The following is a 72,089-nucleotide window of genomic DNA, read 5'->3' on the forward strand; positions in this document are numbered from 1 at the left end:
TAATAGTTTTATATTTCTCAGTATAGTCTGCAGGACTTTGGCTTCTTTAAGCCAGCAGGTGCTTCCTGTTTGGAATTCAGGGGGGAGGAGCTATTCAGTCCTAAGGTTACGTATCCACTGGCCACTCAAGAATTTGCATTTAGAGAGTCCAGTTCTCGTATATTGTTCAGTCTGTCGTTATGTGACATGACCATGTTGGGCAGTTGTGGTTATTTAGCAAAAAAAATCATTTTTTAGTTTCAAAAACAACATGAAAATCCAAAAACAAATTCATAGTAAAATATTTTTTAAAAATGCAATTGTTGCTATGGGTATTTAACTTACACAATAGTAACCATTTTGACTTAAAGGTTGATTTCTATATTTTTTTCACAAAACCATACATATAAGTAGTTTTATATGGTTTTGCAATAGCTAAAAACTACTGAGCTTCATAGGAAGGAGCTGGAACGGACTGCAGCTCCAAACCTGCAGTCAGTTTGGTGTTTTGGTTTCTTCTTTTGGTTAAAGTTTAATGATGGGAGGAGAAAACATCTTAAGAGGACAGGAGGTCTCAGTAAAACTAGTTCCTGCAAAGGCATTTTCTCTTCCACCTTCACCCGGGGCAATGCTGCGCGTACAGAAGTTTTAGCACAATGCAAATGGATCTCACATTGATTCAAGTCTGTTTTTTCTCAGCTTATCTTCACAGCTGGCAACCAAACAGAAATGTTGCCACTCAAATAAACAGAGACCAGACCCCACCTGCTGTCAGTCTTTAATTAAAGATTACAGATACCAATGAGAGACGAGAAGCGCAGCTTTAAACGAGTCAGTCCAATGTCAAAACAAATTCCACCAGATGTCGATGTTTGTAATACCTGGATAGAGACTGCTTTAAATTGCATCTTTAAATGACTTTCCATCCATATTGAGGCTGATTAGAAGATGTTTAAATGAGGATCACAAAGCTGTTGAGAAGGAGCTGGTGCTGAGCAGGAAACGGAATGTTCTTTTGGCACAAAAAGAACAACCTCAACACCTGTTCACAAAGGATTCAAACGAAGAAATTCACATTTCATTAGGCTTTGCCATATGGAATGTGACAGGCTGCTTTTCTAAATGAATCAAAAGCAGAAAAGGTGGGACTCAATCTGTACTGGATGGTGGTGGTGGTGGGGGGGGGGTATAAATAGGGAAACTCAGAGAAAATGTTCCAAAGTTTGTGCAGTAATTTGTGTGAAATACTCATTGAGTAGAAAAAGACCTGGACTGAGAGACTCCTCCCCCCTTAAGTCCCAAACAGGAAGTACGAATCGTCTCCAAGAAACCAAAATCCCATTGACTTCTGTTGAGAAATAGGAGCTATAACTGATCCATTACATTTGTCAGAATACCTATTCTTACTCTACTACATGTTTTTTTTTTCAGTGTTTTTTTCAACACCCTTAATTTAATTCACAACTTCAACACCCAATGAAGTTTTTTGTTTGACCTTGGATATAAAAATAAATCAATATACTTTAAGAATTAGCAATTGTGCTTGAAATACCAATGACTTTCTCTATGACTTTTGCAAATGAATTTAACCAATTTGATAACTGTTTTCAACCAAGAACTGAACCTTTTCGTTCCCCAACAGTGACATGTTAAATAGTTTTAGCAATGTTTTTTAGTTTACTTTTTATTATTTTTACAAATACCAATAGTTATTCCATTTTCCTTCCCTTTAGTCCCCCCCTTTGAATTTCGTGTCTGTGTTTTCCTTTTGTTTTTGTTGATCTTCTAATTCATCTTCTTTTAAAATTTACAAAATATTTAAAAGAATCTCTTTTTTTAAAGAAAGTGGGCAGGGGAACACCCCAAGATCTTCTTGGGAGCGAAACCCCAAAAGGAGAAGAATCAAGCACTTTCACTCGTATAAGTAAAAGCTGGCTAAGGTTTAAGGTCTAAAATTTAGACCTTGAAACCATTTTTTTCCCTCTGTTTTAACATTTTTTACAGCTTAAACGAAGTCTACCCAATATCGGTTCTTCACATGCTTGTTTTACAATATTTCACCTTCAGCTTCTGTTGATTTTCACCTGGTTCAGAGGATTCCAGGTCTGGACTGACTCACAAGTCGGTGGATCTAGAACACCAAAGATTTCCAGTTGTAATGTCCTTGATTCATGACAAATTTCCCAAATTAAAAGTTAAATCAAGACACTTTATGAAGAACCATTCCCCTAAGTGAGAAGAAAATGGCGTCAAACAATTCAAGTCATTTTTACACCCTTCACTTCTGCATCTCCACTTCACATTTTGACATTTGTGGCTTTTGAGGTACTTTTTTCTGAACATTCTCAAGGTTCTTCATCTGTGGTTACTGTATTTTTTTGAAGTATAAGTCACATTTTTTTGCATAGTTTGGCAGGTGGTGTTGTTTGTACTCTGAAGAAACTTACGTATATGTGAATTTTAACAGATAAATAAAGACTCATACACTTGGATGCAAATTTCACTTGAATAGACTTAGTGAATTATTCCAGAAGCATTGTGGTTGTCTCCCAAAACGGCAGTCTAAAACTCTTGCCTCACTCACAAGTCACAACCATCTAATGTCAAAGTCAAATGAAAAAACTTTAGACCAAGAATATAAATGACCATAAACTCCCGAAGTTCCCGCAAAGATAGAAATTGTTGGATCACTTCCCGTGTCAACAATGAAAAAGAGTGATCACTCAAACCCAATGGCTTTTATTTTGAAAAAGCTTCATTTAAGTATTTACAGTTTGTGCAAAAACATTTAAAGGTTTCAAGGACTTTACATTGTAAGTTCAACCTCAAGGCACATACATGAAACATCAATATTTCATCATGAAAAACAGAAATGGTAACTTTGGTTCCTAAGAAAAGGTGTCGATTTTCAATGACCGATGTAATACTGCAGAGTCCATACAGTGAGAAGCCAGTATTACTAACCTGACAGCGCCACGTGACCTGTAAATTTCTAATAAACGTCTTCAAAAAGTTGTGCATGTGTCTGCTTTTTTTAATGCTGCGTAACAAAAAAAAAAAAAAATCCAAATCCTAATGTCAGTGATTCAAATGAAATTAGAACGTGGAAATTAAAAAAATAACATAAATGGATGAAACAAATCAGAAATTAAAGGGACTTTAAAAAAACAAGTTAAACCAATTCGCCTTCCTGCACCTTAAAACCTTTTAACTGAATCATGCAGCCTCTTTAGTGTTCACAGAACTTCAGTGACATTCTTTTTAAAACAAATACACTCCAAAAGTAAGGATAGCTCCTTGTTGTCCATGCACTGCTTAGTCTTTGACGCTAAGGGGGTCTAGCTGGCTGCTGTGTCATGCTTCATGTTTTTGGCTGCTGTTGCTGCAGACTGTTCAATAAAATGTGCTTTCATTCAACATTGTTTTTTCCTCTTTTTATGCCACCCACTTAGCCCTCCCTGGTTAATCATTCAAACCTGCGTGAAGGATAAGGCAAGTATCTGAATCTGTTGCACATTCACAGATACTACTTGTTGCAGGGGTTTTGTCTCTCAAAACTTCATCACGGTCCATTTGTGGATAATTTAACCATCGCCAATTAGAGGTCTTAAAGGATCAAACAAAAACAATTAGGAAGTAACTCATCAAAAATAATAATGTCACAAGTTTTTGGTATTTGCCGTTAGCTTCAAACCATATAGTGTTTAACTTTCTTAAGAACCCAGTGCTTACCTTCTGCAGCACTGCTAACGTCTTAAGCTAATTAGCACGTCTTAAAAATTAGCAAGGTAATAGTAGATGTATTTCTGTCAAATTATGCTAGTGAAATTTCATTACCAGATCCAGTAAATAATAAAAAGTCAACAAAATCACAATAAATTTGAATGCTGACAGCCTCAAAGTTGTGTTGGGCTAACCTAAATTTTACAAAGATACACATTTTTTTTCCCAAAAATGTAATAACCCATCAAAAATCTTTTGGGCTTTTCTCTCTAAGATAAAACAACAATATGGTCCGGTGTGGCTAATTTAACCATGGCCAAATTGAGGTCTTAAAAGATCATAGCAGCCTGATGTGTGTTTACAGGTAAGATCCTTAAAAAAATGAAAATACCCTTTCAAAAAAATGTCACAATTGTTCAATATTTGTCGTCAAGCTTGAAACTGTGTACTGTTTACTTTTACAGGAATCTCATGAAATAAAAGGTTTTACTAAAAAAGGTAAAACAATCCCAATCTTGTGTCATACTGCTAACGTTTTAAGCTAGGTGGAGGTTTTTTCTAAATTAGAAAGGTAACAGCAGATGTATTTGGGTCATATTATGCTAGCACAATGTTGATACCAGATCTACTAAATATTTGAGTCATCAGAATGACATTAAATTTGACAGCCATAAAGCTGTGCTGGGTTAAACTAAATTGTTTTGTCTAGAGTGAGCTCTCAAAAAAAGGGGGGAAATAACCAATCAAAAAATGAAAATGTCACAAGTTTTTCGTATTTCTAGTCAGGCTTGAAATTATATTGTGTTTTAGTCTCAAAGGAACCTAACAAAATACAAATTTCTCCCAAAAAGAAGAAAAAAATCTTGTTTTGATACCGTATTAAGCTAATTAGCTCATATTAAAAACTAGCAAGGTAATAACAGATGTATTTCTGTCAAATTATGGTAGCACAATCCTAATACCGGATCTAGTAAATATTAAAGTCAACAGAACAACATTAAGTTTGAATGTTGACAGCATCAAAGCTGTGCTGGGCCAACCTAAATTTTACAAACCTAATTTTGTTTTTTGCATCTTTAGAGTGACCTCTATCAAAAAGACGGAAACTAGCCAATCAAAAAATGAAACTGTCAAGTTTTCAGTATTTCCAGTCAGGCTTGAAATTACATAGTGTTTTACTCTGAAACGAACCTAACAAAATACAAGTTTAAAAAAAAAAATATATATATATATATTTTTTTTAAGTTTCTTGTTGCTAACGTTTTAAGCTGGTTAGCTCATCTTAAAAACTAGCAAGGTAACAGTGGATGTATTTCTGTCAAATTATGGTTTTAAAATCTTAACACCGGTTCTTGTAAAAATTTAAGTCATCAATTTAGTTCTATTTCGCCAACATAATGGCGATAAATTTGAATGCTTACAACCTCAAAGTTGTGCTAGGCTAATTTAAATTTACAAAGCTATCTTTGTTTTTAGCAACTCTAGAGTGACATCTATCACTTTGACTTGCAGGAACTTCCTTCTTTTGAATTTTTCACAAACACTTTGAAAATAAAATAATATCAATAATCTTCACAAATGTCTAATGAAAGCCAAATAAAAGATAACAGTTTTTGATTTAATGTGATGGAAACAAACAGAAAATGTAACCCATTTTATCACAGAACATTTCAAACACTCTGATTGGGAACTTTCAAATGTTGTGGGATCTAAACTATTGCTGGATTTACAGTGAATGCAGCTACTTTTGAGGACAAATCCTCTCAGCAATAGTCTCTGGGAAAAAAAAATAAAAATTGGAATACAAGCCCTTGAACGTTACTTTGACTGTTACGCCTGGTTTTGTACAGTATGTTCCAACAGCTGAATCTGTGTGCTTCAGAGCTAACAACTCTCTTCCAGTGTGAGCTTCATGCAGCCAAGTGGAAATAAAATCTACATGTTTTTAAGCATCTTTTTTTTTATTTTTGGTTGAGGATTATAAAAGGAGGAGGATGGGGGGAGGGACGTTTTTAAATTGAGCCCCTTCAAATAAAATCTTGTAGAATAAAAAAAAAACAAAAGGAGTGCATAAATGAAGACCTCTTCCACGTGAAAGCGGTGGGGAGACCGCTTTAATTGAGCCCATGCGGGGATCAGAATGTGCAGCCGCACAGAAAAGAGGGGTAAAACCAAACCTTTTTGCCTTTTTTGCTTTTGCTGTGAAGACACAAGCAGGTGCATTGTTCAAGATGAGCAAAACCTCAATGAAAAACCGGGTGGAGGGGGTATCTCATGCACAAAATGACAAGCATTTGGATGAGCTCAGTCATGGCACTGTGTATGATCATGGGCTGGGTGTGAACTCATTGTAATTTCCCTAATTTATCATTAAGTGTAATGAATGCCAGGCAAACGCGGAGATATGTGGGTGTGTAATTAGCATTATGTGTGAGCCGACTCCGAAACTCACCACAGACAGAAATCATCCCGCAGCAGACAAAAAAAAAAAAAAGACTCATCATTTTAGCCGTCCAAGACTGAAAGTACTATTAGTTTTTAAACACTTCCACGTCATTAAGGATGAGCAGTGTAAAGAGGATCCCTCTGCCCTTTCAGTGAGGGAAAAGCTGCCCTCTTGTGGCCAGAGCAAGAACAGAACAGCAAAAAATCTGTAGTTAGCACGCCTCAGCATTCCAGTTCACCTCCAAGAAAGAAAAAAAAAATCTTCCTTTTATCATTTATAGCCCACGTGAAATTAAAAAAAATACTGAAACCAAATATCCCCTTATTTCTTAGATTTCCAAAAGTACCCCTTGAGTAAAACCACCTTTGTAAATTATTAGAACAAAGATGCTTTCAATTTTTATGGCCCTTTTGGGAAATCTCAGGCCAGGCTTTTCAGCGGCACTGATGACATTCCCGCAGCACAGCTGTTCAGTGATCACCACCCCTGCTCATTTCCTGCCCGGCTACCATTAATAAGAAAGTGCACTTTGATTCTTTTTTTTTTTTTACAACAACCGGTTCTATATGTCAACAGGGCTTTAATCAGCTTGCATTTCCTCTCTGCTGTGTTGCTGCTCTGGCATGCGGTGGAAGTAGAGGGGAGAGGACAGGTTTTGTTTGGAGAATTAAAAAAAAAATACACAAAAGAAGGATCCCGGTCCTTCCGAAGTGTCACTATCATTTACGGTCGGCAGAGGCTTCAACCAGGGTGTAGTGATTGTACAAACCCATGTTCATGTACAGTACTGACCTTTTAAAACAACTTTCAAAACCCTGCTGGTTATAAAAAAAAACAAAAAGAAAATTTTTTTTTTCACTAAGAATAAAAAAGATAGCAGAGAATCCCACATTATCATCCACTGTATAAATTACATCATAGACAGAACTTGGAAATATATATAGTACAGTTATATTTCACTAGAATTTTTATATTTTTGTCGTCTACACAAATGGTGTATGAATGCCATTGTTTGTGGTTGGTTGCATCATGTGTGGCAGAACTCTGTACTGGGCACATTGCTGCTCTTGCAGTAGGCTATGCTGTTGTTACTAAGGTGACAGTCTCTAAATCCAATGCCCCCATTGGGCGCATAGATGGGCTGAATGCGGAAATCTCCTTTGAGCAGCTGCTCATTGTTCAGAGCCACTATCTGGAAGCTGGTCTCAGTCATCTCCAGTATAGAGTTATCCTTTTTAGTTCCAGCTTCGCAGTAGTCGTCTTTTCTCCTGCCCCGATTGTATTTCCACTTGGTCGAAGACGACCGGCTCTTCCTGTGCAAGTGCCAGCAGAACACGCCAAGTAGCGTTACCAGGATGATAAGAACTGCTCCGCCTATGATCCCAGCCATTAGCAGCGTGGAGTACATGCTGTCCTGAGGCGCTTGGCCTCTGTCGGGTGGATTGGCGGACGGAGGATGCTTGGTCCTGGCTTCTGAGCATATTGTATCCTCTCCTGGCCTGTAGTAATTGATGGTGTCCAAAACATGAACGCAGATCCGATAGACGGACCGGGCCTCCAGGTTGGTAAGGCTGATATGCCGTTGGTCGCCACTCACTGTCCTCTCACGAATCCCTTCAGTTATTTGGCTTTGGCCTCTTTTGACCCAGGTGACTTTGTAGGCCGTGACGGTAAAATATGACGCCCAACTCACCTCAATGCTGGTAGAGTTGACCACGTGAAAGAAGATCTGCAGGGGGTCCTCATATGGAGGAAGGGGGCCAGGGTTGTTGTAGATTGGAGGTAACGGTGGGGAGGGAGAGTCAAAGTAGTATGGGGCAGATGTGGTGATGAGGGTGGACATCATGGTAGTGGCCGGGATCGTTGGTGGTGGTGGAGGAGTGGAGCGGAGCGTGGGCCAAGGTGGCTTGCCCGGCAGGATGGGGCACTCGATAATATCCAGGGTAAGCTCCTTGATTGTCATGCCACGCACCTTCTCTGGGCTGGAGCACATGAACCCGCGGGCGTTAATCGAGGAAGATAAGGACTTGAGCCACACCACCACCCACTTCACGCCACAGTCACAGTGCCAGGGATTGTTCCGCACCATGAGAAACTTTAGGCTCGACAGGCCATCAAACACACCCTGCGTAAGACTCTTAAGCTGATTAGTGGAGATATCCAGTTTTTCAAGCCTGTTCAATTTAGCAAAGGCTGCCACAGGGATCTGGTTTATCTGGTTCTCCTGCAAGTTGAGTTTGACCAGTGACTGGCTGGGTAACAAGGGAGGAGGAAAGGTTAGGGAATTGCGCGCGAGGGTCAGTTCCCGTAGGGTGGACAGGTCCTGGAATGTCCCCGGCGCAATTCCCTCGTCTGTCAGTAAGTTCCCGTCCAGCAGGAGGCGCTGTAGGCGCGTCACATTCTGAAAGGCCTCCTCTGCGATGACGGCTATGCGGTTCTCGTCCAACCGCAGCTCCTTTAGGTCCTCGGGTAGGCCAATGGGCACACTGCTTAAGTGGTTCTTGGTGAGGAAGAGGAGTTTGAGGCTCGTGGCCTCCCTAAAGGCGCCTTCCTCCACCCCTACGGTGGATATGGAGTTATCGTCCAGGTGGAGCTCCTCCAGTTTGGTCAGCTGGGCCAGGGCTGCCCTGGAGATGGTTTGGATGTTGTTCTCCTGTAGATGCAGCACTCTAGTGTTTTTGGGCACATTTATGGGGAATTCATCAAGCTGGTTGCCGTATAGAACCACTGTCTCCACCGACTCTAGATTGTGAAGTTCCGCAGGGAAGCCAGCATTGTTGATCTGGTTGTTGTGTAGGTACAAGACCTTGTGGCCCTCCCCTATCCCCAGAGGCACTGATGTCAGGCTGCGTTCGTTGCAGTACACATATCCTTTGTCACAACGGCACACATCCGGGCAAGAGGCACCCGTGCAGAATTGCATCTGGAGGCTTAAGATTATAGTCAACCAAAACTGCAAAAATGAAGCGCAATCTTTAATCCAAGGTCCAGCCAGAAACTCCATAATGGAAAAAAAAGAAATCAGGAAACAATGAACCAGCAACAATGGAAATGGATATAAAAAAGGCAATGTTGTACGTATCCACTGAAAATCAGACCCAGAAAAAGTCCACTCAGTCTTATTTTCATGAGCAAAATAGGGTGGAAGTGTAATCCTCAGTCCTTGGTTGAAGAGCGATGGTGTTTTTTAAAGGCAGGCAGTCCTCCTGCTGAATCCATCCATGCCGAGACGTTGAACCACAGCAGTGCTCTACATTCGCTGTTCCATGCAGAGATCAGCCAGACACTGTTTGAACCCACGCAGCAGAGAGGCACCACAGGCTCCAATCGCCTGTCTGTCACACAACGCTGGTCCCCAACCTCGGCATAGTCCAGGAGGGCTGACATTTGGATCCAGGGACCTGTGGGAAAGCAAATAAAACAAGCTCGGTGAGTGGACTGATTTGTCCTTGGGTTTGGAAGAACCCACCCCCAAAAAAATCCTTTTTCTTTCAATATTTAGTCTTTGATCGACACTACAATCTGATTTCTTCTTGTCTTTTCCATCTTTTAGAATAAAATTACACAAGAAACATACCCTTTTCTGCTCACTTCAACCCAACCACTGACTAGGTTTAAAAGAAAAAAAAAACAGTCTGATAAATATTCAGAACAGCTCTTTCACATCCGGTTTCACAGACATAAAGAAGGCTTTTATTCCCCCTCCATGCTCTATCAAAGGAGGTAATAGAGCACTGCAAGGACACACACTCATGGATTCACAGAGGTTCTCACCAACACGAGTGCAGCTCAATGGAAAACATGCCAATGAAACGCCGAGACAAAACCGGCAGGATTCATTTCCACAGCAGAGAATGCCATAGCTGTCCTTTTTTTTTTTTTTTTTTTTTTCCAGCTGCTTGAGCAGACGTTGTGGGCAGAGGTTGACGAGTAAACACACAACTGTTTACAGTAAACAGAAGCTACTGTTTTTGCCGGTGGCCCGAGGAGCAGCTTGTTATTAGGGCCTAAACTTGCCTTCCCCAGAATTAAAACCGGGGGAGATTTGAAGCAGTCGAGGAATAGAGACGAGTCAACTGTGATGGGATTGGAAAAGAATTTACACACACTCACACACATATACACAAACCCCTACAATAAATGATCAATACTGGCTATTTTTCACTTTGTAGCAAAGCACAAGGTCGCTGGATTATAGCAGACTTCACTCCCCGTAGATCTATTATTCCAATTTTTATGGCCAGTCAATCCCCCCCCCTCCCCAACCTCCTTCCCTTCCACATGATTGAAAGATGCTAGTCGTCACGGGCAGCCGAAGCTCCACCCTGAGTCAGCGTTTGGTGGCACCGAAAGGATGTGAGCGCGGAGTTCCCAGCCCAGCGAGTCTCCAAAAATCTTGGGTAGCCATTTTCTGAAGTGGACTTCTTTAAGGAGGGGGGGGGGGGGTACTTTTGAGGATAAGGCCTCAGAAAAAGAAGAAGAAGAAGAAAAAGAATTGTTTCCATGGATTTTCCTCTTCCTCCTTTGAAATTCCCTGCATTGCTCATTCGGGCGACGCACGGGAGACAATCCGTTGACACACATCTATGATCTACTTTTCTAAATTGAAAGAGCTAAATTTAATCAAATAAGCTTTCAGGGGTGGAGGTGGAGGGGGAGGAGGCAGGGTGGGGGCTGGATAAGCAACTACACAAGGCGATAAAATGTGTGAGGAGCCGCAGCCACATGAGTCAACAGCAGAAGGCAGCAGCATCAAGATTATCGTGACAGGGAGCACAACTTTTTCATAAGATCATCAAACTAAACCAGACAAAAAAAAAAGATGGGGGAGTATTTGTCCCCCTCAACCCCCCCAACTATAATTTAATTTCCAGTTGAAGGAGCACAGTTTCACACCAGCAGATGAAAGCTGTGATATGTGGCCAAGACAATCCGATTAGGAGTGGATTTAGCGCCAGAAACGCAATTAAAAGTTTTAAATGGATAGGGCGTTTAAAGAGGCGGATCAGGTAGACTTCAAAGGAGGTTGTTCATTTGGATGAATTATTTCAAAGGAGAATTGAAAAGCGTGCAGGAAAAGCCCCACAAAGGAGGGGGAAAAGGAAGGAAAACGACTAGATCACATGAATTGGTGGATAAAAGTCACTCCGAGGAGGATTAAAGCTGTTTGGGTGAATCTGATGTTTAGGGAGAAAAAACAATCCAAGTTTATCAGTTTCTGCTGCCAAAAAACAAGCCGTCAAAGAGACTGTGTCCATCACAAACCCAGATCCAGCTCTCAACTTCCCCCTGCCGCCGCGCCTGTGTCTGTCCTTCACGCGGTCCCCCCTGGAAGCCCGTGCGTAAAAGCTCTCCCCCGGCGCGGCTCGGGTCCCATCCGCCGCCCGGAGAGGCTTCGGAGCAGCGGATCTGATCTCCCCATCAAACCACACACACAGACAAGCGCGCGCACACACCTTCAGGTTGTGATCCGCACTTTCTTCTTCACATGGGAGCTCCTCCGCGTGAACTCGGCGCAGTTTGCGGCGCAAAAAGGCGCATTGGAGGCGACACTTCTTCTCCCCGCTCGCCCGAGTGTGTGCCGCCTGCTCCTCCGCGGGCCATGACGGCCGACGATCCGCTGGAGAGCCGGAGGTGTTGAGGACGAGAAGGAGGAGGGAGAGGGGGAGCTGAAGTTGCCTGGAAATGCCTGCGCGCAGCTCACAGCCCCGACTCCGCGCGAGTTCTTGTCCAAGATGGATTCACTTGATAGTGCGACGCGCGTTGCTCCGCTCACCTCTCCCTCTCTCGCTCTCCTCTAACCCCTCCTCCCTTCCTCAGAATAAAGAATGCATCTCCTCCAGCAGCTCCGTGATGGCTGGAAGCCACAGATCCTCCCCGCTTGCCCTCACACTGCAGAAATAGTTCGTCTCTCAGCAGACTTTCCTCGCTGCTCTACCTCAGCCTTGTCTGAGCTCACAGTCTTAACTTTATTCATAAAATACAAACACTCCTTTTTTAAACAGGTTCCTGGTTGCCCAATTTACAAACCCGTGGCATGAAATTCATAAAGAAAAAATGTTATCTTGAATTAATCATTTCTGATCACACATTAGAATTTTGAGTGCACAAATTAGTGTTTAATGCGCACGAAAAGTATTTTGTGAGTACACATTTGTATTTAATGGGTAAAAATTAGGGTTTGTGTGCACAATATAGTATTTTGAAAGTAACAAACTAGTATTTTGTGATCTCAAATTAAAGTTTTATCTGCACAAATTAGTATGTTGTAAGAATACGTTTTTATTTTGTGGGTAGAAATAGAGTTTTGTGTGCACAAATTAAAATTTTGTGTGCACTCTTATTTTGTGAGTACAAATCAGTATATTTTGTGGTCATAAACGAGCAATTTGTGGTAGCAAATTAGCATTATTTGTATGCAAATAGTTATTTGTGTTTATAAATTTGTATTTTGTGGGTAGAAATTAGTATCTTTTTATAGCAAATAAGTATTTTGTGTGCAGAAATGTGTAGTTTGTGAACACAAATTACTATTTTGAAAATAATTTTTGTGTGAACAAATTAGTATTTTATGTGCACGAAAAAGTATTTTGTGAGTAAATGTTATTTGTGAGTAGAAATTAGAGTTTTGTATTCACACATTAGACTTTTGTGAGCACAAATTAGTGTATTGTGTGCATGAAAGCATTTTGAGAATACAAATTAATATTTTGTGGATAGGATTTAGATTTTTGTGTGCATAAGTTAGAATTTTGTTTGCACAGATTAGCATTTTGTGGTCTAAAATGAGCAATTTGTGGTAGCAGATTTTGCTTGAAGAATTTAGCATTTTGTGCACACAAATTAGTATTTTGTGGGCAGAAATTAGTATTTTGCGATAGAACATAAGTATTTTGTGAGAACATTTTTTTCACAAATTAGTTTTTTAGGGTCACAAATTAGTATAGAGCTTGATGAAAATAAAATACAATTTTTTTTTATCTCAGAATGCTGATAAAACAATATTTTATGCCGACAAAACACTAATATGTATGCAAAGTTAAGAGGTGGAACCCACCCTGTTCTCCATGCACACAAGGACAAAACTAAATTGCAAAAAAAAAAAAAGAGAGAATTTTTGTTGCAACTTTCGATAAAATTACAATTCAACAACTCCTGTTACACATCACCTTGACATACTGTGTTTACATTTAAGGTAAATACTTGGTAAGTACTTTTCATCACATACAGAATTATGTATAGACATTTCTTTAATAAAAACATCTGTAATGCATATAGAATCAGTTTTTTTCCCCCCAGCAAACACAGTTGAGTTTCTGTATATAATTAACAAACTGCATCCACTGCTGCCAACTATTAACATGAGGAGAAAAAAACAAAACAAAACAATCCATCTCTGCCAAAAACACACAGAGACACACTTATGTGGTTTTTTTTACCGGATTACGCAAGCATAACCAACCCCCACTTCCTTCCTCCGTGGGCTGATTGGCCAATCACTGTCCAGCATTTTCTGATATCACAAGCTCAGAATTTTCCAAACTAAAATAAGGTCTCAAGGAGAAGCTGCTGTTAACTCAGAAAGATTCAAACTTAAATATTTACTGTAACTATATCTCATTACAGTCGGATAAACAAACAAACTTTTAGGTAACCTTTAATTTGACAGGGAAAACATGGCCTTTTGGCACAAAGTGTTTCTATAATATGCCCCACATGGGCACACCTCTATTTGTGCTTTTTTATGCAGCAGTTACTCTGCGTAAATTATTTAACATGCCCACATTCCTTTGAACTATTTTAAATACACGCTCGCGCTTTCAGGATGCAGCAGAGATGTGCCGGTGCTTCTCTGTCTTCTTCTCTTGATCTCACAGCTGAACACCAGATGACCTTTACAAGCTGAGCCGAATTAAAGGAACCACGGTCTGGAAACCGAACAAAAACATACAGGACGGCGTGTGGGAAGTTCAAATAGTACATTCAAAGAAGGCTCAAAAATGGTGTTAATCTGAGCCTTGAGGGTGAATCTGTTGTCATCAGGATTTGAAGGATTGGTTTAAAATAAGAGTATTTTTATAGGCTTTTACATCCCATTGAGGCTTAGACATTCACTGTCATTTTGATGCCTGTATAGGGCTAATTCACACCAACTGTTGCCAATGGCTGCAAGGTAGAGCAAAAATAATAGGGTTTGGTTGTGTAATTCCACAGCAAATCAAACAAGAAATATTTGTACCCAATAATGGCGATTGTTCCGGCACAGTAAAAAACATAAATCTAACTTCAGTAGGCCTCTGATGGATTGATTGTTGTTGTGCTGAGTAATAGTGCCGCAGAGCTGAAAAATAATGGCAACATCTACATTACATTATATCACACTTGAAAACTTTGAACCTCAGAAGGTTGGATTAGTACTGTGGTTTATATTGCACTAGGTTTGATATTGGACATAGGGGTTCTAAAAACATAAGGAGCTAAGTCCAGTCAGCCATGGATCATAGATCCAGAATGTTACAAGGTAAACTATGAAAACGGGGGAGATAAATACATAAGTTACTTTACCTAATGAACCTTGATGTTGTAAAAAAGCTATAATTTGGTTAGGAATCAAGCAATGGCTTCCAAGAAGTCGTAGGGGCTCTAATAGAGAGATTTCTCCTCCATCAACTGGTAAAGTTAAAATCCCATCAGTTGTTACACAGCTGGGTGTCTAGAATCCCCTTTTCTGCATTTGACCCATTATAAATGTTGCATCTGCCTCAATTAAGGCCCAAAAAACTTTATAGTTTCTGTCTCATTCACTCAGTCACAGACTGATGGTACCATGGTAGCAACCTGTAACCAGCAATGTGGACTTCAGTGTCTTGCCCAACGACACTTCAGCACATGGGCAACCAATAGGAACTGAGCCAGTGACCTTTAACTCGGGGTTGACCATTCTGCCTCTGCACCACAACCGAGTGTCAGTCAGGCGGGGAGGTACTGGATCTCAATTCAGAGACTTATGTATGACCTAGCCATGGACTTGAACCCACGATGTACCATTCTCAGAGCGGACACTCCACCACTTGGCCTCTAGAAGTTTTTTTTTTTTTTTTACTAAAGCAGGGTCAACAAAGCTTTTTGGGGAACTTATACAAATCTTTCAATTTTTTACAATTTCAAAATAAAAGCAGACGTTCAAAAAACTTAACAATTTCTATTTAATCTGAGAGTCTTGCATTTATTTTTTTGTAATATTAAATATTTAACATAAATTGAACGTCATTGCCTCTTCTTCATTTTTTTTTTTTTTTTTTTACTTTTGGTCAGATTTTATTGCAATTTTGATTTTTTTTTTTTTTCTAAATGCTCCCGGTGGCTCCTTGATGAACTGCATCTCACTGCACTTAGTTTTGGCTTCAATCCAGAAGTTAGTTTAAAAACCAAACAGACTTTAGCAGTAGATTCTTTGAATTGGAAATAACAGTATTCTTTTTATTATTATTATAAGCATATTTGATGAAAAGGGTATTTGGTATTGTGTATAAATTGAAATTGTAAAAATCTCAAATTGTATTTAAACTGAGAGCTACGTATTCATTTGTTCATCCCTTCATTCATTCATGTTTTTGTTTATTATTTCATCTATTTTTGAATTTATTCACGCATCCATCCATCCATCCATTAATTTATGCATTTGTTAATTTATTCATTCATCTATTTTTTCATTTATTTCATTAATTGACAGTGATATTGAATGCATATTATATAATTTAAATATGGAGTTCCCCCTTTTTTTTCCTTTTAAAATGTCTAATCAGACATTAATGTAGACCTGCTTTTGCAAATGACCCCCTGTGGCTACTTGATGAACTGCATCTCACTTCACTTAATTTTGGCTTCAATCTGGAAGTTAGATTGGGTAATAAAACACACTTTAGTAGTATTTATTTACATTAAATTTGAAATAATATTAGCCTTTTTAAGATTCTTCTAAGCATATTTGATGGAAATGTATTAGGATTGTAATAAAAGTGTTTTGCTTTGTGTAAATTTTGCATTTCAAAAGTAAAGTGGAAACAGTCTTGTAACAAAAACTTTACAATTTGTGTTTTGGTTCTGTTGAAGTCACACTGCAAAGAAAACAAATGCAGAGAAAAAAAAACTCAAAAGATATATTTCCTCTTAAACCTCTGAACCGTCAGGTTATGCGTGCCTCCCGCCTGAAAAGGCAGACGGGAGTCACAGGACCCCACAGGTTAGCAGGTGCACATTTGATCTCTGCCTCCAGCTCCCAAATGGTATTAATGTTTGACTTCTGCTGACCCACTTCCCCGTCCACGAGGCCTAAGCCATTCGCCAACAAATTATGACGCTGGCGCTTAAATCACGCTTGTCATTGTGTCCAATAAGGCCCGTCCAGCTCAGGTGCCACTCAGAGCCCTCTAATGCGTCAGCGCTGTCGGGAGATGATTTGATTGTTCTCGGCGTTGGCTTTTCATGTTTAATTTGTCTGCTTCCTTCCTGAGACGGACAGCTTTTGTGCGGCACAGTCTCTGGCATTTAATTCCGCCATAAATCAGCTTCTCTGCGCAACCTGAATTATTGAGCGCAGGAATTTACAGAAAACAGCAATATTTTTATTTTCTTCCCAATGAACAGCTTTGTTTCTGGACTTAGTGATATAGTGTGTGAGCATAAATAGCCATTTACCAGTTTGTTCATTACAGTCAAACAGAAACGGAAAACAAATATTCAAATCAGATGGATCTATTTTGTCCTTCCTTCTGTAAAGCGTACATTGCATAAATGCATAGGACTATAACGGTGTGCACCCTTTTCCTGAATCTCAAAGTGGAAACTCCCCTTGCCGGTCCCAGAGGTCTGGCGTGGCGTATTTACTCTGCACGCTTGTGTACCGCGATAAAACTGCAGATACGCCGTGACCTCGGAGAACATCAAAGCCTGCTCCGTCCATCTGCTCCAAAGAGCGCTAAAGGAGACCAGACCGGCTAAAGAAGTTCACTTAGATATGCAGATATGTGTTTCCCCTGGCTGTGTTCCTTCCAGTCCCCCTCCTGAGACATCATTAGCTTATCACATTCCTCCCTGCATGAATTTACATCTGGACACTGAGAGGCACTTCAAAGGTGCCAAGAACACGAGTGTTTAACATCCTCCTTGCAAGTATTGGCAAGGTTTTTGCTAAAATCAAGTATGGGAAATCACTATTTTACTGGAAAATGCAATCATAGGGGAGTTTGGGGTTTTTTGGGGGTTTAAGAAAAATTTATTGACTTTTGGAAACAATATTGTACGCATGTATTCAAAAAGTGCTATGTAATTGTTCTTTTCCTTTTTTTATTTATTTCTTTTTTCCATTTTTCTCTTTTCTTATAAAAGCTTTTATGGATTAAATCATTTTAAGAACCTTAGTTGTCAGTTTTCACATTAACCTTTAAACACCGGAGCTCCAGCGTTTATAGTCTTTGATTTACTATAACTTTTCAATTGTAACACAATCAAGGTCTAGCAGATATGTTAAAGATTTTGAGTTTAAGTGTCAGCGGTGACACCTCAAGTGTTAAAGGGTTAATTACATCCAAAATTAATTCCAAAAGTGATTTTTTTTTTAATGGCAAAAATGTACATGCATAAACAACTACTAATACATTACCAAGCATTAGTATTTTGTTCTTTTAATCTTGGTGCCCTTTATATACAATTTTGAACTTTAGTTCCACATTGTTATTTTGAAACTGAATTAAATAAAAGCATGATTTTTCAATTTTTGTATTTTCTAGATGACTATATCCATGTACGTCGTTCGGACCAAGAAGAATCAAGGAAAGCTGTTCATGTAAAAAAAATAAAACAAGAGGTACCCATAACCAATAAAAAACAAGGAAAAGCAAGATGTACCCATAACTGAGACGCTGGCTCAAAACTGTGTGGCTGGCTAGACTTAGGGTACTGGGTTAGGGTACCGGCCAACAATATGACTGAACCTCTGGTTTAATTGGAACAGCCAGCAAGTCAAAAAAACGATGAGTTGGTGACACCCAAAACGTCAAAAAGTGACACAGAGAGGTCCTTAACCATGCGGCAATTTGTTCTGATTTGGAAATGAGAATGTGTAGGTATACAGCTAATGCTAGGTAGGGAATGTGAAAGGCTACAAGCTAGTGGGGGAGCCTTTAAACAGAGAGCACTCAGCAACAGAGGAGAACGGGGGCGGGGTTGCCTTGTGCCAACAGTCCTAGTTACCCACCACACTGGGAGGTGAATTTAGCTGCTTTGCAAAAATGATGTCCTTAAAATAGCTTTTTTTTTTATTTTGGGTAAAATTGATATAATCATAATTAAAACAGCATCAAAAGATAATCAAAGTGGGACTTTAAAATTTGGAAAATCTCAACGCTTAGCTGAAAAACATTATATTGCATCAATAAAGGGGGAAAAAAAAAAAAAAATTGTTGTCTTTGTGGCCGAAAGAAATCCAACTGAAATACATTAAAACGTCTTTTACTCAGACTATCCCTACAACTTAAAACTAAACACACTATATGTCAACAAGTCAGTATGAAGACAAAGGGAAATATAATGTTTTGACCAAACAAATATTATTTGGACAAACTCTTGGTAAAGTCATCAAAAATATATGTTTTAAAAAAGGGGGGGAAAAAAATCAAAAGATGGGCAATAAGATGTTTTTGTGATTTTTGCTTTGAACGAAAAAATAAATAAATTGTGAAATGAGCACAATTGTAGACAGAAAAACAGCAACTCTCACCTCAGTGGAGATTATGAGATTTTGCTAAAACAATAAACATTTAGAAAAGTGACTATATCACAAGCATACATGATATTTCACAGTAAAAGAGACAAACGTCTCCTTAATTGCTCAAGGGCTCAGACCAATAGATAGTGCTACTGTTTGAAACAAAAAAAACAACAAAAGCTTCATCCGCCTCCATAATGTCATGTGGGACGATCCTTGTGGCATTTCAAATGTGAAAAGATTTATCAGCAAGGCCTGGAGTTGCTTTAATAAGATGAGTAAAATGCTTGGTGGAGCTGTCGAAAGCCTGGCAACACTCAATCAGGCTCGTTTAATGGGTGGTGGAGGCAGCGAGCGCGCTCTCACATGAGCATGTGAGTTATAGCGGGAGGGGGGGTGGGATCCTGACTGAAAACTGCCCTGTGCTAACGCCTGGCTGTAAAAACACCGACTTGACAACAAGCAAGCCCCTGTGGCTTCCATTCAGAAGGATGGTGGTGGTGGTGGTGGGGGGGGGCTTTGACAGGGACAGACGAAAAGTTAGAGGCCTAAAATTGTTTAAAAAATGGAACTCAACATGGCATCGACATAGTTATATTTTATGACCGACCTTCTGTTTCTGTAAAATTACCGGCATGACGCCCTAAGAGAGAATTGTTTTTGAAATTATGGGCTATATAAATAAAATTAACATTGAACCTAAAAACAGCGCGCCTTATAATACAGAGCACTTTATATATTTATTAATTCAGGTTGTGTTCATTGAAGCAATTTTGAGGGGTCAAAATGTTTGGTTCTGAGTTACTGTGAATATACTAACATGGTTATCGCGTTGCACTATCGAACTGCAATATTTTTTATGTCTTGAAGAGTAAGTATAGTCTCAATAATGTGTGTTTTAGCGATATCAGTCTTTTTTATGCCTTGAAGAGTCAGCGTAGTCTCAATAATGTGTGTTTTAGCGATATAGTCGGTTTATATGTCTTGAAGAGTTAGCATAGCTTCAGTAATGTGTGTTTTAGCGATATCAGTCTGTTTTTATGTGTTGAAGAGTTAGCATAGTCTCAGTAATGTGCGTTTTAGCAATATAAGTCTGTTTTTATGTCATGAAGAGTTAGCATAGTCTCAATAATGTGTGTTTTAGCGATATAAGTCTGTTTTTATGTCTTGAAGAGTTAGCATAGTCTCATTAATATGTGTTTTAGCGATATAGTCGGTTTATATGTCTTGAAGAGTTAGCATAGTTTCAGTAATGTGTGTTTCAGCGATATTAAACTTATTTTATGTGTTGAAGAGTTAGCATAGTCTCTGTAACGTAAGTGTTGAAAACAAGTTTGAGTCTTATTGAGAATGAGCTAACATGGTTAACATGTTGCATTGTTAGAATGTGTTTTCTTTATGTGATACTAACAAGGTTTGGAGTTAGTTTAGTCACAGTAAGATTTTTTTTAGCGACATGAGTGTGTTTTTTACGTGTTGCAAGCAAGGTTAGTAGTAGCAGGTATTTCGAATATATGTATATATATATGTATATATATATATATATATATATATATATATATATATATATATATATATACATATATATATCAATCTCTTTTATCTCGCTTAATGCACAATTTAAATATAATATAATTTCAAAAACTGACCATACACTGACTGCAGATTATGGTCTGCGGAAAACATGGTCAATAAAATTTAGCTTAGAAAATTTAACTGGCTCATTTAAATGTCTTTTTATCTTTGTATTTTTTGACTCTTTAAGCATAGGAAGAAGGAAAACTACAAGAACGATGATAGTCAAAAGTAAACTTCAAGAAACTGCGGAATCATGTACATTCCTCATCGTTCAGCGGACGTTAGCGGTCCGCTGCGCAGAGACATGTTTGGACGCGGCCGTGTTGTTTAAAAGGTGGGGGGAGGTAAAAGGATCCGTGAAAAAAGCAACATCCCAGAGATCAGCAGAAAAAGAACAGGCGGAGGAGAAAAACAGACGGATGCCAGGAACGAGCAGGTCCTGGGGTCACGCAAAAAAGATGGGCCTGATCCACCCTGCAATCCCTGCAGCTTTTCTTTTGTTTGAAGCCACATCTGGGCTAAATTTCCCCGCACTGACTTGAGCAAAGAGGAAGTCCTCTTGGTGGGAGGAAGGGGTCTCGGGGCCGCTCCTGCCTGCCAGGCTAAACTGTTCTAAACGCTGCAGATCAGTGAGTCACTACAGAAGGGTCCCAAACAAACGCAGACCCGAGTCAGGAGTCATCTCCGAACTGATGCAGAGTTGTGGAACAGTCAGTCTCTGTCACGCGTGATGTTTTGACTCCGCAGGTAGATAATCTATTTAGCAGCTTCAGATAAGGTACAGATAACTGCAGTTATTGCACCACCGGCTTAAACAAAGGGCTTGTTTCACCACGGAGGTCACGGAAGTCTTGCACACTGTGACGGGAGGGCTTAAGTACACAATAATCTGCTGACCTGAAGGCAAAAAATATTTACTCACTCCTGACTTCATTTCAGATCAGCAGGACACCCACGCTATATCACGAGATGATCAAACAAGGAGAAGAAAAAAACACATCAGTTCATTCCTCTTTTCTTTGTTCCATTGTAGCTTTGGGTCAAATTGTTGCCCAATGAAGAAAGAAATACAATATATTGACAGTATACAAAATCATAAGACTATTAATACTTTTGATGCTGATTCTTTCTTCTTCGTGTGACCTTGTCTGAATAGTTGGCAGAGGTGCTGGGAACACAAAGAGCTTGTTCTTAATATTAAGCATCTGCTGAAGGATCAAACTTTTAAAATTTGTGTGCATCTAATAACCCAGGCACAACAATAGACTGGTACAATAACCCTTTTAAGGACTCACAGTTTGTACGCCATCTGGTCAAGGCCAATAAAATCTGTTATTAGGATCACATGATTTATGAAAAATGTTTTGCAATAAAAAACAACAAAAGCTTGTTTGTAGTGACATAAAAGCCATTTTTGTGAATAAAAATTTGGCTAGTAAACAATGAAATGTATAGACTCAAGACACATTAAAGGTATAATGGACCCATATAAATGGAAAGAGCTGTTCAATGTTCACCAGATTTCCAATTTAGCCCAAACAAATTCATATATGTAGTGTTGACCTCTTGTTTAGACCAATTTAATGCAAAACATTCCAGTATTTGAACACACTTTTGTCAATAGAAGCACAGGAATCTCTATTGATTACAGGATGTTTCAGTGACTTTTAGAGCGTTGAGTAATATCTCAGTTGTGTATTTTTCTAGATCCTTGAGAGAAAAAATACCTTTGTAATTTACTTTAATTATCAAATAACCAGAATTGTAGATAAGGAGTTAAAGGCTTAAAAATTATTATCGGAGAAGGTTGCAACACCAAAATAATAAACACACTTTGACATACAGTAACTCTTTGCAATCAACAAATGTATCAACTGATACTGAAAAGGGGGATTTTCATATCAGCTTTGTATCAACACATAGCATTTTATTTATTTATACATGTTGCCAACATCCCGGAACTTGTTAATAGGCAAGTACTAACATAAAGTGTTGCATATCAGCACAAAGTGGCTTTTCTCCATTTCTCAATCAATTAAAATTACAGAGATACAATTTGCTAATTAGGTGATGACATCATCTAGCACGGAGATGGGCAACTCCAGCCCTCGAGGGCCCCATTCCTGTATGTTTTCCAACATACCTTGCTCTGGTATGTTCTAATTGGCGGGACACACCTGAACCAGGTTATCAGTCATGAGTAGGGCTTGGATATCAGGAAATCACTGTTGCCCTCGAGGACTGGAATTGCCTATCCCTGGTCTAGCAACTTCTAGGCCCTGTTATTTGAGACTATCTCAACTGAGAAGTTGGCCAACTGTAGCTAACAGAGACACAAGTGTCAAAGTATAAACACTTGACAGCTGATTTTTAAAAGTTGTGACCCGTCAGAAGGGGGATCTGATACAAAACGCATCATTTGCATGCTTACTGTGACACAGTGTAGATCTCGCTTCACACTACTGCATCTGCTGAGATAGCTGTCACATTTACCGGTACAGAGTATATGGAGGCGGAGCCTAACGGTAGCTCCTGCCCCTTGAGCTGGCCGAACAATACATTCATTCAAATTTGAGCCTCCAAAAACACCAGTAAAGTCTCCAGTGACACCAGGAAAATGACTCAGATCAGTCACTAGTGCCTAAAGATTTAACTAGGGCTTAAAACACACAAGGCTTATTTTAGAGAACAGGACTAAATAGGTTGAAAATGATAGAACTTTAACACAATTATTAAAAAATACACATTTGATCTTTTTGAGTCTTTAAAAATGATGAACAATAAAACCCTAACCAAATCGAATTAACGATGAAGCTTTAACTCAACAGCCTAGTGGTAGAATGTCTGCTCCAAGACTGGAAGGTCATGAGTTCAAGTCCATATTCCAGTCGTACCAAAGACTGTAAAATGGGACCCAGTGCCTCCCTGCTTGACACACTTAGCATAAAGGGGTTGGATTGGGGGATTAAATCACCAAATGGTTCCTGAGCGCGGCTGTGTCTGCAGCTCACCTCTTCCCCAGGGAATTGGTCATATCTGGAAAACGAATTTCACAAACCAGGTATGTATTAGTTAATGAGGCTTGTTTGACATTAAGAAATCAATAAATCTGGAAAGAATCCTCAAAACTGTCTTGTTCTGTCCGCCACCTTAATTGGATCAGATCCTTCCAGCGACTTCAAATCTCCAACGACAATCCGTGTTTATCTCCGTTTTTTTTCCCTCTCCAGCTAATGAACTAAACCCCGGAATGGCATAACATGAATTCCCCTGCAACTCTGCCTGCTCTGACAGCTGATGCTTTATGGCACCACATCAAATGAGTGCCGAGTCGAGGAAGTCTCTCAACAATTTACACTCAAGCGGCCCGGGACTTTATTAATTGAGGTATTTTAATTAAAGATAATTACTATATCTAATGCCATAACATGGTTTAATCGTCAAAGTCTGCTCTTTGTATTTCAGTTGGCGTTGTTTAGCTGTATCATGATGCTTTATTACTATTTTTCATTTTTTTTAGTGGCACTTTGCCAAAACAGATATGTACATTTACTGTAGTTTGGAGACTTAAAGGGACACATCAAGAAATGGTCTATTTTTGAACTTATCTCATACATAAGGTGCATCCATAATCACAGTCACCGTAGAACTTGTTAGGTTACGTACACACCGTGCAGTTAATGCATTTTTCAAGAACATGATAAACAGGGATTCTTCAACACACTATAAGGTTTGGTGTTCATAATGGATTGTCGCTTCCAGATAGTAGAGCATGCACTCACAACTGGAAAAATGTTGATACAAAATGTCAAAGCGGTACAAATCTCAAAAATTTTACTCCAGGATTTTTACTTTTACAGCTCTACTCCAATATATGACGTGGCTTAATGTAATTCCAGCTGGACACAAACCACAATTATTAGTTTCTTTTTCATGATCAAATATCAAACGGTTTGGACTTCTGTGTTTTGAAAAGGACACTATAACTTTATCTGAGTCCCTGATTGGTCAAAGACCAACTGATTTAACCGAAACACGCTGTTTACATGTACAGCCTGAAAACTGACTTAAAGGGTAGCCAAATCCTAATTTAACCTTTTTTGGGTTGTTTACCTGTAAAAATGGGGCTTTCAAAGTGCTAACTATTGGTCCTTGATGTATAATTCTAAAAATTATGGTCTAAAACCGTCTATGTCCTACCCCCTACTGGTTGAAACAAGGAATTACATTACAATTTTGTGATTGGTCAAACCATTTAAATCCCACGTCATGATCTGCAGCTCCAGTCCTGTTCCCCAGCCTCACCCCTTTGACTGGATTTTCAGATTTCGGGTGTGGGTGAAGTCAGCCTCCAACTGTCTTTCTTGGTCACCCTTTAAAAATGTGCAAAGCAACCCGTAAACATGAGAGTTTGGAATGCCTGGTGTGAACGTAGCATAACATACTAGCCACGTTAGAAGGATTAGCTGCGTAACTTCCCACCTTGATTGCAACATTTAAAAAAACTGACATATTGTTAAATCAAACTAGATTGTGATTATGCTAATTCTCAAATTTGTTAGCAACACATAAAAATAAACAACACTCAACAACAACGCATTAGCCGGCTAGCACAAGGGTGTCAAACTCAATCGCACAGGGGCTAAAATCCAAAAAACACCTTTGGTCGTAGCCGAACAGGATAAACATTTATTGAACACACAAAAACTAAATTTTTAAAACTTTAAAATCGTAACTCTTTAACATTATTGTGAGTAAAAATAGTCATATTATTCCAGAAAAAAAAATCAACTTAAACCTTAAACAACATTCAATATTTTACTCTCCATAAAAATATATTTTGCCAAAATTAAGCAAGTTAGAAATAAGCGCAAGATAACATCGGGTCATTAATAACAATAAAATAAAATAATCTGGAGGGCCAGATATAATTACCTAAAGGGGCAGATCCGGCCCCTGGGCCTTGACTTTGACACATGTGACCTAGCTTATTTATACTGAAATTTTGACAAAATGCTATGTTCATCTCAAAATCGCTTCAACATCAGTACCTAACCAGCATTAATTGATAGATTCAGATTCTAAAGAGCACTGTACTTTTTTGAAAAAATAAAAATTACAGCTTTTAAGTGCGCCTTATGGTGTTGGATATACAGTGAGTATTTGCCCTTTTTCACACTTTTTCATGAAAACGTGCAGCTCTGTATTTCTTGTAGAAACACATTACCTCCCTGCATGGCCAAAAGCGAGCACTGAAGAGGATGTTTGACAGTTCCTAGTTTTTTGGGGTTATTTTTTTTTTTTTCCTATAAGCCCTCCCGGCGTCTTTCTATATGAGCCCACCCCCCAGTGGGTGAGGCAAATCCATATTACATCAGAGGGCAGGTGAAGCGGCTCAGGAAAACCAGCTAAAAATATAATTATGCTGTCAGACGCTGCTAAGCTGCAGCCTGTAATCCTGCTGCACTGCTTGTCTTTTCCCATCAACTGGTGTAATCTGATATTCCTATGCCACGTCTCTGTATGCGTTTCTTTCCTCTGGTTAATTTGTCACCATTTTTTGTGTGTATTTATTGTGGTACCGATGGCAGTAGTGGTATTGGCAAGCCTAAGGGAATTTGATGTGTTGTGGTTTTTAAGCCAAGCTTTTTCTTTTTGGGAGGGGGGCTTACAACTTGAGATGAAACTGCTTATATCCAGCACCTCTTTTACAGCGCTGGTCTTCATCGTCTTCATCACAAACGCCCCCGAGTGTCATGAGAAGCATTTTAAGAGCCTCTTTAAAATAATCTGTGCTTCCATCTGGTTATTGCCCGCTCGCAGGGTCGCCGCCCCCTTATAGTTGTTTTCGCTTATTGCCGTTTGAGGACAATCTCGCAAAACTTCCCAGGGGCCTCTTTGGGCGTACGGCTGTCCCCACGCTTATAGGAGCTGTTCAGCCTCGCCTTCAAGTCCCCCGAGAACAATTCGGACTTTCGCCTCTTAGCTCTCACAGGCTTTCTCTCCACCTTTCCTTGGCACACCGCCCAACCCTGGCACCTGGCACCTACCACCTATCCGCGTTAACTGGAGCGTACCACCTTAAATGAATCGCATATGGCCCACATCGTCTCACCTTTCCCTTTTTTGCACAAATTTTACCTCCTCATGTCCCTCCTTCAAATGATTCATGTTTGGGGGAAGGGGTGGCAATGACCAAGGTCATTGAGTTCATGGCAAAATTCACGACTTTCTTTTTTGGTTTTCCATTTATCTCCTCCAAAGTCCACCCTCTGCTCTTAACCGGCCGAAAGGCGATTAATACCTCGACCATGTAAAAGGTACAGCCGGAGCGCCTGTCCCTGTCGCGCATTAAGATGAACGCACAGCAGCTTCAATCCGTATTAGTTATTTATAAAGACCTGCTGCCCAGAATAACAGCGCTAAAAGAAAGAGAAGGAGTAAATGGGCTCAGACGGTGGGAGGGTGTTCAGCAACAGGGAAGTAATGGGGAAGTGGCGACCACAGCAGCGGCGAGAACAGGAAGCTGCTGCTGGGTCCGTTTCGGTTGTCATGTCAACTGCATCAAGCACAGACAGAGCGCTGTGGGAGGATTTGTTTGTATTAGTACACTTTGACGTAAAGTAATGTTAAGGGAGACAGACGGAGAATGATTTCACCACATTTGACTATTTTATTTTTCATAAATCTTCTATTTTTTGTCCAGCAATAGTCCTGGACTGCAAGAACCAGATTGTTTTCTTCTTTTTTTTGTGACTTTGAGAAAAAAATTTCACCTCGCCACATAATCAAAAACTCACCAATATGTGTACACACCTAGTACCTGTTGAATATCAAAATTAGACAAAGTGAACGGACCTCCACATAGATGACATCATGGTAACATATTTTGGGGCTAAAATCTAATATGTGGCTTGAAAATGTCAGGGATATCCACAGGAAGCTTTAAAACTATTATGGAATGGCCACAGGACTTACGGGTTGGCGGGCGTTTTGTGGTGGTTAAGCGGGAAATTTGGCGATTTTCACTCAATATTTACCTCAATATGGGAGAATAAAAAAAGCTTTTGTTCGAGCAAATTTTACTAAATTTCTGCAACCACCAGAAAAGCTTTTTTGACCTTTGACCTCAAGTAAGAGCGGCCATCTTGAATTTAGTAAAAAAAAATCCCCATTTGTACCAGCTACAAATTTAATATCCTCCTATTGACTTCTAACTCCTCAGGCATCATTGGGAAGCCTCTTGGGAAAAAAATAATAGAATTCGTAGTTGTTGATTTTGAATGGCATTCACGAGGTGATCTCGCTAAAGTGATTTTACTTTTTTACTCACTTATTTTTACCGTATTACTGTGAAAATTAAGTACACTGAATTAAATAGAATTAAATTGAAATTGTATACTTCAAGCAATCAAACAAGAATGCAGTTGAAGTACAATCATAAAAGGTTTACATCCATACAAAGATATGTCAGACATAGGAATCTGGGCATGAAATTATAGATTGCTTAAAAGGGAGTGGGAGGAAGCAAACTTCTATAATACCACCCCGGCTCAACCATACCAATTCCTTTTAATGAATTATCATTTTCTGGTTCATAATTTCTGATCAGACATTTTTACGCGACAAACGTAGCTACAGGCTAGTAAATCCTTATGTATCAATAAATCACGTGAATTTGTAAGTAGACATAACACTACCTCAAACTTTATCACAGAATTTGCAGATTTAGGATCAAGATTCAGCAGATATCAATAAAAAAGCAAAGATTGTTTTTCATTATATACATATATATATGTTTTTTTTATTACAAACAGGTAAAACAGTGCCACAAAAGGACTTAAAAGAACAAAAAATCAATGCAATCACCTTTTATAAAAGAAAAGTCACAAACCGAATTCAATAAATGAATGTTTGAAAAAAGGGAACGGGAGAAGCAAATGCCTATTTAAGCCTATCCCTTTCTGCCTTTTTCCAGTAACTTAAATAATTCACAATATATAACTCGAAACAAAACAATATTCCGGTAAATTTTAATTTTTCCTCTTTTCACCTGTAAATCTAAAATAACTGTTATTTACAATTACCATTTCACAATCAAAACTTGTTTAAATCATAATTTTATTGTTCCATCTTGTATTATGAGAACAGCTTCACTTAAATTTTTATCCAATTTATGTATTCTATTTTTTATTAGAAAAATCGTCAATATATTTAAAGGATCACGTTTTTTTTAAAATAGAAAATGTATACAGATTATTTTTATGATTATTATTTTTATTAGAAAAATCATTAATGAATATCATTAATACAAAATTTTTATATATATTTTTTCCCATAAGAAAAATCATTAATAAAAATCTAGTGTCAAAAATAAAAAAATATGTGGAGAGTTTATTTTAAACTCAAAGGTCATTAACATGAATCACACTTTAAGGACTTAGACTGAAGTCGCATGATTAAAGCGTTAGTCCAAGGTCTGCATTCTGTCTGCTGCTTCCTGATTAACAGCCGTCCTTGTGGTTTGTACATGAAACCAACCCAAAAACATCAGTTTCTAAGGTAATCCAAAAGTTTACTTTCACCGATTCTACTAAAACGTACATAGTCCTGTTTGTCACCCCAGCGGGAATAGAACATGAAATGATTGCTATGGAAATAAAACCAATAGAAAAGCATCTATTTTCAAGAAAACGTTTGGTTCCTTCCATGAATTTGTCAAATGAAGCTCTTACCAGGATGGCAGAGGAGAAGGGGTGAATGAGGGCAGGTAAAATGCGGCTCGCACAACCTTGTTTATTTTTATGTATTTCTTCAGAAAATAAAAAAAGTAGAAGGCTAAAATTCAGAGTTTTGATCCTTAGGAATTCCTGCCCCATGAGTCTATTGTGCATTTTCTGGTAATTATGAGTTCTTCCTAAATGTATGTCATTATGTAAGATAAGGTTTTACTTTTTGCTGATTGCCGTGCACCTTTGAACAAGAGCAGCAGAAGAAGAAAGAATGCTGTCTCTCTGCAGGTCATTTCTCAGAAAGATAGCTTTATGTTTTTCCTTTGTAAGAAGACCCTTATGTGTACCACTTATTGGGTTGCTTTGCTCCTGTCCAAGTTGATTACATAAAGCAAATAGGCCAGGGAGGGACAAAAAAAAAAAGTACAGACTAATATTTTTAAATGCCTCAAAATGTCAGATAGCTAATGAGTTGACTCTGTATCGGTCGACTCATCTTAGTGCTTTCACTATCTTGGCACAGACTCTGATTGCATGGTTAGAAATGTAAGCGGTAGATAGATCAGGTTTGATATGGATGTCATGTGGTTAGCCCCTGGGGGCAATTTCATGCACAAAACCTGCCCCGCTCCTTTTGTTAAAGCCCGTCTGAATTTGTCACTTTGCATTTTTGTTAAGAGATAAAGTTTTTTTTAAGCTTTTGGTGGTGACATGGATCCATATCAAAGCCATCTGGAAAGTAGACGATGTTTGAGTATCCTTTCTTAGATTTCCACATCCGGAGTTGAGGGGGCAAGTGAGTAAATCATGTACATGGTGCACTTTTGTAATGATGATGATGATATGTTGAGTTTGGATGCAGCACCCCCGAAACGTTTGCCTGTCATTGCGGTTGGATTCGTCCCCAGACGCCTCGCATTCCCCTGATCTATACAGCAAAACAGATGTCAGCAGCGCGGTTCTCTGAGTGCATTTTAATGTTTAGCAGAAACTGGCTGTTTTTTATTAAACCCTGAGCCGATATATGTAATTGCCACTCTAAACGTCGTGTTTTCGGGCTCCCGGAGTGCGCTCGCCCGCGTGCGTTTGTCACAGCGAGCCACTCGTTGGGATTAATCGTGCGCAAATTCAGAGCAAAAGGCCCCTGCTGTCAAAGAATGCGGCATCTCCGCTGGCCGGGACGAGACGCAAGATCCTCTGCGGCGGTGGGGTTTGCAGGCGCTTACATGGTACACTGAACGTCTTTGTTCTGACGTGACCTTCATCCAGACACTTTTATTTGAGAGTCGGCCGCGCCACGGCCTATTGGAGTTGGTATCCGTGTTCCCTGCCGCCGGGGGCTGTGATTACAGCCTTCATAAAAAAAACGAGCCTTGGCTCCATCTCTCGAGTGAGGGAAACAATAGCTGGCACGCGCGTGGAAACAAAAATAAGCAACGGAATGGCAAAAATTCCCCACTCAAAACTGCTAAGAGCTAGCAGGTATTTCTCAGGAGTATCTCTTTGGGTGTCTGGTATCTTCAGGCCGAGGCGGCAGGAATGCAGACGGTGCACATGGAAGCATTTTAGATGAGAGCCGGGCAGGCGTCTGCTGCAGACATGTAAGAAGAAACATTGCTCAATGTCCTCTTCAATGTATCTCTTGGAAGGAGAGCGTTAACACATGTTTGGTTTCCTGGGTTGCCCGGTGTGTGTTTGAGTCCGTAGAACAGTAACTGCCATGTCATAGTGGGGGGTTGAGCAGAAGTAAACCCCCTGAGACTTGAGCTCTGGCTCCAGTCCAACTCTCCTGATATGTTAACAAGAAGAACTTGTTCCTATCAATGGGCTGCTTTATTCCTGCTGTACACACTCTCTTGCCTTCGCAGACACACACAAACGCGCGCACACACACACCGATCAACAGGCGCAGAAATGCAAATACTGAGCGATCCAATAAACACACACATCTGCCCACAACAAACACAGACAATTGACCGTTGGACTCGAAGACAAACAGACAAACGGGCACATGAGCCGCTCCCTGAGACAATTAGAAGCACCCAGATGGACGGGAAGACACGTGCACACAAAGCATGCTGGCATGGAGGGATCAGGAATGCCCCTTCACGTCTTCATCGCAGATAAAGATATTGTCTCAAAGGTTTTTTCTGGGGAAGTGGTACAAATAGAGGACTATAGGAGCTTTATTAGCATACAAACTTTGCGTTCATTTTAGTCTGCGGTCCTACCGATGCACCTATATCTACCTTTCACTTTAGGAGCCTATAAGACTCAAGATGGACGAGCGTGCTTGTTAAAGAAAAAAAGCTGAATTTTGAACACCTGCTGGGAACAGAAGTCCGAGTGGGAGCTCTTCAAAGTGAATTTGAAAGGGTCAAAAACAGTACAACCAGCTGAGAGACGCGGCTCAAAGTTGAAAGTATTGCAAAGTCAACCGGTTGCCATATCAGGCCAATTCCAACAAGATAATTGCAGTTTGTTTCCAACTGGTAGCTGGAGTGCTTTGTTAGAAAGCTGCAGGGAGCTTCTGCCAGTTGATTAAAAATGGCTGAAAGCAAACAAATGGGCATGTGTGGATGAATATGAGGGTGATTAGGTCAGGGGGAAGTGGAGAGAGGAATCCTGGATGGAGATCTCTAATGCAATTAGTGGAATGGCTTTTCCAGGTGGCTCGCCTTTGCTTTTCCTGCACAAGAAAACAAATAGCGTGCGTGAAGCAGCTGCAGTCTCGCAGGTTTCGCATTTCGGCGTTGTCCGACCCAGCAGAAAGCGGATGTTCACTCCTTTCTTTTTAATTACACAGACGAAAATGGATCCGTTCATTTGTTTCTTGGTTTAATCTGACTAATACAAGTTCAGGTGGCGAATCAGGTCACGCTGTAGCACATTTTTTAACATCCCATCGACAGCTGTTATAATGACATTTAAAAATAGTTTTCCCAGCAGTCACTGCCTTGACACTTTGTTTTATGAATTTATTTGAAGTTTTTTAAAAAAACTAACTGAAAATATTTTACCAGCTTTGGATAAAAGATCAGTCAATCAAGTGATAAGACCACCAGAGAGTTTCTGTGTTTCCAACATATAACATGACATCATGCAAACTGTTGGTTCAAATTGATTTGATTAAGAGCCTGGATTGTTTATTTGTTTGTTTGCTTGGATTGAGATACCATCCCCCAGTAACAGGACTTTCCAAAAACAACCAAAATGCAGAGCCTGACAAGCCTGACAGCTGTGGCAGCAGATCCAATAACGCCAACATCGACTTGAGAATTAGCAAGAGAACAGGCAACGCCCCCATTTTTCTCCAAATGTGATCTTTAACATATAAAAAAAAATAATAGTGAGCTTCATAAAACTTGACACTCTCCACAGTTGTTTTGGAGATTAAGCCTAACCACAAAAGCAAAAAGGTTTTTGGAAGGAGGTGTGTTCCTTCTGCTGGGGACTGACTTGTAACAAATCTCCTAGTGGTTACTTAATGAACTGACCTGGCTCTGGTTACTTTGGCTTTAAAATTCCCTCATGGCTGAAGATGTTAAGTCTTTTTAAGTGTTTGTTCTATGACAACAAAAGATATTAAGCATATGCAATATTCAGCATTTAATTGCGTATCCAAAAACGTGCACAAGCTAAGCTAATCAAAAACATGTTTATGTATCAAACTCTTATCTGGCAAAATTTGGTTTACACATAAATTTATCATTTTTAAGTGATTTTTTTATTATTTCAACATAACCCGCATTTCACTCCCATACATAGCTTTAAGGTTATCTACCTAATATGATTCCATATTGGTCATTCTTTGCATTGCTAATTAAACAAACTATATAAATTAACATGACACAAACTTTGGTTTAAATTGAGTTAACCTGAAGAAATTTTTAGCTTGTTTCTTTTGAGACCATATTAGATGGAAATGTCACTCTGGAAGCACAGAGCGTTCCAACAATTTCCAACATTTTTTTTTGGTTAAAATTTGAATTTTAAAAAGTAAAAAAAAAAAAAAAAGTAGCTTCACACAACTTGATGCCTGTCACATTTTTCTTGATTCTTGGACATGAAGCCACCCTCAGAAGTAAATAAAGAGGTTTTGAGAAGGTTCTATGTTTATCCTTCTAGTGATTTGACTTGCTGGTGTAAAAAGCCTATTAGTGGTTACTTAATGAATTGATCTGGCTCCAATATAAACTTCCCTCATGACTTAAGTCACAGAATGGTTACTTAGTCACATTCAGTGTGTATTATAATCCACAAAAAAATATTTAGGGTAAGCACGTATATTCAGAGTTGAATTAGCCTAACTAACATTTTATTCCGGACCCTTTTTTATTCGCTAAGTTCATAAAAAAATGGATGTAAATATGTTAGTCTTAGCGAGATAACACTGTAGAAAATGTGTCTACACATGAATATTTGTTTTAAATTACAACATAACCTCCATCTTATTGACAATGTAGTTCACTTTCGGCTTATCCCTTTCGGGGTCGCCACAGCGTAACAGCACCCACTGTTTCGCATCAGTGATTTGGCAGAGTTTTTACGCCGGATGCCCTTCCTGACACAACCCTGTACTTGTGGGGCACAGGGACCCAATTAAGCAGCAGCGTCAAGGGTCTTGCCTAAGGACCCAATCTGGGTGGGGATCAGTGGACAACCCTGGGAATCTAATCCAGGGCTCCTGCGTGTCAGCCCTTCACCTAGCCCACTGAGCCACCCAGCCGCCCTCCATCTTATTGTCAATCACCTCCATAAAAATGGCTATCTTTAAGGTTTTCTAGCAGACATGATCCTCATCAGCTGTTTTCTGCCCGCTCTAATATTAACATAAAAGTAGCCTACGTATTTTGTGGGTGGCTGCAGGTTTGTGCACAAGATCAGCAGCAAGACACAACCTAGTGAAGTAAAGCTACAGCAAAATGCTTACAAATTGTGAATGGCTGATAACAGCTGATGTAGTTAAAGTAGTAAGAGTAGACGCAATGATTCCTGCAGATTCTGATCAGTGTTTGACCTCCCTGTTCTAAATCCTTTCTTAGTATGTCCATCTGAAGGCCTCCCGAACGTCCTCAGCCACTGAAACCAGCATCTTTTCGTCACGCCAACATAAAAAAACCTTCTTCCGTTCTTTTTATTTTCATATCTCAGACTTCAGCCCACAGGCAGCACAAACACATTTCCAGTGCAAAAAAAGAGCTCCCACTCTCAAACTGTGTCAAGGCCAAGGGCTGCGTTACTCACATTGTGTGTCTGCTGATTGAACAAAGAGTAAAAGTCTGTGTTCAGGCAAGATGTTAATGCTTTTTTCCCCTCAACACATCTTTTTGCCTGAAAGTTCGAAAATTCACAGCATTTGTTTGCCCTCTTCAGTAGCTTCCTCTGACTGTCAAGCTGCTGCCGTTTGCTAGAAAGTCAACGAGTCACACGTTGATTATTGAACTTTTGAAGGTTCTCTTTTTAGAAAATTAAAAAAAGAAACCCTACATACATTTTCATTTTCACAAAAGGTAATACCATAGTAATCACAATCAATTTTTGCTCTCTTCCAGTTTTATTTTTATTGTTTGCCGCTGAGAAGGAATGTGAAAACTAAATGCAGCACAAGCGACAAAAACCACTCAGTATGTAAAATCATTGATTTATTCAGACACACATTGTTGACATTTCCAGAGATGGGGACTTGGACTTAAGACTCACTTAAGTCTCACATGCAGAGACTTGACATAACACCCAAAAGACTGGAGGTTTGGGCCTTGTGAACAATGTTCATGTGTTTAATCCTTTTTTTTTTTTAATCTCCAGAGCATCGCTGTCAGATCTAAAAATAAAAGCTCTCTTTGCAGAGCTTTGCAGTGGCAATGTAACAACAAATTCCTGTTTGTTTCCACAGTAGTGTTTAAGAATTATATGATAAAGTGGCTGGATGGCTCAGTTAGTTGGGTGGAGGCCGGTGCGCGGGAAACCCGGACTCACTTCCCAAAACTACAACGCGTTTCATCCAGTCTGGGTCCTTAGGCAAGACCCTATACGCCTCTGCATACCTATGTGGCCAAAAGGGCACAAGGTCTACCTGTGCCGGTCCCCAGCCCAGATAACACTCTCTGCAATTCAGTGAAAGGTAATTTGCTGCTGTGACTCCAGATATGTGGTGAAAGGTGAACATCTGTTAGAAGTATTACCTAAACGTTGAAAAACTACATATAAATATTTGACTTGAATTTAAAGTTAAAGAGTTGAGACTTGTTTTAAGATTAAGATTTAGGACTTGACTTGAAGGTACAGCTAAAGGTTACAGGTAAAGACCTGAAACTTGACTTGAGGTTGCAGATAAAGACTTAAGACCTGACTTGAGGTTACAGGTAAGGATTTAAAACCTGACATGATATTACTGGTAAAGACTTGAATCTTGACTTGACATTATAGGAATAGACTTGAAACTTGACTCAGTCACAGATAAAAACTTGAGACTTTACTTGAGGTTACAGCTAAAGACTTGGGACTTGACTAGTGGTTACAGGTAAGGATTTAAAACTTGAGGTGATATTACTGGTAAAGACTTGAATCTTGACTTGACATTAAAGGTATAAACTTGAGACTTTACTTGAGGTTACAGCTAAAAACTTGTGACTTGACTTGAGGTTAAAGGTAAAGCCTTGAGAATTGACTTTAGGACACAATACAGACTTAGGACTTGACTTGAGATTAAAGCTAAAGACTTGACTTGAGGTTACAGATAAACACTTGAATCTTGACTTATAGGTACATACTAAAAACTTCACCTGAGGTTGCAGGTAAGGATTAACTTTTGAGATGACGTTTCTGCTAAACACTTGGGACTTGACTTAGGGTTACAGAAAAAGACTTGTGACTTTACTTGAGATTAAAGCTAAATATTTGGGACTTGTTTTGAGGTTACAGGTAAAGACTCAGTACTTGACCTGGGATTGCAGGTAAAGACTTGAGACTTGACTTGATGTTACAGGTAAAGATTTGAAATTTGACATGAGGTTACAAGTGAAGACTTGAGACTTGACTTAGTCACAGTTAAAGACTAAATGCTTTACTTGAGGTTACAAGTAAAAACTTGAAACTTGGGTTAAGGTTACATGAAAAGATTTGAGACTTGACATTTGGTTAGAAGCAAAGATTTTAGACTTAACTTGAAGTTACAGATACAGACCCGAGACTTGACTTTAGGTTAAGGTAAATACTTGTGAATTGACTTGAAATTAAGTTAAAGGTTTGAGATTTGACTTGAAGTTACAGGTAAAAAGTTAAAACTTAACTTGAAATTACAGATAAAGACTTGAGACCAGACTTTTAAGACTCTGACTTGACTTGCAAAGAGGGACTTGTGAATCTTTTTAGGAATTTTTGTTTGCTATGAAAAGAGACACGCCAGTTTTTATTTATTTATTTTTTTTTGTACACATTCATATCACTAATACATAGGTAGCCAACTGTAGTTGTCTGCTTGAATTTTTCATGTGAAATTTTCATGTGAGAGACGGAAATTGAATAAAAACCAACTTATCTTGTGGAAATGTTATTGGAGTATTACAGGCCTCAAAAATAGGGAAAACTAATCAATGTGTTTATAAAGGAGACTGCACCAAAATCAAAGCTAAAGTAAATTCAAGTAATAATATCTCACTGTTCTTTTCCTCAAACTAAATGGGATTTGAAGTTTTAAAATTCCTATAAACAATGTTGTTTTTAGGGGAACACCGCCACAGTAAATTTAAACATTCCAGAAAACCTCTAACTGAAGATAAACTGCTCACCTGAGATGAGTTTACTGCATTTGCAATGAAATTCACCATCAAATAGCTGTTTTTATGAAGGCAGTTAATCATTCCTCTTATGCCTGCTGTGCTTGCTGGAAAAACTTCCCAAACTTGAAACAGTTTAGGATTATCTACAACCGGGTCGATAAATAGGAGCATATAATTTGTGTTTTTTTTCCCCTCCCCTTCACTCCCTCCTGTGTGCATGATCCAATTTCAGCCCAGAGGAGGTGATACGTCCTCGGGGCTCGTGTGGATGGAGGCCGCGGGGCTGCTTTCACGCTGCACTGAGAATGAGGGATTTCTAATGACTCTGGACTCTGATAGACTTCTGTTGGAGCCTGAGGCTTCTAGTCAAGGACCTCCTCACTCCACATTACAACTCATCAACTTCTCAGACGCGGGCTGAACTCTTGGGGGGGCGGCTGTAAGTTCAGGAAACTCGGCCAAAACGAACGTTAGCAGATGGAGTCATGCGGATCTGAGGCGCCCTTTTCATCTCCCCACAAACCCCCACTCCACCTCTTTTTTCATTCCTCTAATGATGTTCTAATATTTGTTAAATATTTTAAAACAACACCTACAATGTCCCGGGGGAAAATTTCAAAGGAAAACATGCTTCCTTTCAATCTCGCAGCTTTTTACCTTGTTAATGCAAATGGAAACCATGAATAATGAGAGCCATGCTCGACATATTAATGATCTGATAAAACCGAGCAGCGCTGATTGTGTCCTGTGGCGTCGAGTCACCTCAAACCTTTGTATGTGTTTTTGTAATTGTTTTTCAAATACGTAAAGGGAGGCAGGCGTTGTAATTATATCAGTATCAGACAACAGGCGGAAAAATCCTCACAGAAACTCTCTTCTAAATATCTAGTTTTTTTTTCTGAGAAGGAAAAAAAAAATACAGCGAATTTTTTTAGGTTGGACTATTTTAATGGTATGTGTAAAACATAACTCAAACATTTGGCTGATGATTTTAAAAATCTTTTTCTGTTTGTTAGTTTTAAGCAACCCTACAATTTCTTAACAAATATGATTTAAACCTATGAATTAATAGTTGTCACACATGGTAGTAAACTAAAGTTATTACATGTTACCATGTTGCATTATTGTTACATAAGTTACTGTGTAAGATGGATATTATATTTTACTGTGGTTCATAGTTGTTACTTAGTTCTCTTTTATACATATATATTACATCTGTTATCATACTCAATTGTTACATATGTTAACATATTACATAGAAATTACATATGATAGTATGTTACATTGTTGTAACGCATTTACCACAAAGTAATTGCAAAAAAAATGTATTTCCTCTTATTTCGTACATTACCTTTATAGAGAATAAGCGGAAAGTATGTTTTTAGCAGATACCAGATGTTTTTTTTTTTTTCGCTTTTCTTTTGTAAACTAATAGCCATACGCAATGTTTTAAATTATTTTTCAAAATTTTTTTTTTCTAGTTTGTTTCATCTTGGACCTTAGAAATTTCTTAAAATGAGGTTTATTCCACAAATGCAAAGAAAAAAACCAACTGAAAAATTGTAATGAATGTTTTATTATTTGGGATGTATATATATATATATATATATATATATGTCTGTGTAGAAGAAATTTGTGAATTGTGAGTTGCTTTAATTTCTTCAGATTTTTTGAGGAAATTGTGTTATAAATGTCCTTTCTCACAGACCTTATGCAGAACAGATTAAGTCAGATATCAGCTGAAATACTTGGTTTTAGCAAAATTTTTAATGACATCCATGAAGTGAATTGTTTTAAAATTTCTTATTTTGTTTCATATTATTATACTTTTTTGCAGGGCTGGGCAATGCTAAGCATTTGGGTATTGATCCAATACCGATCCCGGTAAGTATTACCAATATCTATTCCAAAGTCAATATTTTTTGTAAATGCGGTGGATGTGACATGAACCTAAAAATCTCAATTGTTTTAACTGCCTTAAAACTTTTTTGTAAGTTTCCATTTTTTTAATTACTTGATAAACATAAAAACAGAATTAGGACAATAGTTTCAATTAAAAAAAGTTTTTTTTTTTTTTTTGTTTTTTTTTTTTTATAAAAGCGTATTGAAATTAAATAAAAAGTGAAGAAGTGAATCCAAAATAGTCTATAAACTAAAATGAACTAAAATCAAAATGTTCAGCAATTAAAACAATGGTAAAAATATGAATATTTTTTAACTTATTAGCCTTAAAAAAGGAACAATAAAAAAAAAGGTGAAAAGTAACTTGTCAAAAACAACTCAGCATTTAGAAAGAGTGGAAATAGGGTGAACAATGGATGCTCTTTCTCTGCTGCTGAGATCTCACATATTGGTGAGAGTGGTGAGCCAGCGACTCAGATGGATCATTTCTGTTGGTACAGAAAAGTTTCAAACAAGAGTAGAAAAATCACCAATACCAATTTGAGATAAATACTATTAATATTTTAGATCGATCCAAAAACATACATCAGCAATGCTGAAAACGTGTCACAATTAGTAAAATTACATCTCATCTGTCTCTTTCCTACGATTGTGCCTTTACCAGACAATGAAATGAGTCTTTTTTTTTCTTACACAAACAAAAGTGACGGAAAGTTTCAGCTCATTTCTTTTCCTGGTCTTCTCATATGCGTTTACTTTCATTTCAAACAGATGTGTCCAAACCTGCTCGCCGCTCTCTACAAGTGACTTTTGGAAATGTAAAGACAAATGCATCTAACGAACACGATTTACTTGAGTTTAATCAAAAGCAGAACCCTGTCACCATTCATGCACAAACAACCATAACAATTTACGTGAGTTAAGACATTTGACAACGCTAAATCCGATTGCGATCTTTCATTTTCACACCCGCTGCGCGTTGGATTTGTGATGGCATGTCAAAACAAAAGATAGTAAGCCAATATGAATGCAGCTATTCATGGGTCACAAAAAATACATGTTATTCGTCTGTGTAACAGATGACACTATCTGGAAATCTGCTATGGTTAAATGAATGCTCGGCTTAAGGGGGATCAGAATTAAGTCAGTGTAAAGAGGAGTGGCACTAAAGCCTATGAGGCAACCAAAAAATTTAAGAGATTTCGAAAAGGGTCATGGATTGTTACTTTACTCTGATCTGATTCACAAATCAAATCACAATTCTTATTAATCTATTCATTTTATTTTCATGGTTGCTATATGTGGTTCTTTTTACTGGATCTATTAAAATAAATATAATACATATTTAAACACCATCATTTATGCCTTTTCTAAGATCACAATCAACAAAACATGACAGATAAATATTTTTTGTTATTTTCAACAATGTTACAATCAAAAGTTATTCAATTAACTTCCTGGTTAACTCCAACTGTAAACAAAACAAAAAATTCTGAAAATGTTCTTAACAGTTTTCCATCCTTAAAGTTTATCTGACTACAGCTGCAGTATAGTTTGACAAGATATTAGTAAATTAGGGAACACCACCACCTAAATAAAAATGCCACGGTAGCCACTCGAAAACACTTTAACCTAAATTGACAATAGGTTCAATTTTATAAACTCTCTTTATTGATCATTTGTGAAAATACCCCAAAGTTTAAAGGAATCCAACACTATTCTAGATTTTAGAGTGATAATTACATTATCTGAATTGTATTTTTACTAAATTCTACTGAGATATGAAGAATCTGTGATCTTGGATGTCACAAATATTTATACTTATTTTCTCTGGAATAAATCCCAAATATCAGAGTATTTGGATACTCGTTACTACCCTAGTTATTAACCTGCATCATTGCCCGGGCCAGGTTGCACTTCCAAGGTTTAGAATTATCTCTACTGGGGTCGGGGGAGAAGGTTGCCTCATGGGATCAACAAATCTAATCCACATGTCCCTGACCGGAGAGCATGGTAGAAAGGGACAAAACACGGCACTTGACCTCTATTGTCTCTGGGTTTGGCCAAACTTCCCTGTCAGAGTCATGAGCTTCACTTCCCTCATGAAGGCATGCGAAGGCGCACGCTTAGACACAATGTCGTCACAATGTGGGCTCATCACCTCATCCTGTCCGGAAAGAACCACACACTCCCCCACTGGTCCGCATTTCGCCTACTCATCACACTGACACACTTATTGTTGTATATATATATATATATATATATATATATGTATATATTTGTTTTGTTTTTTTGGTTTTACATCTAACCAAAGAAAAACACTAATGGTTACCGTAATTTCCTCATGTCATATGTAAGGCGCACCAAACTATAAGTCACATTAAGCAAGGAAGAGGTAATTGTTAATCAGTGTAACTCTAAGACCCAATCTGAATTCTTCCCTTCTCTTTAACCCTCCATTCGTAGTGGGAATGGTGTCCAAAATATATTTTTTAAGGGGCAACCCTCCAAGCCATGGGTTAAGTGTGACCGGTTAGCCAAGTCGTGGTTGCAGAAGCCGCGGAGTGTTTAGTTAAAACCTCCTTCCTGTTTCCCCTTGATTCTCTATGGTGTTCCAAAACTCAACAGCTGTAATATACTTTCGGCCTCCGGGTGACGCTGTTAGTATTTTCTTTGTTCGCGGCTATGGTTGAAACAACCCCAAAGTGAGTCAGCCCTGGGATTTTTTTTGTGTTAGAAATTCCCGAGAGCCTTCACGGTCATTTCCGATGCTTTTAGTGGCCTTTGTTAGCTAGCAGAGAAGAAGCGACAAGAGTCTCTACGTCTCTCATTAGGATCCCAGTTTTCAAAGACAAATGTTACTTTTTATTCTTACTAATGTGTGCTACCTTAATGAATACAGAATCAAAATAAATAAATTAAAACATATTCTTTTTTTTCTCCTTTTATTTCATTTCATGAAAAGAAAATATTGTATTTGGCCCACGGACTGGGATCCTATTTAGATTTTGGCCCCTTGAGCGAAAAAGTTTGGGCACCCCTGATACAAAGGGGTTCCGTGGCGTTTTGTACTGCGAATGAGAACTGCATGTCTAATATATACAATATATGTATATTTTCATATATATATATATATATATATATATATATGAAAATATATTAAACTGAGGAAATGCGTCCTCACTTATAAAGCTGCTATTTATTGCTAAAAATTGAAACATTTTGTTGCGAATGATGATGTGGCCTTTTATATACAGTAGTTTACATGCTTTTCTTTTAACAAGACATAAAGCCCAGGCAGGGCCGGACTTTTTTTTTTTTTTTCTTTTAATTATGTTTTTAAAGAAAGAACCTCACTAAACCGCTGTTACTTTAACACGTCTGGCTCCATTTACTTGAGCGGTCCCTGCAGTGCAATTCCTCCAGTGGCTCCGTCTCCCACCCCCACTTGCTTGTCTTTTTTTCAAACTCTTTATCCACCCACCCCCATTTCAACCGACAGCACGTTTTGTTGATTGTAAATAACCGATGTGAAGGAATCACTGTGAAAAATGTCACTCTTTGATGATATCTTGATTCACGTAAAGCTATATGCCTCCAGGGAGAGCGCTGAGGGGGTCAACTAACGGGACTACAACCACCCTACTCTCTTTTTCAGTGTAGAAGAAGCTATTTGAATTTCCTTCCCTTCTATCTCCTTCTAGAAGGTCTCACACGCCCTGATGGGGGACAGGAAGGAGCAGCGGCCGCATGACGAGATGAAGAGCAGGCTTGTAAATAACCAGCCTGCACCATTTTGGGCCAACACACACTAACTCACACCTTGGAATCTTTCAATTTGGGTGTAATAAATTGCAGCGGGAGGGCTGCCGATGTGCTGAGGGAGACGAAATTGAAACACATGCAGGGACGGCGGCGGCGTTCTCAAAGGGAACAGTGTAGTCTCGGCTTCGGCTCCTCCAAGAAATGGAAACAATCCGCGAATCTGAAGCTAATATTCTCTCGGCCGTGAAAGATGTTTGTTTGAGTGAGCTCTCGGGGCAGCACGCGTGCGCCCTTACATTTGCAAGTCCTGCTTCAGATTACTTTTTTTTTTCCTTTGCTAAAAATAAATAAAAAAAACAGTTGGGAGCAGTTGTGGCTCTGGAAGAAGGAAAAAAAAAAGATTTCAAATAAAGATATGAAAGAAGACAGCCGCAGCAAGTCTCAAAAGTATTTAAAACATAGACAATATGGACAAACCGTATATAACGGTATAAATTATTTTATATCACAATGATGATATATGTCTCGATATATCACAATGAAGTGTATTTTTAGTTATTCTCTGAAAAGAAATGACAAAAATGTCATTACTGACTTTTCTCTGACTTTATTTTTTCAATTAACATGCAACTGAACAGTCACATTTTATTAAAGTACACAAAAGTTTCTTACTAGGAAAACACATTTATGCAGAAAAGTTCAGCAATAGCAATAAACAAATTAAAACAATAGAAAAGAAATAGCACGATATACACTTTTCTATTACCCATACGATTGTGTATCGTCATATCGCCCAGCACTACAGTATATCTTCAACCCATGTGACCTGGGTCAGTTAACACAGTAGCCCCTATCTGTTTGTGTGGTTTTTTTTCTCCCGCTGCATTTTTGGCCATCTGAGTGGCGTTCAGCTCTGTTTGCTCTGTCTGCAGGTGGCATCGGTGACACATTAGCTGCCCCCATAATGCAGGAGCTAATGCAAGCACCCCCCAGAGTGCTGCTGGGCCCCCAGTGTAACTGGATAAAGGCTAAAGGAGAGCCTCATGTAGACCATATCAAAACAAGGGAATGTAAACCTCTCTTTTGGCGGGTAATTGAGGATCCAGGGTTTTTTTTCCTTCTCAAGTTTGTCACTTTAGCGTGAAGAAAACAGTCTCTGACTTGATGCTTTTTTTTTTTCTTTTTACATCAATGTCCCTTTTGAAAACGATGCTATCTGTTTTCCAACAATAAAAATAACTTGTTTTTTGAAAGGACCAAGACTACACAATAAGACAGTCAGGGCCTTGTTTTCACACCAGGATTGAGGGTATCGGATGAAGCCAGTGGCAGAGCAAGAACATTATGTGTAGGGGGAGGGGATCAAAAATATGTATTTCAACAGTTTTATTATCATTTTTAATACTGAAAACAGCAGTACTTTTAGCTGAGGTGCTATCACTAATGCTCAAAGAAGCTCGCATTGATTATTTCTTAATCTTTCTCAATACTGATATTGACTCAAAGAATGGGGAAGCAAAGGTTTTTGCTAAAGGGGTGCCCTTTCCCCTTCGTAGCTCCGCCTCTGGATGAAGTAGAAAGTGTTCCAATGGGTGATGGACAAATGAAGCATAGAAAAGTGCCGTGTGGGTAGACAGACAGTAGTCTAAAAGCTTCCATTAATCTCTGAGTCATGATCCAGCAGGGCTGCAGTGTCAGATTGTCTCTTAATCTCATCCAGATGCCCTCTAAAGGAAATGTGCCTTCCCGCCAAAATAAAGCAATAAAGCAAAATAAAAGCAGAGTTTTGAGAAAGTAACTGATGAGCCGGTTACGTTCCAATTGCTCTCATTTGCTGGTTTTGTTTTTTCTGTCTTCACTTTCCAGTTTAGATAAAAAACAGTGTTTCCTTGCAGCCCCCCCGCCTCTTCCTGCTGGATGGGAAGAACAACGGAAATGTATGCAGAACCCTTCGCCGGCGCACTGTCTCCTTTGATGTTGGGTTCTCAAACAGATGCCCCGTCTCTCCAGCATTATTGGGAATATTAAAGTGTTGTTTGGCTCTGTCACACACAAACCACAACCTGCAAAATCTATTTTCTTTTTACAGCTCTAAAATCTTTTTTATTCCAAATAACAAAAAAAGCACAACAAAGTTGAAAAACTTTAAGAGATATGTTTCTGCCGACAGCACTATTTGTTGGGGTGTTTATAAAATATGAAGATTGATTTGTACTTATTCCATACATAAAAATGCAGCATTTCCTATCGTTAGTTTCACACGCTGTGTTAAGAAAACAGCAAGAGGCAATACACTTATCCTAATGACATATTACACTTGTTTTAATCCATTGCTAGCAAGAAATATTTTTATTGATATTTTTATAATCTAAAATTAAGTCAAATCCCTATTTTGGATGACAGACAAGTTGAAAAATCTGACTGCCTTTTTACTGAAAAAAAGTGAAGCATTAGATCAATTAACAAAAGTTCTGTAATTTGTTGAATTTAAAATGATTGATTTTCATCTAATTAACTCTGAGTTGATTTTTTACTCAAATCAAAAGTTTAATTAGCAAAAAACTAATATTTTTTAATGTAACAAATTACAGAATTTTTGTTAATCGATCCAACGTTTTACTTTTTACAGTGCAGTACTTCGTTTTTGTTGACTTTAAATTAAACAAAAATTTATTTGTAAATCATTTCACACAGACAAATAATTTAATCAAATTAGCATATTGTCAGTAAGAAAATATACAACAGCAAAGTGACTTTTTAATTTTATCTTTAAAAACCCAATTCAATTAAAAAAAAAAAAAAATCTAATCAATACGGACATTTCGCGTCTATTTGTGACTCCACTGTGTTCTGATGGTGAAAACGTGGAGGGTTTATTAAAAATGACATTTAAGCACTTCTTTTTTTTTTTTGCAAAAACTGTTCGACCGCAATGCATTGTGGTCTATATTTGCTAATGTAGTGAGCATTGATACATACAAGTCTTCTGGGAAATTTCTAGGGAATTGTAGATTCTGACAGTACAACAAAATGGCAAACGCACTATTGAAAAGGAATTTGGACATAGCTTATGTTCTAAATAACAATTTTTCTCGATTTTAAAAATGACAATCCTAATTCCACTGGTAATGCTTTTAAAAGACATCAAAAGATGAGCAGAATTTAAAGCACTTTGGTGCAAACGCCTGATAAGGTAACAGTAGCTCCTTCTAGCATGGTTACCTAGAATGACTAAACAAAATATTTGTTTTGTAGAAATGTTGTTCTGTGTTCACACTGAGGCTAAATTTAACTCACCTGTACTTGTTTGTTCAGTTTCATTATGACTTATTAAATAAAAAGAAAATCCCAGATAAATCCTGTTTCCCAATTGTTGTTTCTCTCAGTGTGGCTGATTCATAGGCTGGCGTGAAGCGTTTTGACAGTCATCCCATATGAATCTAAAATAGTCGGGTACAATGACTTGAGTGAAACCAGTAAAAAAAAAAGCAGTCAACTCCCAACAACTATGAAAAGCATTTACCAAACCCAGTGAGCTGTAGTGAAATACTTTTTTTTTTTTTTAAATTACAAGAGACTTGGGCTTCTTGAAAGAAAATTCTGAAGAAATGAGAGGAATTTAGCACAGTGCGGTCTTTGTACAGAATAAAGGAAAAGGCCTGTCAGTGAAGCTGGCCACGAGCCTAACTATGACCTGCATATCTTCTCAGTCAAAGGTGTGCACCAGAGATAACAAAATGTTAATGAGATCATTTCCTTTGATCAGAGCTTTTTATCACACATTTTTATAATTAAAAAGTGAGTTTGCTAATATTTTTTGAATATACTTAGTAGTATAGAAAGTAAGAAATTATTCTTAAAAATATGTTTTTTTTACATATATGTCTTTGGCTTAGAGCAGATAAGTTTAGCAGCTAAAAGTCTGTTCTTCAGACGAGTTTAAGCAAGATCGTATAAGAATATGCTGAATTTTAAAAGTTACACTACTATTTTTAACACACTATAAGGCACACTTAAAAAACCTTGATTAAAAAAATAAAACAAAACTAAAAAAAACATAGGCCTAGTTTTATTTATTACTCAGAGTGCCTGTACAAACTAATTCAGGTTTTGTTTAGTTATGTTCGCAGCAGTTTTGTTAGGTATGTGGCGCTCTGACAAAAAGTTGACCTTTTTTTGACAAGTTGCAAAGGAGGTTGGTCATTGTGAGTGTGATAACGCGGCTAATGTATAGCGGTGTCAGACTGAGATTTTTTTATAACGTGTTGCTAACAAGATTTAGAGTTAGCATAGTAACAGTAACATTTTTTTTTTAATGGTATCAGTCTGTTTTCTTACAAACAAGGTTTGGAATTACAGGTGATGTGAACACGCTAATGCTGGTAATGCTTATAACATTGCTAGTCTATAGCACTTTTTTTTCCTGTTATGAACACGCGAGTAAGGATAGTCACAATAACGTTTTTTTTTTTTTTTGTAATATATTTTTGATTATTTACATGTTGCAAAAAAGGTTGGCAGTTACAGGTGTTGTGAATATAACATTTCTGACATGTAGCGTGCTACAAACGAGTCTTAATCTAAAATTTTTTCCTTACCCCCCCAATTGTAGGGGCATTTGGAGGGGTAGGAGTGTCTAAAATTGTTTTTTAAAGGGGAAAACTAAGCAAGCCTGTAATCCTCCGCCGCGGAAGAAATGCATTTCTTTACATAGATGTAAATGTAAATAATGACTTTTTAAAGTTATAAAACTGATTTTATGTATTTCCCGAGTGCTGGCAGTTACACAGTAACACTGATGACGGGCAACTATTGATGATGTCATCAAGTGGGTGTGACGTCCAAATCTGAAGATACTATGGCTATGTCTGAATTCGTTCCCTATAGTGTGTTCACCATAGTGTAGTGATGTCCAAATCTATACTTCAAAAATCGAGTGCCCTAAAAATTTCCCAGAAGTCTTTGCGAATAACTAGCGTTCATTGATACTCACTACATTAGCAAATATAGACCACAATGCATTGCGGTCAAACATTTTTTGTGAAATAAAAACAATTTAAATGTATTTTTTTTAATAAACCATCCACATTTTCATCATCAGAACACAGTGGAGTCACAAATAGACGTGAAATTTTTTATTTGATTTTCACTTTGTGAAATTGGTGACGGCATACCAGGCTTTTAGCAAAAATCCAGGGCACTAGATATTCCCGCGCTCGATAGTGTTTTAGTAGTTTGGGATTTGGGTGGGAATTCGCACATGGCCTATTTTTCCATAACTCTCCGTTTGGAGGGCTGAATGTAGGGGTAGGGTGAAGCTGTAGGGGTATGGGAAGAATTTGGATTCAGTCTTAGAGTTACCGTAAACACAGTTAATTAAGCTAGATTTACTGACTCTTATCTCTGACTCTTTTGTGTTGTGAAATACGCCTTATACTTTGGCGTGCCTTATCTATGACATCAGTTCAAAAATAGATTCATTGACGGTGTAATATAAGTGCGGAAAATGATACTTTACAGGGATTGATTTTAGTCTAAAAGATAATATTACCAGCTCTTTTTCATCTCGCCAAGGAGGAGAAAGGGAGCCGAACGGGCCTGGAATTATCTGGGCCACGTGGAGGGAAGAGTGGTTAGGGACGGACGGGGCGGCTCTCGCTCCGGGCCAGGTCTGTTGAGAAGGTCATGTGAAAGTGGAATGTGGTGGAGCTGGACGAGTGCCAGGAGCTGTTTTCAGTCAAAAAGCTCTTTTTTTTCCTCCAAACGGGGTGAAATCTGTCAGCCGCTCAAGAGAGATTATATCTCTTTGTTTTCGTAACATCCAGGTTATTCGAATAATTGGGGAACTCCAAAGGATGTCACATGCCTCTGAATTCTAGGCTCCCAGTGACATAATGAAAGGTCGGGCTTTCACTTGCTGCATACTTTTATCTCTAATTACCAAGCAATTACTGTTGGGTTTTTGAAATGCTGGGAAGTTCATCACTCAGCAGACAGCTGACTGTGTGAGCAACACACAAAATGAGAAAAATATTTAGATTTTTTAGACAGCAAGGCCGGACTATGGAAAAACCAAAGTAGCGGCGGGCAAAAACCCAAGAAAACAGACTTTCCAAAGACAGGAGCTTTCCTGGATCACTCATTTTTCATTACATACTATTGTGCACCATAAAGTTAAATGGAAGACTTTCATGACGAGTGGAAAAGCAGGTAGTGTAACGTGCGATTTCATTTTGTATTGTGACAACTCCAGCATTGTTCTCGCCCGCATCATCGAGTCACGAGTTGATGTTTTGCAACGAAACCAGAGGGTGATGTCACATTCTCAGGATAAAGGAAATAATGAACAAAGAAACATGATGACAACAGGCTCATACTATGTGAGTTTTATATTTCATGCAAAAAAAACATAAAACTTAAGGCAGTTTTTGATCAATTATCTTAAAAAAAGTAATAGATTTGTTCAAAAATACATTTTTTACATTTTTTTTGGCACTACATGTATAAACATGTCATTTTTTTGGATATTGAGAATGTTTTTTTCCGAATATGTCTATATCTGATGGGATGCCCGCAGTACCAGGACATCTATAGTGCGAAAGCATGAGAAGAATCATCTCCGTCTGGGATTTAATCTTTGGTTATTTTTTCATCTTTGTGAAAACAAACCGCCACAAAACCCAGTCAATGTCTGAGACTCAAGCAGACAGTAAAAAACATATATTTTTTTTATCAGGTGTGAACACAGAATCTGAGATAAAGAGTAAAGATGTGGGTGAAGGAGGCCAGCTGAGTCAGGAATGTGTCAGCGGCTTGAAATCTGTTAAAAATTCAGAGTGGTTAAAGCAGATAAGCAGGGATCAGGGTGCTGTTTTGTCTGTTTTGTGTCTGATTTTACTGCTCTTCTGGAAATGTTCTTATTACTTACTTTTTTTAATTTATTTATTTTAATCATCTCTTTTGGAAATAATGGGAAACATACAGCCACACCTACAGAATCACACTAATAACTTTTTTATTTGTTTTTAACGGATTTATGTTGACATAGACTTAAAAAAAGTGAAAATCTTGGATTTTTTTAGGTTTTCTTTAGGTTTCAAGATGCTGTAAAAAAATAAAAATAAAAAAAGGAGAAGAAGAAAGTGTTGGTTTCATCTTAGACCTACTAAGTCAGGGGTCTGCAACCTGCAGCCCCCTAACCAGGTCTGGCTCATCTACCTGTCCTTTGTGGCTTTCTGGTTAAAGAAAATCACAAAGCTTTTAGTAAAAAGAAAATTAAAATACCTTATCACTCTGTGAGACTCTAAAGCACAGAAGCCATAGGGTAGGGGTCTGCAACCTGCGGCTCCAGAGCCACATGTGGCTCTTTTTATCTCTCCATGGTGGCTCCTTGGGTAAATATAAAATAAGTTGGGGAGACTGCAGACCCAGCCATGTCGACTGTCTGAGTCAGCAACTCTGCGAATGGCTGCCTAACCAAAACTACCTAAAGAAAACGAATAAACAAAGCATACAAACTAAGACTACCAAGGTCCAACTCCAAACTAAAATACAAAGAGGGGAAAAAAGAACAAAATAAATCAATAAAAGAAAATTAAATAGCATTTTTAAGTAAGGATTACTTAATTGGTATTTATTTAATTTAGATTAGTTATATTAATAAAATGATGGCTGAGGTGCACATAGATGAAACATTTGGTTTTTACATTTTTACAAAAATCTATTTTCAGTTAAAGACTGTTTTATTTATGCCAAAAAAATACTTGTTTATTCATATTTCTAAAAAAAAAAAACATAAATACAAAGTTTTGTTTTTCAAATGGATCCCAATGGGTTGTGATCAGAGAGAAATTGACCCAAATGGCATTTTAAGTGTTATAGGTCGCAGACCCATGTACTAAGTCAATGGCAAATCTTAATGTTAAATATTGGATGCCACTGACAACAACTCATAAATGAACTAATTTATTTGGTTAGTTTTCAAAGGATCTATGTCGACTTAGGCTATCAGAAAATAAAGTGGAATCTGCATTTTAAACTAATAAGCAGTAACATTAAAAAGCACTATTTCAAAAATTATTTCATAAACTGTCAAGCTTTTTACAGGAAGAAGGATGGCATATGTTGGCTATAAAATAAATTAAATTAAAACTATGAACTCACAAATATAATTTTTTTTCACTTAGTTTTGTAAATTTATTGTACTTAATTGTTAGATTTAAACATAAAAAAAGTAAATACATTTAAAATAACCAGTTGCTACCATTTTTCGCTGAAATATCTTTGTTAATATTCAGACTTTTCTTTAACAACAAACAAATGGGGCGCTGTCAACAAAACAAAGAAGACGGTGGTTTCATGTTCAACCTGGTCCGTCAACAATGACTCTAAAGCTTAATGATGCGTGATCAATCCTTGATTAAAATTAACCCCAACCACCCCTGCAGGTTGATACGCCTTTTACGTGAGACTGGATTTAGGTGTAACCTGGAGGCTTAAGGGCAGACTAGGTGTTGCGCTAAAACGCAGGATCCTAAAGCTGGTGAACAAACAACAGAAACCAGACTTGTAGCCTCTGAGTGTCTTATGGCACTTACCTTCAGACCCGTGTTTACCCAGTTCTTATCCCCTGATCTGCCACATTTTGGTTTGGTTTTTGTTGAACATATAATGACAGGGTGTAATACTTCACATGCTTAAGTTCAACTGAGGTTATATTTACTTCTATTTAGACTTTGAATGGGAAAGATTTGGACTTTCCTTTTTTTTTTTAGGTATATTGGTTAAAAAAAATAGGCTAATAAAATTATTAGTATTTTTCTAGTTTCTTGTGAGCCTTTTTGATATATTAGGAGATGGAATTGCTGTAATCTAACAGTATTTGTTACTGCAGTGAAAAAAAAAATGAAGTGGAACTGCTTTTCAGCAAATGTCTTTTTGCTTAATAAAAGAAAATCCGATAAAAGTTGACACCTAGCTGAATACTACAAAAGCAGTTGCTTAGCTTTGGTCATCTTTTAGAGGTCAAGGAAGATTTTTATCTGTTAATCTGTCACTCAGACTGACGGGGTCCTCCATTAAACGGGGCGTTGGCGGAGATTACGAGTGTTTGATGAAAACAGCTGTTGGTTGGACCTGTCATGGGCTAATGCTGCTTCCATGGCGTTCGACCTTCCAGTCTCGCATGAGGTCACGGTTGGAACTTTTTACCTCAATCTGTGTGTTGATATAGCGTTCCAGCAACAGACTTGAATCTAATGAATATGCTCCAACCATCCTGGTATTATCTTCATCAAATATACAGCAACAACAGTCTTTATGAACTATAGAGTTGTGTTTATTTGAATGGAGGCGGGAGGAATTTGAGCCGAGTTGGCAGCGCGTAGGTTCATTTGCAGATGTATATACAGACTGATTTTTCACAGACACTTAACTCCTATTAACCTCAGTTTTCTGATTTGCCAATAATCGCATTATACCAGAACATTTCACTATATTTAAGTCCTACTGGTCTTAGAAAGAGAATACCCCGACAGTGGAAGAACAAAGATGTCCTTGTGTTGGATGTCTTTAAAAAGCTCACTTTTGTCTGTTTCTCTTTGCCCACAGTCCTTGCTCTCTCCGGGGCTTTTGTCTCAGCTCTTTGCCCCACAGGCAAGCTTAGCATGAGACAGCGGTTGATTCATGCCTCCAGTCAGTTTTTGTCATTCCCTGACCCAAACAGTACATCAAGTTTGTAAGCTTATGGCAAATCTTAAGATATGGGTGAATTCCGCGGAGCAGTCATCCTTGTTTTTACAATCAGTAAAAATGTTTTAAGGCTGAAAAACCCCATCACTACAGAGACTATTCTCAGACTTTTCTGTCTTGCTTAAACTCTCAAAGTTCAAATATTTGAAGAAAGATAAATCCAGTATTATAGAATGAAAACAAAGACCTGATCACGATCAAAGACTTACTGTATTTTCTGTACTATGGAGCGCACTAGAAAACAAGGCGAATTAACCATTCAACACCTGAGGCGTCGGCAGTGACGCTTAAACACAAAATCTTTAACATACTGTAACTTTTCAACCATTAACACAATCACCGTGATTCCAGTAGAATTACATTGATCGTGGTAACAATTAAAAATTACAGTGGATGAAAGAACAAATCCTGGAGGTCTGGTATTAAAGGGTTAAGCGAGACCTACCGTAACATGCTACGTATTAGCCATGTTTAGCATTAGCCATGTTAGCACATCCACTCTCCACTGTGTTTGCAACTGGTAAAAAGAGCTGACTGATAACACTGAAACATGTTACTTTGACTAAGCTAACTCCAACATTGTTAGCAAACTAACGACACGTTAGCACATTTACAAAAACACCCAACCATGCTTTGACAAAGCGCCACATAGATCACATAAAAGCTTTGACATCAGTAAGCACAACCAGAAATAATCCATATATAAGACATTCCAGGTTATAAAATGGTGGTCCAAAATTTATGCTACGTAGATTTCACAGTGGAGGAGACACGGAAAGGTGGAGATTGATTCACAATTCACACACCGACAAAGAACACACAAAAACAGCAAAAGTTGAACCACAATGTAGCAAGGGACCTGTATATATAGGATGAAAAATCATTCAAAATGTACATAAATTGCTTTATATTCCTAAAACTTGCTGTCATTTTTTGTCAAATAAAGTGACTTTACTTCTAAGCACAAATGTCTTTTAATGGTCAATGTGAGAAACCCGGGCTTGACTCTGTGCCATTTCCCCGAAAAAAAAAAAAAAAAAAAAAAAAAAAAACATTTCATCCATCAAATGGGCTCATACAAGTGAAGACGTATAAAACAGTTGCAGACTCCCAGTTTGTCCCCCAAAGCAATTACAGGTGACAGAGCTCACTTCTGGCACTTAAATCCCCATGCCTCCTAAAGGTGCCTGTTCAGCTGTCATCCACGCCAACACACAAGTAACATGTTTTACCGAGCTGACACGTGAAAAGTCGTATGTGGAATTTGGAGATTAAGAAAGACTTCACCTCAGGATGGTTTTCTGTCACTGCAATATTTTGCAGTATCTGTCTTGTGTCAGTGTTTCAGATGACTTTTACAGTTTTATTCTTTGAATGAAAACGTAACAAATATAGTTGTCTAAATTATATTTTTGTGAGAACATTTTTCATTAAAGATTTGACTGCAAGTGTATTAACAGAAAATACATTTCATGGTGTTCTTTTGAAAATGTTTATATAATAATTTAACATTTCTTTTGTTCTATAGGTGTTTTACATTCAAATTAGCCAATGTTTAATGTGTTACATGACTATATTTGTAAAAATTGTAGTTTCTATATAACAAAAAGACAATAAAGATCACAATGGCGAATAAAAAAGCAAAAAAAACATAAAATGAAATATTGCATTTTAGAAATAAAAACTAAATTCCAGAAATTAAACTGTAATTTAACTCCAAAAGAAATGAAACAAAATAAAAAGTTTCAGAAAACAAAAAGTAATTTGCATAAATGAAAACTAAAAAAAAAAGGTAAACTGGATTGACATTTGGTCACTTTTCCACTGCTCAGTCAGCTCTGTCTTTTTGCTTCTTCAAAACTCAATCGTCCAAATCCCTTCATTAATCTCTCATAATACTTTTTTTTTTACATATTGGTTTCTGTAATTTTGCTTTGAATTTTAAAATCTAACATTTTTTATTTTTTTTATTTTTTTTTTATCTGTGATATTTAATCTTTAATTGATTTGTTGATGCGATTTGCTTTTCCGGGCCACCGTAGTTTTAATTTTTGGCACAAAAAAACAAAAACAAGATGTTAAGCTCGAAAAGACCTTTAAGATCAGTATTGTTAGCAAAAAAAAATAGATAAATAAAGTAAATAACTATGACAATTTTGGTTAAGGCAAAAAAGAACCTCTAATCAAACCCTTGCTAGAAGTAAAAGACAGCTATAGTCACAGTAAAACGCATGTACAGAGCGGTTTTCATTTTATTGCAAATTGTGAGTTTTAAATAAACCCAGCGCTAGAGTCAAGAGTGAAGTCGGGAGTTTACTTTAAAGCATTTGCTCTTGATGTGTTGTTTAGAAAAATGAGGTAATTTCCTTGGAATCAGAGCCTTTAGCGCACTATCTGCTCATTTATCCTGTGTGTAGAATATTGGGATTCAACGTAGTGACACAAAAGATTTAAGATACACATTTATAAGTATTTTCTTTGACTGAATTGTTAGCTTTAGGATATGCATTTCTTTGATAAAATGTTAAAAATTGCCAGTTGTCCGGTTAAAAGATATTAAGCAATAAGTTTGGTAAGTCAAAATGGTTTCATGCTGGAGTCCAAGGCTGCCCACATGATGGGCAGGTCAATGAAGATGACCCTTCTTATCCGATGAAGGGGTGTATTTGACAGAAATGTCAGAGAACGCTGTATTTCCTTTCAGCGTACTATGGATCTGACCCTTGACTTGTTTGCTGTCTGCCGGCCGTTCTTGTAGTAAATCATTCCGCAGTCGAACTCTGTGGGGACTACCGTCTCCACCGTTCTGCTGAACAGCAACAGCGAATGTATTCAGAATATTAAATGATCCTCCGGAGCGGCGTGCAGTTCTTCGCCGTACATTGTGATGCTTTCTCATTAATCACATCTGTGGTCTCGGATTTGGCATGCGGGAGGCGTGTTAAATGAAACCCGTAAGTAAAAACACTGTTATAAATTGAGTTCATTCGGGGCAACTTTGCCCCGCAACAAAGCTTTTGATCATGGCGGTGTCATTATTTTTCTAAGCAGTGCTGTGTGTTTACCTGCGTTGAATGACTTTGCACCTATTTTTAAATAATGAAATCAGATCAGAAGTAAACTTCAGCTGATTAAAATGCAAACTAGAATACGTTTGTTTTTTTTTAAGGATGCAAGTTGAAGATGTTTTGTTACCATTTCAAAACTACATTAAAACGTGGTCCTGAAATGTGATTTTTAAATATATAATTAATATTATATACTTAACATAAAAATAAGCATCTAAACCGGACACATTTTCTTTAAAACTCATATATGTGTTTAAAAATCAGTTTTAGACAAGTTGAATAACACAGATTTATAATCCATATGGCAACTTTCAAACGCCTGTCTTTTGGTTAAAAATGTTCTCACTAAGTGTGTTTTTTTTTTGTTTTTTTTCAGTGTGTGCAGCCAACCTTCACACTCAGAGAGACACTGATTGGTGTAATTATGTTTGCTGTGATTACAAATCTTAATGGTACTCATGGCAGTGCAGGACATGAATCCTAATGGTTTTTGAGACACTTTCAAAGCAACCATTTCTGTTTTTTTGACGTCTGCATTTCTACAAGCAAGGAGAGAAAAACCGAGCTTGAAAAAAAGAAAAAAGGGGGGGGACACTTACCGTCTTCAGACACTTGGTGGTCATGGCAGGGTCAGCGAGGAACAGAGGCGCTGAGAGAGTGAGGAGCGCGACCTCACGGCATTACACCCAAATCCCAGCCCTGCTCCCAGACAGGAGGAGCGACCGGCGGGGCTCGTTAGTTCGCCGGTGCGGTACGGCGAGTTCGAAGAAAACCGGAGAGGTGAAAAAGCAAAGAGAATTCGAAAAATAGCAACAGTTTCTTTCTCCTCCGTCTCCTCGCTTTGTTTGCTGTAACTTAACCCCCCAAGGAGCCTCTCTGCGAGTAGACACACAGAACCAGTTCCAGACCTGCACAATTCCCACAGCTGCCTCTCCCCCTTTCTCTCTCAATTTTCTCGGGTTTTTTGGTATCATTTAACTCCTGATTCCGTGGCCCGGCCGATGAGCTCACCGCAGGCTCAAGTTTCAGCGCCTGGGCTGGAATGCAAGGGCGGCTGCTCACAGAGGCAGAGGTGCTGGGGAGGTCAAAGGCTACCGGGGTGGTTCGGGAGACGACGGGGTATCTATCATCTGCGGGGAGAGTCCAAGCAGGGTTATCTGCAGCGCAGGAGTTACAGGGGTCACCAGTTACGGATGTTGCCAGGCCAGGCACCGCTTGACGGTTCCGGAGGTTATGGACTTGAGGACACTAAACATATTTACACGCTCAAGTACACATAAAAACAACAGACAACCACCCCTAAGTACCAGATTTAGTGCTCACCCAAAGAGCAGGGTGTTTCCCTCAGGGACTGATTTTTTTTTCTTCTTTTTTTGGTCTGTTAGGATGTTTTTCATAGTTGTAGCAGACTCGGATAAGAAATATGAATCCTACAAACGGGTGAAAAAACCAAAGACTAAAGTTACAGTCCCTCTGGATGTCACATGCCATAGTGTGCAAAATTTGTTCTTCCTGTTTGACCTTCCCCCCTGAGGGCACAGTTAGCTGCAATCACAGCAGCACTCTATTGGTTTAACCATCAATATAATCAAGGACACTGTACTCGTTAGTTAATTAGCATGCATGACATTATGATAGTTCAACTAAGGTCTCATGCAACACTGGAGATGATATGAGGACAACAAAATGTGTCTAAAGCTTTAGTCACACACACCCATACTGGCCCATGGAGGGTCATAGAGAGGAGCATAAGAGGCTCGTGTGGCCACCATAAGAGACAAAAGGAAAATAGATTGCACGAATGTCATGTGTGTAATAAGTGACAATGTAAGCCACACACTTGTAATGAAAGTAGTGCTGCACATCAGCTACATCAGCTATGCTTCTGTTTGGTGCAGTGCGAATCTCATGTTGTTCCTCTTTTCCACTTCCCTCCACAGGAGCGGAGGGTTTACAGACAGGGATAACCAGTTTTGTTTAGTTTAGCAATTAGCTATTGTTTATATTTCATGATTGACCTTCTGCTTCTGTACAATTACTGGCATGAAGCCCATCGAGGTACATTGTTTTAGTGATATTGGGCTGTATAAATAAAATAAAATGGAATTGAATTAGTCAGTAGGGTGGATCCTTACTGACCAAGTGTAAATGCTGCACCACAGGGTGAGAGGATTTTTACTGTCCGTTGGATGCCCAGACTACACTCTGACTGTGTCGTTTCGTGATTTCTAACAGTCAAGGATGACCAGAGAGGTCTGGCTGGTACATACTGGGTCAAGAGGTCAGTTATGCATTTTGATGCTAAGCCATTCAAAGCTTTATAAACCAGTAACAGAACATAAAATGGAGTGTTCGGGACACTGAAAAATAAAAATGTCTACCTCTAACTTACCTCACCTGATAATACTTCCTTTTTTCAGTAGGTACTTTCTGGGAATGTATCCCAGTACGGTACCCAGATTGTACCTACAGGTACCTACTAGGTATTTACGCAGTATCTATGTGCTACTTACATGGTACCTACTGAGTTTTATAAGGTTCCTACGTGATAAGTTGATACGTCTCTCTTGGTGATTGGTATTTAGTTACCCTTATGTGTTGCTTAAGTGTTCGCCATGACCTGATGCTCGCAGCATGTCCATATGAATATTTTTGCTTGCCAAAGCGGCCTACATCCAGGACATTATGTACAGGCCATCCGTGTACCCCATACTGGTTTGCTCATCTTTTGCCCTCATCCACCCATAGGTGCAGTTGTGACGAAGGCTTTAGGTGTAAAGACAATTCTGCAAAAGATATAAAGTCCTGCTGTTTACACTAAACAAGAATATTAGGTAGGAATAGGTAAAAACTTGGGTTGTGGGATTTGAACCTTTGAGGTCATTGGTATTACTTACCAAATGACTGTTCAAACTAAGAGCAACATTTCATGAAAATACATGCTGACACTTCTGGAGGTGGAAACCATCAAGCGTTGAAACTTGAAGTCACTTCCACTGAGCACCGTTCAACTCAATCGCCCTCCCACTTTCACCAGCTTATGAGGAGTTTCTTTGTTGGGAATCGGATAACCGATAGTCGTTAACCAAAGAATTCCCACAGTTCCACCCCCCTCCACTGAACACCTCTCCCCGGGTTAGCCACCAGCGCAAATGTGACGGATTGTGTTGCTGTGCCGTCTCTCCGAGGTCTTACATGTCCCAGCTACAAGCAAAGGCTGCCAAATGCTCTATTGTTGGCAGGGCAGACACAAGAGTCAAGTCTTTTTAAAGTGGGGTTGACTGAGGTACTTCTGCACGCTCTGTCTATTACCAACAGCTGGAGGGTATAGAGGGTATCCAGAGCTTTCTCGAAAATGCAGTTTTGTAACTTTATTAAACAAGACAAATGATTGTTGTAATAGTTTTTGGTTGAGTATATAGCTTAACTAGTATTCATGAGTGCAACAGCAACTTATTAATTGGAAACATGAGGGGGAAAACATTAAAAGACAGTGCTTTACAAAAACATTTAAGGTGAAGTTTATAAATTAAATTTTAATGCAAAAAAAAAGATAGAAATTATGTTGAAAAACAGAAACGCTAACATTTCTAGACATTTGTACTCAGAGAACAAACCAAGTGGAAAAAAAATTGAAAAAAATGAGAGGATGAGCCAGTAAACCTAAGCGACTGCTGGAAATGTGCTCAAATCAACTCTTTGTTATTTCAAATTAAGTTATAAGTTATGAAAAATATTTTTTTGGTGGAAAAAAAGGTTGTTTTTTTTTTTGTAGGAATTTTTTAAATTTTAATGTCCACTTAAGTGGTAGGGAAAAGCTAAATTTTGGGTAGTTGCCTATAATTTTGTACATTTTTGTAGAACTCCTCACAATAAATAAACTTGATCAAAATTATCTGTGTCTTCCTTTTATTGGAAGTTTGACAGATACTCACATGCAACCACGTTGTCTAGCTCAAGATCACATTTTTGACACGTGGCGAGCAGCGAATTCGCCACGCGGCGAAAGAGTGGAGGGTTACTGGTTTGCCTAGAGCAGGGGTCACCAACCTTTTTGAAACTGCGGGCTACTTCATGGGTACTGAATCATACGAAGGGCTACCAGTTTGAAATAATAAATTTGCTTAGTTTGCCTTTAGTTATTCATTATTAATAATAATAATGATACTTCTCTATGTGAAAACACCGATTTCTTAGCATAATTATCAATAATGGCAACAAGCTAGGAAACAGATATCAATATTCAGAACTTTATTAATCTCAACAGATCTTGTCACATTTTGAGGTAATGATCAAATGAAATATTTTTAACAAAATTATAACTTATTAATCAATTATTAATTAATTAATTATTCATAATTAATTATAACAATTATTAGTGGATACGCTCCTCAAACGCTTTAATTCAGTCTCATGCACCCGTCCCTTTATTTTCCTTAAACCTCTGAACAGGTTGATTGACAGATCCCACAGCAGACAAGAATCTGCGCATGGTGCGTTCACTGACCTCTGGACATAAGCGAAAAGACACTCGGCCCAACTCAGTCCACTAAACTTTGTCATTTTTAAACAACCCGCAGCGAAACAAATCAGTTTTCAGAGAAAACGTCAACACTATTTAATCACTCGATTACATCCTGATCAGTGCCGGTGTTCTATGTTTTCTCTGATAAACTGCTTCGTTTTACTGCCGATATCCGGGGCTCAGTGAACGCACCATGCAGAAACACTCAGCAGCTCTGGGTTCTATTTCATTACACATGAAACTTTAACCAAATTCTAGGAATTTAGAAAAAACAGTATCGCAATGATACGGTTTCATAATAATGCGATAAAACACAAACCAACTCACGCGATAAGTCATTAAAAACACGGCGATGAAAGACAACAAGTATTTTTTTATTATTTCATTCACTAAAAGGGAGCATGCGGGTGACGTCACAGCTCTGTCTGGGGCGCGTACAGCGCAGCTCGACTCAGACGAGTGAGAAGCCTGTTCTGCGGTTAAAAGAAAAAGTATTCTAACAAATAAGCATCTGGACCTTTTTTCAGTCTGAAAACACCACAACATAAATTCAAGTTTCTGTCACGGCGCTCGCGCTCATGAGACTTCAGGCTCCAAGCTGCAAAAGTGCGTCTGCAGATGAAGTGATGAGGAAAGAAGGAGGAGCTGCGCGATTCTGCATGACCCGCAGTTTCTAAAGCGCTTTGACGCTGCGGGACCTCTCAGTGTCCCGGCTGTGCAGCGCTCAGGTCAGACACTTTATAATGAGAAGCGCATTTATTTAGAAAAAAGTGTTTCCGTTACAGTTTTGCGAAAAATGTCTATTTCCTCCTCTAAGCGCAAATTTTTTTTCAAAAAATGCCAGTTTTTTCGAAACTGTGGTGTTTCCATTAGGAGAATTTATTATCCAAATTCCAATTTGCGAAATTTCAGAGTCAATGGAAATGCGACTATTGATTATCTCGTTAAGGAGAAAACGATTTAAAAAAAGAAAAATAGTGGGACAGGCCGTTTTTGGCTTCAGAAATAATGATGTTTTAGTTTTTAATTCTTCATAAAGGCAGGTGTGATTTAAAAAAATTGCATCACAATAAAATAAAATTTTCGAGCAGCTCACAAGTGAGTTGTGCTTTAGAAGAGGCCTGCGGGCGACTGATGTGGAGCGACGTGTTGGTGACCCCTGGCCTAGAGGTTGGGGAGCTCTGATTTAATGGGAACAGCAAGCACGTCAAAAACCAATGACACCCAAAACGTCAGTTTTGACTCGGAGGTTATGTGATGACAAATGAGAACGTGTTGATTTAAGAAGATGAAGGCATTATTTTTATTACTGAAGTACCAAAATTGGCACCGATTAGAAACTGAAACAAAAGAACCGTTTTGGCACCGAATAAAACCCAAACGGTGCCCAACCCTAATTTTATTGCAAAGGGGTTGTTTTGTAATTTTGGTGCTTGTGTGGGGAATTTTTCCGTTTTTGATTGTTTTATGTACAGCACTTTGAGCTGTATATATGAAAGGTGCTTAAGAAAAAGAAAAATGGTATTTGACCTCTCAAAGTATAAAACTGTGTATATATATAAATATATTTTTTTGCTTTAATTGCTTGACATAAATCAATTCCAATAATTATGTATTTACTAACACATATTTTTAGTGTAGTATACAGTAAAATTAGTATCACTAAACAGTGAAATTCATTAAGTGTTTTGCCTTTTCATTGCACATGCAAGTGCCAGAGTGTTAGCAATTATGCACACCTGCTCTGTGCTGCATTTACATTCACCTGCATGCAGCCACGCAGGTACACTCTGTGCTAATTACATGGTGTTTGTGCCACCTGCAGTGAAGCAGCAGAGGAGTCGGGAGGGATGCTATTTCAAACTGATTGCTAACCCGACAACACGAGCCAGTTAGTAAAGACGAAAAACAATACTTGGGATGTCTAAAGTGATACTTTTGCAGACAACTTTCCAACCTAATGAATCAAGTGACAGAAGTTGTGTTTTTTTTTTTTTCCTCCTTCCTCTTAACTTTTGTTGCCCCAGCTCCTGCTCGCTGCAGCTCCTGGGAATGTGTGGTCTGTATTATGAAGAGGAAGTGAGCACTGCAGGCACAACATCTTAGGTGTCTGGATCCTTTTTCCCCTTGTGGCACTTCTCGCAAGTGAAGCCAGCTAATCGCTCACACCGATAGCAAAATTCAGTGAGGGGCCCTGGTTCTTGGAGAGAACCCCCCCGTCCCGCCCTCTTCTGCTTCCTTTCCAGTCCAGTTTGTGTGGCATGCTGGGGAATAAGCTCACATACTGTTTGTGCAGATGAGTGTTGAAGTGGGCACACCCTCCGCGGGCGCGTTCCCATGGGAACAGCAGTGATAGCGAACAGCTTGTTTTTTGTGTTTTTTGGCAGAGTTGCCACTGTTGGAATTCTGACAGACACAAGGGAGGTCTGATGTACAAAATCCGCTGCCAGGTAGAGCCCGCGTGAAAGGAATGCTCTCACTTTTGTTGTGTTTTTATGTCCTCGCCGAGTGACCCGGTAACACGAGCTTCAGTGGAATTTGGCTCTTTTTTTTTTCACCCGCGTTGATCAAGCAGGGTTTATGTTTCCGAGCGTGCTCCGTGCCACAGGCTGACAGGCTGAACTTGTTCTTGAGGGTTCACAGTCCCTCAGGAGGCCAGGAGATCGGTTTTAGTCAAATGACTTCAGGGTTGGTGTTACGTGTCTCCGCGTGCTGGGTCCACAGACGCACTGGTTTCTCTTCTGACCTTACCGTGTCTCATGGGGAAACACCAAACTGGCCAAACAGGAAAACAGGCTTTAAAAATATTCTCCCCTTCCCATAAAACCGTAAATGAAAACATCACTCCACAGATTAGTTGACCTCATTAGCATAAAAGCAATTGTAGGCTTTAGATCAGGGGCGCCCACACTTTTTTTGACATGCGAGCAGCATTTAAACATGACCAGCTTATCTATCTATATCTATATATATATATATATATATATATATATATATATATATATATATAGATATAGATATTATTAGAAAATGTATGTACTTAAAATACAGAAACTTATTGTTTGTAACTTATTACAAAAAACAGATTTTCATTTCATTTCATTTATTTATGGAATGCCCCTTGAGATGCAACATCTCGTTTTCAAGGGGGTCCTAAATTAAATCAGATGTTTACTGGTTTGCGACTTGATGACGTGTAAGATTGGTCCGGACCATTTGACCACCATCACGTGACATAGGAAATGATACATGGAGTCTTCCCGAGAAAAGAACTGAGGAGGTCCTAGCAAGTTTGACATATTGCACACCCCGACCTTATCCATTTAGCCCTGTAGTTTTAGCTATTCAACACTTAACAGTGCAGTGTTTACACAAATAATCTATTTTAAATCTGCTGATTCTGTTAGCAAAGCTGGTTTCCTTAATCTCAAAATTGACTGATTTACGTTGATTGCTTAAATGGTCAAAGAGCGCCATTTTATTTGGGTGTAACTGGTAACATTTAAGTGGTGCTTAGTGTAGTTGCATGAACATGTGCAATGGCATATGTATCATACGATCCTTAACTGAATGAAGTGACGTTTTTCATGGTAAGGGTAATGATTTGTTGATGTTTTTTTTTTAGGATATGAATTTTTATTTTATTATGTCTATTTTATCAGCGTACTGAGAACTCCTGCTTTAAAGTTTTCCAAAAACAAAGAAATTTCTTCTGGAATGGTGAGAAGCTTAAACAAAACACTGTGAGTTAGGAAAAAATGACTAAAGACTTCATTGTCAAACTATGACGTCTGTAAAAACGCTCCTGCAGCTTTATTAAAACCAATAAAAGATTCAAAGATCAGTCGCCATCTGTGTGCAAAAACAAAGAGTTTACCCACCAAACATCAAGTAGATCTCCCAAACTTTATACATCCATATATTCTACTTTCATTAATTAGACACCCAAACTGAAACTCTAAATGAAATTGAATGGTGTGTTTACTAAGCAACCAACCTCATTTTATGGTGTTTGGACTCCTAAATGAAAACATTCTTCTAGAAATCCTACGCTAGGCGTCTTGCTGAGAAAGCGAGGAGAGCAGCAAACCCCTCCTGCCGCCCGCTCGCCTGGGACGGCGGGGTAATTACATCATTTGCCGATGGAATGAAAGCGCTTTACAAGCGAAAGTAAGTGAAATGCTTTATTGCTCAAGGAATTACCAATTAAAAAGCAACACCTGGAACACAAAAGGCTCCGCTGAAACAGCACCGTCTCTCTCGTGAGAGGGCTGGAACCAGCCGTCCCTTGTTCCACTAAGTCCCGAGAGGGTGCATTTCTTTCTGCCAGACCCCCTTCTGCAGAAAAAAGCTGCTGACAAAGCACCTTCACATTGGCTCACATAAACCATAATGTCACCAAAGCCCGACGTGCTCCTAAACCGATTAATAAAGCCCATTTCCTATAAGGTCTGTGGCACAGCTACTATATAAACCTGCACACCGCCGAAAGGGGAAACACTGGTGATGCTCACCAGCGTCCACCCCCATCCAGAACACATACACACATGGTTGGGCCAGTTGAGCCCCAGATGTGTTTCCAGGCAGCTCTGGTTTGTTTCCCCAGAGAGAGAAAGAGAAGCAAATCAAAGTGAGAAAACAGAGACGTGGAAAAAAGAAAAATGTCTTTAATCCTCCTACAATACACAAGCAGACCACACTCATCGCTCTACAGGGGACTCCAGCGCTACAACACTCTGTCCCCTTTGCAGATGAATTAGTTTAAGACTCTGTCTTCATTAAACAGGTTGAATCTGCAATTTAACCACATTTATACAAAATACTAAGCTACGTCCCGGGACACATGAGGATAGCTTGTTCTCAAAAATCATAACCAGTGAAACAAAACTTCAGTAAAATAAAGCATTTTCTGATCTTTAGTACATTTCTACTTATCAATCAGCATTTTTTACCCTTTAACACCAGAGCTTTAGTTCCAGTGTTGACGTTCTTTGAATTACTGTTTCCCTTCCCCGCAATCAATGTAAATTTAACAAAATTCTAGAGCAGAAAAAAGCAGTTTTAGATTAATATGCAAAACTTTAGAGTAGTGATGTCCTTACACAATCAATGTAAATCAGCCGATTCTGACATGAAGCAAAGTAGCATTGCACCATTATGCAACACTTAACGTTGATCGAAGAATTACCAAAGGTCGAAGAGTGTGTGTCACTAAGATGTCACCAGCAGCACTTTTGATGTTAAAGGGTTAAATAAAGATCTAATCGAAATGTGAACACTGCAATATACAGTATGACTGCTTGAGTGACTGCTAAAACTCCCCACATAAAAGTCAGCTATGGTGCACCACAAGGCTCTGTTCTTTTCCCACTTTAGTTTTTTTTACTTTAACTTTTACTACAACAGAAATATATATAGAAAAATTATTAGTTTTTAGAGTGTTCTTCTAAATGTAGCCAAAAGTAAAGCAAAAGCTTTTGGATTTGAAACCTCAGAAATGCCCTCTGTTTGACTGTATTTCAATACTTTGTTGTTCCATGAGAAACTTTGGAGTAACGTGAAACGAGGACATGTCTTTTAACTCTCACATAAATCAAGGGATTAAATGTGCCTTCTTCCACCCACCTACTACTTCTAAAAATCAGGAACACTCTGTCTCAAAGTGAGGCAGAGAACCAAACTCATGCTTCATGATTGGATCATTGTTATGTTTTTGTATTACGGTGTACCAAAGAATCTCTCAGAGTTCTGATACATAAAAAGTTTCTTCAGATAAAAATTCTATTGGCTGAAATTTAGAACTTGTCACATTAAAACTCTAGATTGGCCATCTTATCCCAATAATTTCAGCATTCCTCAAGCTTCCTGATTAGTAGCACAAAACAATAAATGCTATTATCCAAAGTTGAGATTTTCTCTGAGGGTCTTGTGTGATTTTGTGCATCAGTTATTCCCAATGAAGCATTATGCTGATCAATAGTTCCAATTATACAAGACTGAAGGAGAATTGTACGGCAACACTAGCAGCCAAAAGTTTGTTGTGCATTAAAAAAAAAAAAAAAAAAAACTGTGCTAAATATAAATTGGTGTTGTACAATGACTGTATAAGAGAACTGGAATGAGTGACCCCTCACATTCCAAACAGAAGGTACCTGCTGGCTCAGAGAAGCTGAAATTCCATTGACTTCTATTGAGAAATAAATCGTTATAACTCATTCTTTTTGTCAGAATAACCATTATTGCTCTGCATTTATTTTCATGTCATTTTTTTCTGTAGAGCAAGCTATAAACTGACCAATCAGGTGCCTCAATAAAGGTATGTATTGGCCCCTGCATTCAATGTTCTAAATGTTAATAGATTTCAATAAACTCACTCCTGATTTTATCACTTTATTTATATAGCACTTTTCATCAACTTGCAGTTCTACATAAGGTGCTGAACAAAAAAGACATATATAAACTTTAGTTAAAACATAAAAAGTCGTAAGACACATGATTGAGGAGAGTGGTTGCCATAGAAACAGTGATTCAGACCGACTTGGACCAATCTGCTTATTGATGATGTCTGGCTCCAATATGGCAGCGTCCATGTTGCAAGAAAATGGCTGTTGAATTTACTTCATTTTGGAGGAACAGGAAGTGAACCGTTTCTGTAGTGTCACAATTTGATATCCAGAAAAGAAGATGTTTCAACAAGAAGAGCAAACGCATTTCTATTTTTTTTTATTTCAGTCTTGAATATAGAACCACAACAAACGAGATCCTCCAGATCAAATAGAGTTTGACTATGAGGGATTTTATATCTCATGAGTAAAGGTATTCACAATTTTTGAGCATCCAAAGTTGTATAATCTTGACACTAAATGAAAAGTTCCTATTTGTCTAAGAGAAGGCCCCTTATTTCAGAGCAATGCCATGACTCTGTCGGTTTCATATTGACTCAATCCCACCACTGTGGGTGAAAATACATCTTCCACACCCAACGTTCCCATTTTCGACCACCCTTGTAGTGTCACACTCAGTGAAAAGATCAACATCAGCGCACACTGCTATGGCAACAGCGGCTCCGAAGATGCTAACAGCTGGTGCCATGGCGACGGCGGTCCCAGACGCACATTCAAAGTGTCAGGAGGGAGACCCTATTTACTTTGCAAATGTATTTACCTGCTGAGCAAAGCTTATTACTTTTTGCAGCTGAAATATATTTTCTCTTGGAGAATAAATTGGATGAAGCACACTTATGTCATGACCCTACACTTGTGATGCCGCTTTAATCCCCGAGGACAGACATGAAAGAAGACGGCTACTCGACGATAAGATGTACTGTCATGAATGAGACTGAGTGAGATCCAGACTAGGGCTCGCAGCTCCTTTTGTAGCCGCACTTAAAGCGCCTCTCGCAAATTCACATCCAGCAGACAAGGATAATGTGCCTCTCATGTCCAAATAATGGCTGTGGTGCTTTGCACATCCTTCTAAGATCATGGCTACACATTTTAACGAGTGCAAATGCTATCGCTTGCCAAACTTGTTGAGACTTCAGAGTTTATAGAGAAAGACATTGTTGTGTTTTTTGCTCTTTGCAGACTTTCTTTCATTAGGTGCTGCAGCAGGAAGATGAAGAGTTCTTTCTTTAATGGCTCACATCAAAGTGTGTACACAAAAAGTGGCTTGAAACAATTCCTATACTCAATAAAAGAGATGTCTGAAAGGCAGCACTACATTTCTAAGAACACTAAAAGTACTTTATTCTTAAGGAAAGACTGTGGGTTGGAGGACACAAACACATGAGATAGCCTACTTACTTGTTAAACTTGACAATAAAAGAAGTTAATAAACTTAAAGAAAGGAAATCTAAAGCAGAAACTAGGACGAACAAAAGGGAGGACCTGACAATGCGTAACTAAAAGCCATGGGCTTAAATAGACAGAGGGGGAATTACCTGAGCAGAAACAGCTGAGGGTAATTGAAACTAACCCAGTGTGACTGTGACTACGGGGTAGAAAACTTGAATACAGACCATAAATTGACCACAGCAAAACATGACTTCACCTAACAAACACAAACCAAGAAGGTCAACTGAAAAGCCCCCATCCAAGCATTGATGAATGCGTCTTCAGGGTTAGCTAGATTTCTCAGAAGTGATAATTACAACACAAGCCCATATTAAGGTGTTGAGTCCCGTCTAATTATGATATCCAAGCTTTGGTAAATTATTTTCAAATCCTATCTAGTAGATCAGGACATTTTGTTGTAGCTGGAGCTGTCAGTGCATGCTAAAGCTAAGACTTTGGCAGACTACAAGGTTGCACAGCCTTATGGGTTGTTGGAGCATGATGGGTATCACAGTCAGGAGCCTGGTGGAGTAAAACGTACTGTGCTTAAATATCAGAGCATTGTTTTACGTGTTACAACCTAACAACATTAAGAGTTATTCTGACTAGCAACACAGTTTGTCTGAAAAACTCCCCATCAACCCCCTTGACTAATTGCCTACCGTCTGGCTCCTCTAGTATTCTGGGTAGTGTAGTTAAACAACATTATCAGACTGAATAACCCTGTGTGCCTTATGGTCCAAAGTATGCAATAACTTGTATGTTTGCTATGATTCTAATGTAGTTGGGGCAGTTACAGTGCTGTGAAAAAAATCTTTGGACCACTTTTATTTTGAAATTTTCGTTTTTCTGTTTTTTTTTTTTTTAGTACATATTTGTCTTTTTTGTGCTTAATGTGAGTTAAATTTTGTGCTATCCTAGGTATGTTTACATTAAAAGTGAGGTCATCTGGACCCCACAAGATAGTGCACTGAACTTTTTTTTCAAGTATTTTTTATCTTCATGGGGGTGTGTGGCAGACATAAAATCCTGTCCATCTTTGTCATGGGAGGGATCACACATCAATATAAGGGTGGAGTCATCTGGAACCATAAGAGAGGACAAGGGTTAAGGATATGAGGGAGCATCCTAAACTTGAATCTGGACTTAGACTCTGTCATTTGAAAATCCCAATTTGGGAGTTTACAGACACTTGAATTAATACTTTTTACTTTGATCGTCTTCCTGCTCCATAACCCAAGTCCAACAGAGTTTGAACTGATACACCAATACAACACCTTTGCATTTCAGAGTTTTTTGGATAAAGGGCAGAACATAAAGTTTCACCAATGATGGGACGATTTCTAAGTTTCCAAAACTCCAAAGCAGTTCCTAACCATCATACTACCACCTCAATGTTTGAGTGTTGGTATGTTTCTTTCTTCTGTAAATTGGCAGTTATCACTTTAAAACTGATAGACATTGTCCTTTTTATTTTTATTTTCAACTTGTTCCATTTTAAATCCTGGAAGGATTTGTTGCTTTTCCACATCTACGCTTTCAATGGTTCTCTTGAAGTGATTTCTTTATTCAGGCAAATACTTCTTCACAGCACTGTCAGGATTGAGAGGGTGAATAATCAGAGTGCAGAATGATGGGTGCTGAAATGGAACAGAGAGGATTCGTTAAAGTGTGATCCATAGCAAAGCCAGCAGAGCTTATGTACAGGGTTCAGCAACTCTGAATTGACCTTTAGCATTTTAAATACCTATAAAAGTCGTCCTCCTTGTAGCTCTCAATATCCCCAATGTCACATTAATTTTTTTTCTAATGGAGCAGGAGGGGGTACAAAAAAATGGACAGACCTGAACCCAAAATGTCCTACGATATTCTCCCCGTGTATTTGAACATGCCTTGCACTGATGTTGTACCGGTGGAGCTGCAGCGTATGCCAGCACGTCTGACTCAGGAGGATCCATTTTGACTCGCTGAAATATTCATTAGATCGTCTTGGATGCACCAGAGGGGGTGCACTGTATGTTAGATAAGGATGCAGCAGTCCTTAGGAATGCAGGGTGATTGTGGACAGTCACTGGGGAGCTTAATATTCAGGGGACTTCCACACAATTGGTGTGCAGCAGAGTTTGCCTACTTTGGTTAGTCCTGGTTATTGTGTTGGCATGAAAGCTCACCTGATCACTGGTGGAACCAAAACAAGTCGGTTTGCTTTTAAAATTGCAAGTGACAGCTGGTACTGTTTAAATACTCACTCCAGTCATCTTGTAAAAGCGTTCCCAGTGGTCTTTATAGTTATTATGTCATTTGTGGGCAAAATCACAAAACCTGTGTTTTCTAGGACATATTTTCTGCAGGGCAGTTGTAGTTCATTGAATTGCCTAGTGCCTGGCGGATCGATCCAACATATTGATAGTATTAATCTCAAGCGGGTATCATATCAGATCGATACCGGCCGAAAGATATTTTTTCGACTCTTGTTTTAAGCTTTTTTTTATTTGCAAAAAGGACCCAGCTGTGTCGCTGCCTCCCCAGTTTTACCAGTCCTGTTAGATATTGTGCGATCTTGACCAGTATCAGATCGATACCCAAATGCTCGGTATTGCCCAGTCCTATGAAACGTGCATTGAAAGTTAAACTAGCTGAGCTTTGACCATCCAGGGACTCAGATTTAGTAGTGACCTTTGGATGGCGTCCCTTTTAACTCATGGAAGTGTCAACCATTTGAAAATCGATCAAGCAGAACAAATTAATAATTGCAGAATTATATGACACAAAGTCTTTCATATATTGGAATAGAGCTGTGAAAGGAAAAATCCTGGATCAAGATTTGCGACATTTCCGCTGTTCAACATTTTGCACCAAACCTCTTCCAACTATAGGTTACAGATATGCACTACTTAACAGTGGAAAATGACACTTGTTTGGTGTGAACACAGTGGGCTAAATGGGAATCTAAGAACCTGTGTTCTTCTTCTGTCACATGTTCTGTATGTATGTCGCTTCAGACAGTTGACAGCACCAACGTCTTAAACAATTTTTTCTGTTAATATGTTCTAATCAAAATGATCTGCTGGAAAAAGAATTTAAACATTTTCATAGAAATGTAAAACCGTATCACACGCTGATTCATCACAGAACCGTCTGGGTTCCACTCACCATCCATCTGGTGTTTCTAACTCCAACCATGTTTGTCTCTTTCTTCATTTGTTCAGCTGTCGTGTCATTACTGCAGACGCTTCTTAAGATGCAAACTCACACACAGAAGCTTCTCGGAGTTTCATGTGGAGAAGGGTGGAGGGGGCTTGATTTGTGTGTGTGTGTGGGGGGGTCGTCTCCACACACCCACAGCAGGATGCGGGATTGAGTGGAGCACAGAGGCAGGGCCAGCTTGTCAGGTGAAGAGTGTCAGTTCAGGGATACTGGCTGATTTACATTTGAGAGACAGCTTGAGAGAAACATTCAGTCGGCGCACCCTCGTTGGACCACAACGCTCTAGACAGCTCCAAGAAAAAAAAAGAAAAGAAAAGAATCAAAATAGCACAAAGAAGGAAGAGGCTTGAACATCTGTCTTTGCATGAGAGTCACCCCTGCAGTCGGACAGAGCTGTAGTGAAGTACATCTGGTGGTTTGAGGGCCAAAGATCTTGTCTGTCCCGCAACTCAATAGTTTTCCCATCATGACTGACTTTGTGCAGGAGCTGTCCTGAAATTGGAGGAAAACTAGGAATACCATATCACCATACACCAGTGATAAGTGTGTGCAACTATATCCTTACAAACACTTCACGATACACTTACCACACGTGTAACAGTGGTACATTTCGTTGTCCTGACTTCCCTTAAAGTGCTTGAGCCTCAAGGGAACGGCAAGACACATCTTCACTCCCGTTAACATTAGGTAACACCTGTCTATGACCCTCCATGGGCCAGGACAACTGAAAACCTGTGGCACCTGTACAGGTCAACCCCTGTATGGTTGTATTTGAATGAAGCAAAACCTATGAAGCATATTTTTGGTCTATGGGAGGAAGCCGGAGAGTCCAGAGAAAGTCCTTGCATGCACAAGGAGAACATGCAAACTACATACATTGGTCCAAGCTGGGATTCAAACCAGGGCCTTCTCACGATGAGACAAACCACTGCACCAGAGCACAACCTGTGCTTTATTTCCTCATATCTAAATACAGACGGGCTCACCTCGGCCAGAACAGGAGTGGCGTCAAGAAGCCAAGCATCCTTGAGG

General features: G+C 38.6%; 1 protein-coding gene across 2 annotated transcripts; it reads right to left on the reverse strand.

Moving 5' to 3' along the window:
- Positions 1-1,857: 1,857 nt before the first annotated feature.
- Positions 1,858-56,531, reverse strand: flrt2 (fibronectin leucine rich transmembrane protein 2). Of its 2 annotated transcripts, none has more exons than XM_024291233.2 (2): positions 56,090-56,531; positions 1,858-9,549 (listed from the first exon to the last, which is right to left on the reverse strand). In XM_024291233.2, the coding sequence occupies exon 2, from the start codon at positions 9,150-9,152 to the stop codon at positions 7,176-7,178; it is 1,977 nt and encodes a 658-aa protein (XP_024147001.1). In that variant the 5' UTR covers positions 9,153-9,549; positions 56,090-56,531; the 3' UTR covers positions 1,858-7,175. The 2 variants fall into 2 exon arrangements, with proteins under 2 accessions (XP_024147001.1, XP_024147000.1); XM_024291232.2 differs by lacking the exon at positions 56,090-56,531 and adding an exon at positions 11,605-12,046.
- Between the last annotated feature and the right edge of the window lie 15,558 nt (positions 56,532-72,089).

This window comes from Oryzias melastigma, linkage group LG24, assembly GCF_002922805.2.
Source record: "Oryzias melastigma strain HK-1 linkage group LG24, ASM292280v2, whole genome shotgun sequence".
NCBI lineage: Eukaryota > Metazoa > Chordata > Actinopteri > Beloniformes > Adrianichthyidae > Oryzias > Oryzias melastigma.

What these genes read in the sequence shown, in the direction of transcription:
- flrt2 (XM_024291233.2), bottom strand. Translation starts at nt 9,152, where the DNA reads ATGGAGTTTCTGGCTGGACCTTGGATTAAAGATTGCGCTTCATTTTTG.